Raw genomic sequence first — 71769 nt, 5'->3', positions numbered from 1 at the left:
CAATGGATGGTGGATGCCAGACGTACATTTGGCATTTTGGTGTTAATTCAGTCTCAGACATAATAAGGCTGTCAAATAAGCATAACCAGCTCATATGTGCTTCCAAAATGACATTTGTTAGTTGTGATATTCTTTTGGTGCTGTACAGACCTGTTCCCTCTAGATGTAACTCAGTGTAGCAACACACCACCTTGTGATGTTTTGAGCGTCTTAATAAGCTGCAAGTGACAACTCAGCTTTCATGTGCACGGCATTGTGGGACATCAGTATCCAAACACTGAATGGATTGAGCTGTCCAGTTGGTGTCCATTTATCAATTTGTCGATCGGCAGAAAACGTATCAACTGTTTTGATGCTGGATGGATTGTGTTCAAGCTAAAAGGCTAAACCTTCTCTGCCAGCGTCAGGATTTGATGCTCTCTGAAATGCATTTCGTTCTCAGACATGGTTAGAGTTAGCAAAAAGGTTTGGTCCTTGTTACCTCATGTTGCCGTTGTTGTCATATTTCTCTCCACTGTGCTTTGTTGCTGGCATATGTCAGAGCACATTGACAGTATGTGCATCATATAAAGCATTATTGATTAAGCATGAAGTATACACACACATGCACACACTCACGCCCACAGAAACACACACACACACACACACACACACACACACACACACACACACACACACACACACACACACACACACACACTGCATTTCTCCATCCTAACGATCGGCGATGACTCATGCATAATGAGTGCCATTTTTGCCACAGCGGTACTGACTCATAAGGGCTGAGCACGCTTTACCACTACATAAAAGTGGTATTTTTTGACATAAAATATAACCGCTGTAGTATAAATACTAGATGGTGCTTGAAAATTTGATCATGTTTTCAAATCATTTCAGTTTCTAAATCATTTATCCTTGTCAAAGGCACAAATAGCAGGGCCTTCTCCAAATCTGGCCCCGTCCAAAAACAGCAAAGGGTGTCTTATGTGTCCACCCCAGTTGTGTACTACCAACCTATGGACATTACACTAACACACGCACACAAGCCAGCATCATTCTAGTTGGTGATGTGTTGATGTGACTCAGCATCAACTGGAGGCTGATGCTTTGTAACCTTAGCGACGAAACCCTTTTGTAGTAGGAAGTACACCTACGTTCAAAACACACACACACACACACGCACACACACACACACAGACTGACATTCGTTTCCTGCAGACTTACTCAAGCCAAAACATAACCACTACTGACCTAACCTTAACCTTAACCTTAACCTTAACCTTAACCTTAACATAAGTGTTCCAACATAAAATTTAATGATTCACATTATGGGGACTTGCGTTTTGTGCTTGTAAGAAAAACAAGTCCCCACAGTGTGACTGCATAAACACACTGATGTCCCCACAATGTGAGTAATACACATCCACCCACTCGCGCGCGCGCGCACACACACACACACACACACTCACACACAGATCAGTTTTCTCTGTAAGTTTAAACCAGTGCATCATTGTTGTTTATGTTGCAGTAAATCCATAAATCTTTCACGAGCCTGGATCAAAGGATTAGTTATTATGTTCTCAGAAACAACAGATTCATAGTCTGACCTCTGACTTTCATGCTGTGAATCGAGCTGATATGAGCCAGGAAGGACAGCACAGGCATAAGCTGGATGTTAAATTCACCCAGACTTGTATCTCCTTCACTTTTCTCAAATGCTGTGTTGTAGGACCCGTTAATAACAGCTGATCCTGGTTTATATCTTACCCAATGTCACCCAGGCTGCTTGTGAGGAATCAGCTGTGGAAATTAAGCAAGATGGCACTGCTGCTTGACGGTTAGTGACTCAGACGGTTTCAACTCGCGGTGGTGGCAGTCATGTCCCGTGCTGTAGCGTCCTTGAACAAAACCCTGGCCCGCTCCCAGCTTTCGCCCTCAGTGACTCGCAGACTTTGATGCAAGTTTTTGAAACCAGCAAAGGCTCAGGGCTTTCCCATTTTGGAACTCTCTCTCAGGTTTTTGGAGCCTGTAAAGACACATTTTAATAGGTTTGCAATGCCGCAGAGTTTGCTTGAAGAAATTTTGTTTTTGTTTAGATCTTTTTTCTGTGAGGGCATGGTCGTGTTGATTCGCACCCCTCTGTACTCTCACACATTTTAATTAAAGTCTGTCTGTTCAGTGCTGAAGGTGAACACTGGGACTGGACCGTGAATATCTACCAGCTCCAGAGCTGCTGGTCTGTAGCTGACCCTGCACCCATGGTCTGATCTGTGCATAATCAAGTCCTCCACCCCTCTTATTTCATGCTGTATTTGCATTTCATACATTCAGATGATTCCCCTCTCGACTTGACGCTCATGCAAGTGTACCACACCGTACAAGTAGCACACGTGATCCACATTAAATACAGTTTCTTTGTCATTCTCATTACAAAACTGATTGTTTCTGCCTTCATTTACATTAATTAAGTCATGGCGGGCTGCCGACTCATTTTCTAGCACCGCAGCAATCCCTACCTTCATGTATCCTTGGGCTCAACACAGTGTGGTGTAGAGATTTTTAATGTGAGGAAAAATGACTTTGGCATCAGATTGGAGACAGAATAAGACAGATGTGCTGAATATAGGTACTGGAAAGTTTTATTGGTTCAGTAATTCTAAGTATCTTTTGTTTTTAGATTGTCTGATCCTTGATCTAATGACCCATCTGCAAAATTACAGCCACTTCAGCTCACTTTGGAGTGCATCTGGATTATTTTACCTTGTGTAGGTTCTTTTTAAGATGAGCGCCGTCTGCACTGCCTTTGTTTATATCAGGGACTTTTCAATGTAGCATCCATTTAGTATTTTAAACAGCTTACAGCCGCCTTGACATCTCTATCACAGTAGTTTTGTATGATGTAAAGATTCAAATAAGAGACACTGTTAATCAACTGCAATATCCACTTCTGGCTGCTCGGTACTGTTTCTAAATTTCTCTCCAGTGTTAACCCCTGCTACCACCTCACAAACATACTTACAGTACTGTATGTTCCTCCCTCTTTCTCCCTGACATGCAGCAGTGGAGATATTTGTTCAAGCTTATCTAGCTCCTCTCCCCTCCTCACCCCTCTCTCCACCATCATTCCCCTTATCAGAATATGCATGCAACATTGGAGTTTATTTTGGTTCTTGTCCAGAACAGCCTGTTCTGCCTGCCCGGCCATCACCTCCACTGCCCGGGTAGCTACCCGGTTATGCCATTAGGCCATTAATGCTGGTGCCTGGCAGACAGGTGGTTGGTGCCAATTAGACTTAACTGTGGCTACAGATCTCGGCAGAGATGAAGGAGCGAGGAGGGCAGAGATGACAGATAGGATCGAGACGTGCCGTGTCATGCTGTGTGACTGTACATTTTGTGTGTGTGTGTGTGTGTGTGTGTGTGTGTGTGTGTGTGTGTGTGTGTGTGTGTGTGTGTGTGTGTGTGTGTGTGTGCTTTCATGTGTGCAAGCTTCTGACGGACTGAAACCATCTGGATGTATCCGAGACTGGTTTGAATATTAGTGTGGTGAATTCACGCCTGTTTGTTTTAATGCCTGGGGTAATACAGCCCTCCCCTCTTGTCTGTCTCATGTAAGCTTTGATATAGACATTGTGCATGTTTATGTGTGCGTGTTTGTGTGTGTGAGTGTGTGCGTGTTTATGCTGCAGGCGAGGGCTGAGCTGTCTGGTGTGGCATATTACATGTTAATTGTGGTTAATTACAGTGGTTAAGACTGTTACCAGTTTGAAGAAAAAAAAAAAGCTGGGAAAGCACATGCACACCCAAAATACTCACTCTCGTCCTTCTATGTGTGTAGAGAAAATCCATCCTTGAACACAATATATATGTATTAAATTTAATTCAAGATTTATGTAATTGTTCATCTTCAGTATTCAAGATAACGAACTGTCCACCAGAGTATTCACTGTGACGCCACCATTGCTGTCATGAGAATAAAACCCTCAAACCCTGAGTATTGATATTTTGCATTGTGGCAGGAACTTTTTTAAGGAACTTTTATTTTCATGGCAGCATTATGAAAACAGCATTTTAATGTGATTCTTAAATATTGAACGTTAATGTCCACATACATATTTATTAAAAAAAAAAGAACAGAATTTGTGCAAACAAGTTCGTGTCTGCACAAAAGGGCATGTTTCCCTCCGGTATCAGGTGTTATCAGCTCGGTACAAGATCCACAACTGCAGGTCACATGTGAACTTGACACTGACAGCAGTGAGTACCCTCTGCAGGACCTCTTCCTGTTAGCAAGCAGGGATGCTGCGGGATATTTCACATTTGTGTTTTCTGTCATTGGAAATTCAGGTCAGCTGATCAGTTGGAACTTTAAAAAAAAAAAAATCACTGAATCTGAAATTAGCCTAAAGGTAGCCTGCAGAGTTGTTTTGCTAAAGAAAGCAGAATGTTGAGTGCATTTCCCTCATCTTAAAGCATTTTTCAGAAGAACTTGAAACCTAGATTTACATTCACGTTTGCGTGCCAGCACTGTTTTTCTTTTTTGTCTTTGTAGGCATGTTGCTTAACTATTGATCAGTGGGATAATGTGAAACAATAGGACTGTCTGTCATGTTGCCTGCGTGCACTCGTGCATGTGTGTTCCTATTGTCCCATAGCACTACTAATGGTCAAAAACTCCACATGGTGCTAAGGGTCGGCCAGCAGGTTTTATTTTTCAGGACTGATACAGATTGTTAGTTATCAATGAGACCAACAACGGATATTTGGAACCGATCTAACCTGCAGTACAAATGAAAATCTTAGTGTCAAATTTTAGAATAACACAAACTCCAACGCAAACCTTAAAAATGTAATTGTATTATTTAGTATGAGAAACACACGCACACACAAATGACTCACCGTCGTTGACAAAACAAATCACTCACAACATGATCAGCTGATCTCCTGCGACAAGATTTAATTACTCGAAATCACGTTCGGATTACGTTAATCTTTCTAACGATCGTAGTGCGCATACACATATTTTCCTTTGTGTACATTTGATGCGGTCATTTGGACACAGCGGGTCAGGTCGTCAGCTGGAGCCCGGAGCCAAAGGTCCAGAGGTTAATGAGCTCTGACAGCGAGCGTTGGTCAGTAATGAGAGCTGACAAAGGCGACTGAGCAGAGTCACACACAACCCAAGCGCACTGGCTTGGCTGTGAATGAGGAGGGGAAACACCACACAGAGGAGGGCAGCAATCGCTCTCTGACCGAAGTGTACCGGCAAGCGTACCGTCACATTTGTTTCAGCTTCACAAACAACACAAGAAAAGGTGCGTTTGTCTCAGAAATCTATGTGAGCGCTGTCTGATTTCCTCGGGGTCACACAGAGCTTAAATGATAGCGTCAGGCAAGCTGAGTCGATGGTGCAGCAGTGCAGAACCTGTTAGTCATGAATGATAGTGTCTCAGAACTGAGCTGAAGTGATGCAGTGACTCCGATGCTCTTCCCATGCAGAACAATATAAGTCAAGACGCTGACTGTATCTACCTTTGTAAGTCACCCTGGAGAGGAAATGGAGAAGTCATTTCTCTTCACGCTGCCAGCTATCATCATCCGGAATCTCCCTGTGCCGACATAGGCTGATATCAGTCGGCATGTGAATGGGCTGTAAAGACTGAACGCTTGTCACAGCCAGTGTGGAAAATATCTACACACCCCCGTTCTGAAACACGAGCATGTTTCTGTGGTTCAGGCTGATAATGTCACAGTGACACAGGCTCGGCTCGCTTTCACCCTGGTGCAGTGCATTCGCGGTCACGTGGTCCTGTGGTGGTCTGGAATGCGCATTGACTGAAGGGCTCTTACGCAGGTCTCGGCTCCTCTCGGACTCCCCAGGGGAAGCGGCGTTCTCCTGCTTCACAGCCTCCAACACATAGACGTCAAGCAGGGGAAATACCAGCGCGAGACCATTGTTTGAATGCGGACACTATATCTGCATATCGTTTTGTAGCAAGGAACAGCAGCTGAACTTTGACACATTTCTCTGCTCTTTCTCCCCCTCATGAGACATTACATCATCACATCAATTTCAGATATTAGCCGTGCAGACATTCCACCAGACAGCTGACGGATGGCTGCCATGTCTAACAGCTGATAGGTCACCTGTAGTTCCTCAAACTGTTGCCATTCAGGAGCAGTGGACTCACACCGTCAAATAACCCCTGCTTTTAAAGGCCAGCTAGTTTATCTGATAAAGAGAATAAATACCGTAAACTACAGCCATCTCCACCAGCATGTGTTGTCAAAAATACAATATTTTTTGTTATGATGCTGCATCAAGTGCTTTTTTTTCCCTTTGTTTTTATGCAAAACAACGATCCCATTCCTTCTCTTTTTAGGGCATGGTTGCCTGTTATCCAGGTAACGGGGCAGGGTACGTCCGCCATGTTGACAACCCTAACGGCGACGGACGCTGCATCACATGTATCTATTATCTCAACAAGAACTGGGATGTCAAGGTACGTTTGTGAGATCAATATTAGTTTTTTAGCTTAGAGTAAATGAGGATCATCACAAAAATAAACCCACTCATGCAGATGGGAAGCTAAAATGTGCATCTGGTGTTATAACACTTGAACTCTTTGGCCTTTCAGTGACTTTTTAAAGGCCATTTGTTCTTTTTTTTTTTTAATTTATTTCCCATCGAGTAACTTGTGTGACTGTGCTGTGTGCTTTGTGTGTATGCGTGTTTGTAGGAACAAGGAGGGATGCTGCAGATCTACCCTGAAGGCAAAAATGTGGTAGCCAGCATCGAACCTCTGTTTGACCGGCTGCTCATCTTCTGGTCTGACCGCAGGAACCCACACGAAGTCAAGCCAGCCTACGCCACTCGGTTAGTAACTCTTCAAGCAGGCTGGGGTCTACTTGGAAGCACGCGCAGACACACACATGCAAACTCATATAAAGTTATGCCATAATTTAACATTTTATGGAAAGATGCAGGGCACAATGCCAATATTGGCAGCAGTGTATATCAAGTTTATTTTTGTAATTCTCTAATGTAAATACACATATGATATAATTAACACTTGAATATGACGACAATAAACTTCAAATGAGGTAATTAATTATTTAACACAGATTGCACCAAAAACATAAAAAGATTTCTTATACATTTTTAATAGACGAACCCAGCAGGTTAAATGGCACATGTACACACACACACACACACACACAGAAAGATGTCTGTGTTTCAGGATGGAGTGCTGCCTCTTTCATTTCCTCCTTCCTGCTCTCCTTGGGTTAGAACTTAGTCAGGTATGCTTGTTTCCTAATGAATTTAAATCAGTTGAATTGATCAGAAAGAAACCAGGAGCCGCCTCTGCTAAAGCTTTCTCGATGCTCATATGAGATAAACCCACTTTGCACACATAAACAGCCTCGATGTAAGCGCTTGCTCATGAGCTGTTGTTTAAATCACACAGTTGCGTCCATTGAAGGCACAGGACGCGTACCTTTTCGCTCCTGCGCTTCTTCCCCTCCTCTCCTCTCCATCTGACTGCTGGGGGGCGAGGTGGAGCCGGAGGCAGGAAGTATGTGTTTCCTGGGGAGGTCGTTGTGAGGGAGAGGGGAGGAAGGTTCGATTGCAGGACTCGTGCTGGAGAGGCACAGACATGAGAGACAGGAATAAACAAGACAGCCCCACAGGAGAGACTTGAAACTGTAGAAATTAACCCTCTGCTGTCCTGAACATCTGCGACCCAGGACAGTCGCCGGGCTCTTCACTAATTAAGACAGTTTTCTAAAAGATTTTAAAACTGTTTTTTATCTGTCATCTCTAGCTCGGTCAAAAATATATCTTTCTTTTTCTTTTATTGTTGCCAAGCTGAATTTATGTGTGAATATATGACCCTTAAGCAGAAACATTTGGACAGAATAAACTGGAATGAAGCTGTATTTTTACTTCTCATTTTAGGGACTTTATTTCTTAATGTCACAGCCATTTCCTGGACTTTTCACCTCCATTTTCTCCTGAACTTTCACCAGAAAACAGCTCATTTTTATGTATTGAAATGACTAAAGATAGTAGCTGTTGTCGTAGTGTCATTAACATCTCTGTGTCCTTCTTGTGTCTTAAAGCTATGCCATCACAGTCTGGTACTTTGATGCCAAAGAGAGAGCTGAAGCTAAAGAAAAGTACAAATTGGGTAAGCTTCTTTACATTTCAGTGTCCATTTCGCTTATTTTCCTCGCTTGTTGATGTCTCACGTCTGGTTATATTTGGCGCAACTTAATATTGTACCTGACTAACATGCTCTTTCTCCATCGCTTGTGTCCATAGCAACGGGACAGAAAGGTGTTCAAGTGCCTGTCACTCAAAACAGCAGGACATAAATCTCATGTAATCACCCAAGAGCACTCTGAAAGTATAATGTGCCTTCCTGAACTGTTAATGGACGTCGTGATCCTAAAGGGAGACATGCTTAAAGTGTCAGTCATCTCTGTAGCTCCGTGCTACTTTTACAGTGTCAGCTGTCAGATTCACGTCACTGGCTGTGATCTAATGTTTTCCTGCCATGTGATTGGGCTGCTGATCAAAGACATGGCAGATATAGAGCACAATGGACTGGATTGTTTGGCAAAGGCCGGATCAGAATTGCGCATCGTGGCAAAAGAAGAAGAGAATGACTTTGACCTCTCACTGAATCATGTATGAAGACTACAAACTGAAAACACAGACTCCTTCATTTGATTTTGTTGCAGTTTTTGCTTGTTCACTTATCGGTGATGTTGTGATGTATTGAGAAATCATTGTTTCACTCTGCTCTGGTGTCATTTTCAATCGAAACGCAAGGAGAATAATGATGAATCAGTGAACAGACAGTGGGGGGAAAAAAAGGGCGCAAGGAGTAGAAATCTTGGATGAAATTCCTGATTTCCCCCGTTCTGCTGATGTGGCCTCCTTGTCTCATGGTGTGGGTGAGTGTGTATGTGTGGTCAGTGTAAAAGACAGGCACAGAAATGAAATAGCCCCTGACAAGGCATCAAGTGGTTGTCTGCCGCGATGCAGCGAAAGTTGCCCTGTGGCGCTCATTCAGTCAGTCCTGGCTCAAGCATGAAACCTGAACATCACAGGGACGTTCTGAAAACTTGCATGAGGACAACTCCACACTGTTAACTCTATACAGCACACTAAGGAGAGTTCAGGAAGTATCCCAGGACTTTATTACAATATCTGGCTAATATTAATAAAAACTTTGCAACAGCCTCAAAATGTTGCGACAGAATCACTGAATAATCCAGCACGGATTTTTCTCTTTCCTTTTTTTTTTCTTTTTTGGTAGTTTTGAAACAGATTTTTAAGAGTGCACCCAGAGTACACAAAGCTTTTCTACATATGTGACTGAAATACACAGCTCACACTTGAGACAAGAGGCAAGCTGTGCAGTGACGGGGGTCAAAACAGGGTTTGATGAAACTGTGTGTTTTCTGTGTTGGCGTGTGTGTGTGTGTGTGTGTGTTTGTGTGTGTATGCTCAATAACCTCTCTTACCTGTTCTTAACAAGATGGATCACCAGTGAGGACACTGTTAGACAAACCTCCAGCCCAAACAAACACACACCTGTACACTTAAGACCGGTATAAAGCACAGAGTTAAGCATACACCATATGTGAACTGCAGGGTCAAACTGCTGTCTGCTCGTGTGGGACTGAGTGTTTGTGTGTAGATGAGCGCTTGCACATGTATGTGACACTGACTCAAAGAGGGTCGCAGGTATTGTCTCTGTGTTTTCGACTGGTTAAAGAGGAGGTTGTTTTAAAAAGCACTTTATTGTTTGAAACGCCATGTGTGAATGATTGATAAAATATAAATGAAATGTAGATTAATGCCTTTATGCTGTGGATAATATGGTCATTCAAATGCAATAGAAACTAAAACAATGAGAACAAATGGAAATTGTTTGCCTTATTTAATTAAAACCTGTCTGTTTTTGTACACAAGGAATTTGTAATTGCTTTACTGGGAAGCAAAATCGTCGCTGAATCCCAGTTTTCCTCTGCCAGGAAGATGAAACCGGGAGAGCAGCAGCAGGCACATTTTCCGAATTTAACACAATCTCAGTCAAACACTACATGAGGGATCAAAGCAGAGTTCATTGCAGGGCGTACAGTGAATAAAACAAGGATATAACATATGGCTAAAATAAACATTAAGTGCCCCCTTAAAAAGTGTGTCACAAGAGTTATCAGCTTACCAAAGCTGGCAGACTCTTTCCATTTCAGTCATTTCCTCGTCTCCCTTTGAAGGAAAGTACACCAAAAGCTCTTGTGTGATTGTGAAAGAAATCAAAGCGCCAAATTAGTCTTTAATTACGCAAGTCAACCTCGGGAGTGCAGTGAAGAGGAGTGACCATCTGTATGGTTATTAATAAACTTGTGCTTTGTGACATATTGTGCAGGACACAGACACTTAGCAGGAGGTGTATTAGACATAATAATCACATATTGGTGTTAAAGACTTGTTTTTCTGATTAAAATTACATGAATTGTGCCTTGTGAATAGATGTCAAGGCTTATTTTTTAAGGTTAAAGAACTGCTATGTGGAGAACATTCATGTTTAAAGATACCCACAAAGGACTGTTGAGTATTGTGAAGAACTGAAACGCAGATAGTACTTGTATGTAGCTGCAATACCTGCCAACAGATTTAGCTAAATTTGCCCTTATGACTCAGACTGTAAGCGGTAATTAGAGCTTGCAAAGCTTTGCATTGCAGAGTCAATGATTAAAGTCAAGAGCGCCTGATTCTAGACAGTCTTATAGAAGTTCATAAAACACGCTGCTGTGGTTTGGTCTTCTGCTAATCAGTGCTTGCTTCAGTATAATATGAACCACAGTATCACAAGGCTTTGGAGAGATCTATGAACAGTAAGCACAATGCGTCCCATCCTTCGCTGCTGGATTAGTATTTCTAAGACTTTCATCGCTTCCCTGACTGTGCTTTTGTTTCCTGGAATCTGATTGGTAAACTGATAAAAAGAGATATAGACCGTCAAGCCCAAGAATGCTTTGGGCTGCTCACGGGCCAGTATGTAAGTAGGATAGCATGTTCCAGATCTGTGGGATTTCGTTAGATTCAAGGTCAGATTGAAATAACATATTGGAGAACAGAGTGGAGTTGATTTACTGCAAATGTTTTGAGTTCAACTGTACGAGGAGGATGATCATTCAGACGCTCTTCAAGATATGATTTCATAGCAGAAGGCAACAGACACTAAATTAAATCAAACAACTACCAAATACAGAGTGCTTTTTAAAGTGTCTCAACAAGACTGTCATTTGTACAGGGAAAAGATGCTGCAAGCACATTGTAAGACATTAGGCTACATGCATTTACATATGATGGATGTGTCATGCACCAACTTCACCAAAACAAATTCCTCGTATGTGTAAAATCGTACTTGGCAATAAAGCTTTTTCTGATTCTGATTCTGATTCTGATATGCATATTTAATAAATAAATACATATTTAGCTTACAGTTAACAGTCAAAGCAGTGAAAACTAACAACAAAGCTGCATTAACATAATTCTTGGTCAGCTGGGGGCAGAAGAGCTCCAACATAAACTGATGAATATGCAAACTGTTATATGTTGTCACAAAGTTGTTTTAGCTAATGCTAGCTTGTTAGCTAACACTTCCCTAGTTACACATTCAGCAGGCACTTAGCAACATTATCATCTACTTGATAAATGTGAGTCATTATTCACTTTCATTCTATCTTTGTTTTGGTCTCCACCAACAACATATTAGGTTTTTCAGCCGCGAAGCTAGCTGTTTCTACACCAGCTACTGCTTGCGAGCCAGGTTTTTTTTTAGTCATTTGGTGCTGAACATGTTTGAAGGATTATTCGATTAATCAAAAAAGTAAAAGGAAGACTAATTGATAATGGCAGTTCAGGTTCAGCCTTTTTATTCGTCACATAATTTAAAGCTACACATAAAGCAAGCCGAAGCGTTCGGGAGTATGAGATCATGGATAATAAGAGCAAAGACACATTGTGTAATACAGACACACACACCCATCCACACACACGATGGAAAGATTTTACATTCATGGCAGCCTGACCGTTTAAGTAATCACCCTCATGACAGTGCAATGATGTCAACACAACAGGCCCTGCCAGAAAATGTCCCTCAAAACACACTGACACTGGCACGGAAACACAGATGGTGTTCATTAGTGTATTTACACACATAAACAAACCATCTCAAAGTGCTAAGTTCCCCCAGTGGAAAATACTCCTGTAGTACAAGACGGTAGTTGTGTTGCAGTACTCATAGGACACACTCATGTATGTATACTGACAAGCCAAACAAGGTAACAGTCTGAAACAGCTGGACATGTAAACAGCAGGTCAGGCTGAGACAATGCACCTTGAGACTCTGGCTGCTGCTTCAGAGCACTATTCAACTTCCTCTTGTACTTTGCACACTCCTGGAGCCTGACCGGATATATGAGCTATACAAGACACTTTGTCACTGTCCAAAGGGAATTCATACGTCACCAAGCTAATATGCTCCTGTTTGATGCTAGTTCCCATACAATGTGAGGTGGTTTGCCTAAAAACAGGAATATGTCTACTGCTTTTTGAGTACTTGTGATATCTGTGAGTTTTGGTATCAGTATTATAACACTAATTTTTCAGTGGCTTACTTTGAGGGTTTAAGTGTTTATCTACATTTTTATGTATAACAAAGGGGCCAAGCTTTGTACATGATAGCTGCAAAAACAAGCAACTGTACAATAACCTTGCCCAAATGAAATGGTCTAAAATTGGCCAAAACATCGATGCAAATCAGAAACTACCATATCTGATTACAGAGTAAGTTAATGTGAATCTGTACATTAAATGCCAGCTTTCAGTACTCAATGGCATGGACCCATTTCTGTCTGTACCAACAAATACTGTCATTCAGCATCCAGCTCCAATCACAGCTGGTTATCCATCATTTCGTGCAATCAACAGATCATTATATGCTGAATAAACATCCAAATGATTATGCCCCTGACTTCTTCAAAGACTGCCTTTCTGCTTTGTATTTTATACAAACAGTGAGGTCTGCATAGTATTAATCTCTGGCTCGTCTTCTGCCAATGCTTTGACTACTAATAACCAGGGAGATGTAAGATGAGGAGCCTTTGCTCATAAATTTGCTGCAGAGACTGAACAGAGTGGTCTGTCTTTCCAGTAATGGTGTAGCTGTTGCACTGGCTGAATATTTAAATTACTCCAGGTTGCTTTACATCCATTTCAGCTGCATTAATTGTTTAAAGGATTTTCTGATGGGGGTGTTTTTTCGTTATTAGATTCATCTTTGTCCATGTGGCAGCAGACGCTTAGGCAGCTACATGGCAAGTATGTGTTTGTTGCAGGCCTCTCTCCCCACCTTGTGGCTTCTTACCTTCATAGCAGTTCAGGTCTATTTTTCCTTGCAGTACCACGTGTAACCACCAGAGGTCAGAACGTAACATGGAAAGTCTGAGCTACTACATGCGAATGGCGGGCTTTGTGGAGTTTGGCTTAATGTAAGCATTGCTAGCAGTTTCGCCCTCCCCTTTTGCTGGGCTGTATGGATTGTGATGCAACACACTCACACACACCTAAACACACACTTACATAGTTTTGAAAATACAAACAGCACAAGGGATGTCAGCAGGTACAGTCAAAGGCATGTACACATGACTTTGACTGCACCTGCTGACATAATGGAAACAGTCTCCACCTGTTCGGCACCCGTGGTGGTGTGTGAGACACCAGCAAAGGCAGAAAAACATGTTAAAGGTAAGACTTAGCAATTGTTTGTGGTTCACACTTAAGAGAACACATGCGTGCCTGTTTATATATGACAGATATGGGCAACATAAGCTCAACCACAGTCGGCCCACATGTGGCATGGACAGATCTGGGCCACATAAACCAAACTACAATCGGGCCACATGTGGCATGCCATCATATAAACAGTGCCATCTTTGCCAGACCTGGCCCACATCCAGTTGACATACCCCTTGCCATGCCAGCAGTCGGCCAGCAGTGCCGGCTGAACACCAGATCTGGCCCAGACCTGTCTGCTATATGGGTATGTCCCCTCTGTTTATTTGGTATTGTAAAATGTAACGTGATGTAAGTATGATATCGTAAACTTAAAATGTACAAAGTTTTCCTTTACTGAGGTCTTCACTGGGTCTTAGACTGTATTTTTGCAGTCTAGTCACAATGATGCAATCCTTCCACACTATTACTCTATACACTATCAATAGTTATATGGTCGTGCTATTATTTGCCTGGGTGTGTAAAATAGTGACTGTTGGTGCAGTGTGTGTACTTACTCTCAGTCTGGCCTGAGCTCTGATCTGTAATACAGGTTCTGCATGACTGATCCATCCCACTTTTTTTTTTCTTCTTTTTTTTGGCAAGTTTCAAAATGTCTTATTTGGACTCATTGCTGTTTTCTTGTATCCTCATTCAGAAATAGTACTTCCAGTACTCTCACACAAAATATTTTCCTTCCTCTTTGTAGGTTTCAGTATGTGAATGGTGAGTGATGAGATGAGTGTGATTTTAAGTGCTAACACCACAGTCAGCCCAATTAGTAATAATATAATAATAATAATTTTAGGTTCCGAAACGTCACAACATGCGACTGAAAATACTTAACGTCATGTGAGCGACCTGTGTTTACACTCACGGCCATAGTTTTGGCATAGATATGATGCGCTCGATGGCGTATTTATCCGGGTTCGTGTAAACAACAACATTTTTGAAAATGATGTTGTGTGCACGATGTTATTTTGAAAACGGAGGGGCCAAAATATCCGTTTTCCAAAAAACCCTGCTACGTGTAAACGTAGGCTGAGACAGTGGACACCGAAAGACAAACCAAAGAACAATACAGCAAGGCAAGATTAAAAATCTCTCACCCTTTGTCCTCATTATACTAGAATGGTTATGACATCAGCATACTACCATGACCACAGTGACCCATACCTCTCACCCTCACTCAAATACGCACAAAACAGCTCGAAACCAAAATAGCTCTACCCGAGGAACAGAAGGCCCACCAGCTAACTAGACTGCACCAAGACACAAACACCAACACCAAAGCCACTATGCCAAGCTGGAGACACATGAAACAGCAAATAAAAGGTAAGAACTTCCTCATTGCAGTGTTTTTAGTTCCTTGTCTATGAACGGACACATAACAAAAACAGTCTCCACCCGTTTGGCGCCGTACATCTACACAGTGTGGTATTTCTGACACCCTGCCATTTCTGTCGTGGCATCATATGGAAATATGTGTTTTTCTTTATTGGGGTCTTCACTGGGGGCTTCAATTTTATTTTTGCAGTTAGTTGCAGTGATGCAATGCTTCCAGACTATTACACTGACTATAAATAGTTATATGACTGTGCTGTTCTTTGCCTGGGTGTGCACATGGTGAGTGCTGGTTCAGTGTGTGAGCTCGTGCTCTCACTCTGTCCTGGGCTCTGATCTCTCAGGTTTTGCATGACTCCTCCATCCCATTTTTTCTCCAAATTCATGTTTTTCTTTCTCTTTTGTAAGTTTCAAAATGTCTGTTTCATACAATGATTTTATTAGGAGATATTCCAGTACTCTCACACAAAATATTTTCCATTATTCCTGTAGGTTCCAGTATGTCTTGGCTGTTTTTGTCCATATTTTCCTCCCTTTTGGAAAATGTAATTCCAATGATATTGTTCGTCACTGATCAAAACATGGTCTCGGGATGGCAAAAACTTCAAACACAGGTAATTGAAAACAAAAGATGCCCACTAATTTCTATCATATAATGAGAAGAGCTGAAGGCCTAATTATCGAAGAAATCCCAAATATAAGACTACAGAAAGCTAATTAAAGTAATGATTCATGTGTCAAAGAAACAACCTTCACAGCCCCCCGTATGGTGTCGTCTGCCATCTTTCCCGTTCAGCCCATTGTCACATTCAACTGTTTTACAAGTTTTACAATGAGAAGTTTGCTGAAAAACTACAACTTGCTCAGAAGATTGGATCTTCACTTTGATGAGCTCAGTGTATGCGTGCATGCCTCAGTCCATCTTTATCTGAAGCCGGGGTTCAGAGACGCTGCAGTTCACCAAATCACACAACCACATCTTCAGCCGAAACAACATTGCTGCATCTTGACAATATGGCTGCTCTAAACCATCACTTCATCGTTCTTCGATGATATGATATGATATGATATGATATGATATGATATGATATGATATGATATGATATGATATGATATGATGATCATATTTTACAATATCTTCCCCTTTTCCATGACATCTGTCACCATTTGGGTTTCCCTTTGAGACCTCTGAGATGGAAAACATACGTCTTTCATTCCCGTTATTTTCATGTCCCCTGACAAATGACCTCTGTGCCAAGAAACACTGAGTTCCTTATGTTCCATATTTCTTTTAATCACATATGACTCTGCTCAGCAAGAGAGCTTCCTCAATCGATTAGCTGATTGGTAGAAAAGCTCGTAATCGATTAAATGTCAGGATTTGATGCTTTACACGACAGTAACCTGAATATCTTTGGGTTTTGGACTATTGGTTGTACAAAGCAAGACATTTGAAGGCATCACCTTGGCCTGTGAGACATGGAACATGTAATTTCTGACATTTGCAAACAAAATGATGATTCAGTTAAAAAAGAACAGAATTGGCAGATAAATCAATAAAAATAATAATGGCTGTTTGTATCATGCTCATTGTGAGGTAGAGCCAAAAAAATTAGCAGATTTGATTTCCAATACAATGCAGTCTAGTACAACACCTGTCCTGCCTCAACAACAATAAGAGCTTTTGAGCTTCACACTTGCAGATATAGTAGCAGAGCTATGAATGATAAGTCAGATCTCAGTGTTGTCACATTGTAAGATGATGGCAGAAGAGAAACTGTATTGAAATCTGAGAGTCGAGGGCTGTATGGATTGTGATGAACATGCTCACACACAGCTAAACACACACTTACATAGTTTTGAAAATACAAGCAGCACGAGGGATGTCAGCAGGTGCAGTCAAAGGCATGTGTACTCACATGATGGAAACAGTCTCCACCTGCTCGTCACCCTATGCCCCCCCTGTTTATTTGGTATTGTAAAATGTAACGTGATGTAAGTATGATGTATGTAAACTTAAAATGTACAATGTTTTCCTTCACTGGGGTCTTAGACTGTATTTTTGCAGTCTAGTCACAATGATGCAATCCTTCCACACTATTACTCTATACACTATCAATAGTTATATGGTCGTGCTATTATTTGCCTGGGTGTGTAAAATAGTGACTGTTGGTGCAGTGTGTGTACTTACTCTCAGTCTGGCCTGAGCTCTGATCTGTAATACAGGTTCTGCATGACTGATCCATCCCACTTTTTTTTTTCTTTTTTTTCTTTTTTTTGCAAGTTTCAAAATGTCTTATTTGGACTCATCGCTGTTTTCTTGTATCCTCATTCAGAAATAGTACTTCCAGTACTCTCACACAAAATATTTTCCTTCCTCTTTGTAGGTTTCAGTATGTGAGTGATGAGTGATGAGATGAGTGTGATTTTAAGTGCTAACACCACAGTCAGCCCAAATATCACATTGAGGGATCACATATCCCAACCACAATCAAGGTCTCAAGGTTCAGATCCCAGACAAGCCCCGATTTGTCACAACTGGCTCAAGGACTGTGACAATATGGAGACCACGGAAAGGTTGTATTAGAACAAGAGTAATTTATTAAAAAGTTAAATGAATTGAGTGTGTCGTTCAGCAGTGCAAAGAGGTGTTGATGGTGCAAGCCAAAAGAGAGCGATGCAGGGTGGATGTCACAGCACAACAGCACAGGTGAGTTTAATCAGCTGACGATCCTCCACTGCCAGCCAGCTGTCTACTGAGGACGGCCAGGACAGCTTCTGAGGCTACGTTTACACTTAGGGAAAACGCATGTGTTTTCATGAGGTTTGGCCTCTCGTTTACACACAAACAGCGTTTTTTTCACGGAAAACAATCATTTTTAAAAACTTTGGCCAAAGTGGAGATTTCTGAAAACGCCAGTTATGTGTCGGTGTGTAAACTGGGTTAAATGCCGTCACAACATGCGACTGAAAATACTTAACGTCATGTGAGCGACCTATGTTTACACTCGCGCCCATAGGTTTGGCACAGATATGATGCGCTCGACGGCGTATTTATCCGGGTTTGTGTAAACGACATTTTTGAAAATGATGTTGTGTGCACGATGTTATTTTTGAAAACGGAGGGGCCAAAATATCCATTTTCCAAAATACCCTGCTACGTGTAAATGTAGGCTGAGACAGTGGACACCGAAAGACAAACCAAAGACAATACAGCAAGGCAATATAAAAATGTCTCTCACCCTTTGTCCCCATTATACTAGAATGATTATCACATCAGCATACTACCATGACCACAGTGACCCATACCTCTCACCGATCTGCCAGCTCTGTCTGACAGGATGTGGCCTGCAGCTAGACAAAGCAACAAAATTCACGATGCTCTTCACAAAACTTCAGCTATCAAATATGCACAAAACTTCACGAAACCAAAGTAGCTCTACCCGAGGAACAGAAGGCCCACCAGCCAACCAGACTGCACCAAGACACAAAACGCAAAGGGGAAGCCTCACTGAAATAAAGCTCACACAAACAAAACCAACTGAGGCACAAGCTGCAGTTCTCAACACCAAAGCTACTATGCCGAGCTGGAGACACATGGAGCAGCAAATAAAAGGTAAGAACTTCCTCATTGCAGTGTTTTTTGGTTCCTTGCCTACAAACGACAAACAGACACATAACAAAAACAGTCTCCACCCGTTTGGCGCCGTACATCTACACAGTGTGGTATTTCTGACACCCTGCCTTCTCTGTCAACACATAAAGCATCATATAGAAGTATGTGCTTTTCGTTGCAGTGATGCAATGCTTCCAGACTATTACACTGACTATAAATAGTTATATGACTGTGCTATTCTTTGCCTGGGTGTGCACATGGTGAGTGCTGGTTCAATATGTGAGCTCGTGCTCTCACTCTGTCCTGGGCTCTGATCTCTCAGGTTTTGCATGACTCCTCCATCCCATTTTTTTTTTTTTCCACAAATGAATGTTTTTCTTTCTCATTTGTAAGTTTCAAAATGTCTGTTTCATACAATGATTTTATTAGGAGATATTCCAGTACTATCACACAAAATATTTTCCATTATTCTTGTAGGTTTCAGTATGTCTTGGCTGTTTTTGTCCATATTTTCCTCATTATTTGGCCATTTCAAACTCTGTCATCCATGATTTTTTTTTTTGTCCACTTAAAACATGTTCCAGATTTTAGAGTGAGCATGATCTTCAAGGGGCAATTGCAGCTGACTTCATCGGTAGCTTTTATCAGTACCAGGAATAGGCTGCAGTTTTAAGGGATAATTCTCAGAAAATGCTATTTTATTCCATCATTTGTGATATTTCCCTTGATCTCTATAGTGTTGCAGTTGTTGTAATACCCAACAGGCAACTGAACATATGTGTGGTCACCAGAATGCTTGCAATGCAAAAAACATATCCTTGAGAGGGTTTGTTTTAAGAAATTAAGCCACATATCTTGAGCTGAACATCACATTACAACCAATAAATGTTTTCCCACGCCAAGGTTAGTTATCAAGTGAATTTATATTTGCCTTTGCAGAAAATAATTGGTGCTGGCAACACAACAGGAAGTGAGCCATATCTCCACATCTCCACATCTTGATACACGGTACTGAGAGGACACCCTCATCTGACTTTTGAGAAGAAGAACCCTCATCCTCATAGGTGAGCCAAAATGAAAGGAGTGTAAGTTAGTCTGAATTCAGATTTGATGCCGCTATAGAATAACTGACAATATAAGCCTGTTGAAGTTACGGCTGGGAGCAGAAATTGTCAAGATTCAGGCCTTTCTCCTGAATATTCTGTAGGCCTGTGTGTGTGTGTGTGTGTGTGTGTGTGTGTGTGTGTGTGTGTGTGTGTGTGTGTGTGTGTGTGATTCACTCTGAATGATTCTGAATTGTTGTTGTTTATTGAGGAAATAGCGTCCATAGCAAAACATTAAAGCAAAAATAGCAGAAACACCTTCTGTGCGTACATGTGGATGTCAAGCGGATGTTAATTCATGTCTTGTGGAATGAATGAACAGCTGTGTTTCCCTTCCCTCCTCTGACCTTGGAATGAAGATGCAGCTGGATTCACAGGAAAAACGGCATCATACAAATGCGCGCTGCATTCTGTTAGAAGAGAGTATCGGTGTTGTAATTGTAAATCTAATTCCAATGATATTGATATAATATATGATGAGATGATATAATGATTCACGTGTCAAAGAAACAACCTTCACAGCCCCCCGTATGGTGTCGTCTGCCATCTTTCCCGTTCAGCCCATTGTCACATTCAACTGTTTTACAAGGTTCAATGAGAAGTTTGCTGAAAAACTGCAACTTGCTCAGAAGATTGGATCTTCACTTTGATGAGTTCAGTGTATGCGTGCATGCCTCAGTCCATCTTTATCTGAAGCCGGGGTTCAGAGACGCTGCAGTTCACCAAATCACACAACCACATCTTCAGCCGAAACAACATTGCTGCATCTTGACAATATGGCTGCTTTAAACCATCACTTCATCGTTCTTCTTGGTTTCTCTCCGTGTCTTGATGGTGCTGGGTTCATCCTTTGTCTCACTTTCATTTTTGGTAATGCTTTGTTTTTGACTTTTCATATTTTACAACATCTTCCCCTTTTCCATGACATCTGTCACCATTTGGGTTTCACTTTGAGACCTCTGAGATGGAAAACATACGTCTTTCATTCCCGTTATTTTCGTGTCCCCTGACAAATGACCTCTGTGAGGGCTCTCTGAGAGTTTGACGAAAAGATGAAGGTGTATATTCTGGAAGGATCCGTTTGTGTATTCTGTAAAGTGGCCAAACGGGTAGCATATAAATTGAAAATTACAACAGGGCATAGCATTCACACTGAGGGGATGCTAACTGGGAGTGGGGATATGATGTAGTTACAAACAGAGAAAGAAATGATTTTTGACAGGAATGATAAGAATCACTCCAAGACGGTGGCTCTGTGGGTTTCTGTGCAAGGATATAGCCTAAATTAGCATTTTTGTGTTTTCTGTGGCAGGTAAAATGTGCATAATTGCAGGCTGGTCTGCACATTTGGATAATATTGTTGACAAATGTTACCATCTTCCATGGAGTGTGTGGTTCTTGTGGCCAAATCAGAGTCTTTATATTTCAGCATGTATTCAAGGCATATTGCATATATTGAGACTGTATTTGTGTACATATTGGTTGTTGTGGCTATTTGGGGAATGACAACCATGGAAAAACAATGCCTAAGCTTTTGTGTGTGTTACGTCACCAGTTTGTTTTCTGTTAAATCCTTTTATTGTGAATGTCTGTTTGGTTTCACTTTGAAATGTCACTGGCAATAGACAGGGAAATTGTGTTTTTCTTTGTTCTGACTGTTGTGCCAAAGGAACACTATGTTCTTCTGGCCACAGGGTGAAAACATGTAATTATGGCTGCCTCTCATCAGTCTGCCCAGGCAACACTGTAAGCACATCCTCCTACCGAGAGACAAGAGCAAAAATGTTTTGTTTTTTTAAATCAAACCTGCAAGTTATTTTTTTAATGTGCACTGTTTAATCCCCCCATTTTCAAGCTAGAACAGCATGATTGTCTTTCATGCTCGCAGCATACAGTTCTGCCTTTAACATGTCCTCTACTCAAAGGTCACGTCTGTAGTTGCCATGGTGATGGATCTGATACCCAACATACCTCAGAATAATGATTTTCGGTTACCAGGTCCTCCTGGGTTGTGTGCATTATAGCCAAATCAATAGATGTATGTTTCTTCATATATCTGTGTATGAGGAGCGTTGTATTTGCTCGTGTTCGTTTTTGCATGTCCGTCATATTTGTGTGCATGTGTTCAGTGACACATTTAAGCTTTTAAATGCTTTTTCTACATGCATTCCCATGCATTACCTTGTGTGTGTACAATATCCATTGTTGTGTGTGTAGAATGACAGACATGGTTAAGAATGGTTGGCTGGGCAGACTTTATACATGGATGTATATGTGTCTATGTGTCCCAGGGGAGCCATGCAGTGTGACTGTTCTCACGGGACAGAGTGTGTCTGAGCACCTATCCCAGGGCCATCTCCAACACAGCAGAGGCTTAGATCGTCTGACCCTACTGTCTGACCTCTGCCTGGTCCTCCACTGGGCCCCGCAAGCCCCGTCTCTGCTGGCATCTGTCTGTGCAAGCCCCCTCGGCAAGATTCTTTCAGGTCTGGTATATAAAAAAGCTGTGGGAGATACTTATGTCACACATACACCAACCTCTGAAAGACAGCAATATCAGCTGAGCAATACAATAAAGCCGACAGGATTGTACAAACTAAATCAAGTGGGTGTAGTCGCAGACAGATGTTGAAACGGGACTGCACGTCAAAACATGCAAACCCAGAATGACGTAAGGTGTGTCAAATTAATGATTGGAAACTTGAACAGTGGAAGCAGACTCTGATTGCATTTTCCTCAAAATGAGAACAAAACAACGCTATGCTTCATTATTTTCATTCACTCAGTCATTATAAGTTTGGTTTGACATTTTGCTGACACCAGACAATGAAAGCTAACTGCATTGCTTTTTAGTCAGAGGAGTACATGGCTGCAGAATGCAGATATGTTCCTATCAGCATCAGCTGTACTTAATGCTTAGGGCTAATTAGCAAATGTTAGCATGCTAACAAGCTAAACAAGGATCGTGAAAATGATATTATGCAGGTCTCTCAAGTTTTCTACTGAGTTCAGAGTGACATTTTGGTGGTGGTTGGGGGGGGGGGGGGTGCGCAGGTGTGTTTGTGTGCGCATGTGCGCTGTGTCTGTATCCCCTGCCCCTCCCCCCTCCTGCTCAGCATGTACACACAGAAGCCACCACACATCATATAGTTGACAATTACGTGCAGCTTGAACAGAAAAGAAGTCGAGAAAAAAAACAATAAAAAACAAAGCGGCTCCTGTGTGAGACTTGAGAGCCCTGATTATGCCTCTCTGCTTAGCATCAGCATGGCAGCATTGTGAGCATGACATGTTTGCAAGCTGACATTAGCATTTAGCTCGAAGCACCACTGTGCCTAAGCAGTCTCACAGAGCTGCTAGCATAGCCTTAGATGCAACCTTTTTTCTGGAGTTGGGCCATATTGCTAGCCTACATGTGTGCAGTGTGCCAGGATCAACAGCTCCCGTAATTACCTGAAAGCTTTTTGATTCTATAAAAGGACTTGTGGAACAGTTTAGTTACAGATTATTTGACAGTACAAGGTTTTTATCTTATTTTTAATGATTGAATGGACAGTTTTCTGCAGAATAAACAATGTTAATGGCATATGGCTGCATTAATGTGCTACTGCATCAGCTTATGGCACAAGCCAGTGTTTGATTAGGCGGCAGTTTGCCGTGTAAGACATGCAGAAGAGGAGGATTAGGGCAGTCAGAAACTGGGGCAGCGGAAGATAATATAGACACGCTGACCACCTGCACAGTGGCTATTAAATCTGAAGGCTAGTACAGTTAGGAGTAAAAAAAAAAATTCATGCCAGCTTTGCAGATCAGACAGAAACACGTTTGTCAGGTGACAGTAGGGAACTGTGTCAGTGGGAGCAGGAGCAGTTTATCTAACCAACAGGGCAGACCTACGCTTCATCCAATCTACTATTGCAGCTAACAGCCGGAGCCAACAGGCATTATCGGCTACAGTAAGGGGATTACGCTGCCTTGTGGGTTCATGCGCTCAGATGGAGAGGAGAGATGGAGAGGCAGGAGGGAGAGAGGAAGTGACATATATGGGGGAGGAACAGCGGTGAATCTGGAGATTGAGGATATGGAGATTAAGAGATTTTTTTTCATTTTGCATGCTCACTGTACTCTCCAGAACAGTGAAATCCTAGTGAAAACAAGCACAAGGTGAATCCAGCTTTCGTGTTATTACTGGGAACATGATAGCTTGTGTTTGTGTAGCGTGTCAGCATAAAGATCTCCAACTGTGTTTTCATTTAGAGCCGAATCCTTTAATAGCTCCGACTACTGGAATTATATTAAACTGACTCAGCAGTCGCCGTCATGGTATGAGTTTACAGCCTTCCATCCCCAATATTGATGGGGATGTGCTAGTGATACTTATGAGAAAGGTATCTGTGGATGTACTGTGGGATTATGAAGGGAAGAAGCAAGAATGAGAAGATATTCCAATTATTAAGAGAGAGGGAAGAGATAATGAAATATAAATCCTCACTGACTGCAATGCAATGGAGTGGAGTAGATATTTAAGGTAATGTAATCAACACATCTTGAGAATCCATGGTTTTTATGGCAGCACAGAAGATGTTAGACCTCTCCCATGGTTCCATTACTGCTGAGTAGCTTCCTTCTTAGTCAACATTGATTAAACTGGTTTCTTAAATCATCATCATCGGCCTGTTCATTGTTAGGTGACTCACATTTGCTCAGGTGGGTATTTACATGCCTGTCAGCTTTTCAGTGTCACCTTTTGTGGAGTGTTGGGACAATACTTCAGACAAGGCCATGTGAAGGACAGCCCCAAAGGTAGTGTAAACACAGTGGTCACACCTCCAAATCTCTTTCCAATCTTGTGTAAACTTGCTCATAGACCTGAGTGACCTCCAAGTTCCAACCAGCTACATCCCATATAAACAGAATTTTGAATATACTCTACAATGGACATATACAGACAAGCTTACAGCATACATAAGGAGCACACTGAACACATAGATGATCAGCTTCATGCACATGTAATTAACCCTGTGATGTCAGGCGATATGTCTTTCTTCTTCTCCCCTACTAATGTGTGATGTCTTGAATCACCTGTCCAGCGCCTCCTTAAAAACATGACAACGTGGTTTCCTCTTTATCACCAAAAGACACTTTTCATTCACCTGATTTGCTCAACTTCATGAGGGGGTTCAGTGAGAGATGACCCCTCAGCCTTCGATTATACTGCACTCAGTGAACCTGACATGTTATTCATACTGCAGTGCAGCTGGTCTCACATCATTCATTCTGCAGTGTTTTGCTCAGACCCCATATTACATATACCAGGAAATGACAGAGAGCTACAGCAACGACTGAATAACTGAATGCAGTGATCATTCACTGTTGTCATAGCTGTTGCTTCCTTTATGTGGCAGCTTTTCTATATTATATAGTGCATTTGGAAAAATCCTCGATAGTGGAGGTAGTTTCACTTTTTTTGCATTAAATAGATGAACCGTTGTGATACGACTTAATCAGACTCGTCTTACACCAACAAACATTGCCCTCGAGTACCCCCAACATTTGGGCAAACTTAGCAGGTGTGTCTGTAGCTTGTTTACACGCAAAACACCCTTCATGACACGCTGGAGCATGTGAAGAATGCAGAGAAATTACAGTTTTTTCTTCAATCTTTGGGATATATCTGTTTTAATGCTGTTGGCAATTCTATCAATGAGTCGGTAATATATGTTGTGCACAAATGACAAATGCATGCTCAGAGAGGGAACCATCCACGGCATTAAATCTCACTTTAAAACTCTACAGTTCTTCAGAACAGACGTGTTTTATGAGACTTCCTTGACATTTCAGACTTAAAAGGAGCCAGCGGACAAACAGAACAATCACCTCTTTACCATCAGCTCTTTTTGTTCTTTTGGCTCGGTCCTTATCTGCACAAAGAAAGCTAGAGAACGAGAACAGAGTAGGAGTTGGAAAATGAGAAACAGGGAGAGGGGTGGGCTGGTGAAAAGAGAAAATTCCTAGCCCCTCCATGCCATACAGTATCATATGACTTCCAAAACTGTACTGTGGGTAAAGGAGCCGGAGAAGGGGGTGGAGGCGTGATGAGAAGGGCGTGTTGATCTCAGCAAATCAGAGCCCTCACTGGCTCAGTCTGGTTTGTACTGCCTAGGCCTGAATGTTCCCTGCAGATGTCCTGTGGGAAGATTGTGTTCTGCATGTGTTTTTAGTCTACAGGTTGCCTGCCCTTCCAACCCTCGCTTCTCACTTGCATTTATCAAGCTGCTCTTTGACATTACCTCAGCCTCCTCTGAACTTCTGGCCAATGGTTAGAGATATCCTGGTGCCTATTTCTGTTGTTTTGCAGGGGAAAACCGTCTGAATGCAGAACTATCTGTTAGAGCCCCGAGATGTGAAAATATCAGAGTGAAATGTTTTAGAGTTATAATACTGGACTATAACTGACAATGCTAAACCAAAGGACTGGTGAAATTGTCCAGGGTGTGACAGGATTTTTCTCCTCCTGCAGTCTGGCATAGTATAGAGGACGATATGCAAGCTGGGAACTATGCACAGTTTGCACCCTTGAGTCCAATTTATGCAAGGAATGTAAAACATCCCTTGCATTCCCCTCGGTGTGACCTTTAGCGTGGCCATATGTAAGGGGAGGAAAGGTATGACTGACAGGGAAGACATGAGAGCAATTTAAATACATCTAAATTGCAACACCTGCTTTGGCTGCATTACACAGAGAATGAATACAAAAAGCAGCAGAGTGACTTACTTTAAATGTGTACACGAATGCGCATCAAACCTGCACAGAGGAAAACAAGATCCAGCACATCGCTCTGCTCTCTGTGCACTATTGATTGACCTCTGTGCAGGTCATTCTCTCAAATACACACAATGACGCTAACACATGCACAATTAGATGTTCAGACAGTGTAGTAATGACACGTGCATATGTGGGTAATGTTTATGGACGCATGTGTCCCGAGGCGGCCGCAGGGTGTGTTTTGACCTCCTACCTATTTCAGAGGGACAAAGAGAGATCAAATGACAGGCAGGAAGGGGAAAGGAAGAATAATTTCTATTTGCAGTGCTCCTTTATTTTTATCAGATGAAGAAAGCACCGAAGACTGAAGGAAGGGGGGAGGATTTTCTGTGGATATGATAATCAATAGAAAGGTTGATAAGAATGCAAAATGCCACAGTTTTCTAGATCCCATTACCTTTACATGTTTAAGCAGTGTTGATGCCAAGAACAGACAACAGAGATTAATCAAGCCTGCCCAGACACACTTAAAATACGTTACCTATAAGTAAAAAACCCTGTCAGCATGGAAAGCAAGCCTCAGGCAAAACAAGCCAAAGGAAAATGGTGTCATGATGGAAGCAGAGGGGGGGAGGAGCATTACAGGCTTAAACGTTTAAAGGTAACAGATGTGGAGCAGAAAACCAGCTTTCCAGTAAGTGGTGTGTTTGAAACTGGTTTCTCCTAAATAGATGGCCCTTGAGGATGTATGCAGTTGATAATTAACTAAAAATACAGGTTTGTGTTTGTGAATGGGGGAGGATCGTGTGAGACACAGAATGTGATGAAAGATATAAGAAGCTTTGCACATGACTTGTTCTGTACAACAGACTGAATAAATTGTGGTAATATATCTTGGCAAACGTCAGTCATTCCACTTCTTAATCAGCGTCCCATCTAATATTCACCATCTGCTCTGCAAAATATTGCTATACTGCAAACTTAAACTGCTTTTTTTATAGTGCATATTGCCATGGTACACTTGAGACTGTTTCTGAGCATGTGATCAATATGATTCATATTGATATGTTGTAATAATTCTTATCCCACGGATCACTGTGCTTAGTTGATTTGCAGTCTGCATTAGTTAAGTCCGACAAACAATACAAAACGTTGATCAACACAGTCACTGAGATAATGATATTATTTGCAACTGAATCATCTATTCATGAAGTCTATGCTTGAAAGGCAGGCTGTAACAGACACTGGAGGATGGTTGTGGGCAAGGCATGTGAGCCTGATTACACAGCGTAAATCCGCAAATAATTTCAGGAGGCTCCTCCTGGTCACATGAGGCTCTGTGAGATCAGACAGGGTTTAGGGCCTTCCCGCCAATTCAGGCAGTGCTCTAGACATGCTGCAGGCGAGGAAGTAAAATGAGGGATATTCATTTGTACTCACTGTGCTTTTAAAATACAATGCTTTGTTTAATTACGCAGCGTTATAACATGACGAAGAGTACATTGTAGTTAGGCACAGTGGTTATTTTAACAAAATGTAAGGATGCTAATGTCAGCTTGCTAACATGTTCGAAATGACAGTGCTAACATGATGATGTTTAGCATGTATACTGTAATGTTTTGATGATATGTGGTCATAAACTAAAGTATTGGACTGGACCGGAACTGGACCACTGTTGAATGTGGGGGAGTAGATTTTTGCGGTGTAATTGTTTCTAAATGTCCAAGTCATTCCCATGCCCTCTTTTCCTCTTCCCTACATTCCTTTTAGATTGAGCCATCAGTTATGTATTTTCATCGTGACTCAGCAACTTCCTTCTAACCCATGCACTTTATCTACACTCTGAGCAAGCTCTTTTCATTCTTACAAAACACATATCTCTGGCAGATAAAAAAAGGAAGCTTGTTATCAGTGAAAGCTTTTTTTGTACTGCACCTTGACCCTGCTACAACAGTAGAAGCAAAATGAAAGGTAACGAGTCACTGGATTGGCAGGATTGGCACATTAAGATGTGGTATTTAGTTTCCATTCTGCCTCAACCTTTCGCGTTTCTTTGTCAGCCTCCTTGTCACTCACCTGTTGTTCCCATGATACCTGAGACAACTGTGCTCAGGTCAGTTCAGCATGCTCTTTTCTCCGTGGCCCCATTTCAGAGCGTGCCTTTGTCAAGATTCAGCACATCATCTAGCAGTAACCTCACCCATTAGATCTGAAATACTTCATGATTAAGAATCAGCTCCTTTGGATAAACTCAGAAGAAAGGAACAAACCCGGAGAACTTTTCAGATTTACCTTTGCATCGTTAGAAGCTGGCTTCATAAACACCTATACATTCTGTTTTGCTTTGCAGAGTAACCCTTATTTTTATGCGCTGATGTGCTGAGCTGGTTTCTATTAAGGTGCATCAGCTAATCCTGTGTACACCTGATATGAGTTATATCATAACAAGAGTCTTCACCCGCAGCTCTTTGAGGCCGCAGCAGTGTTTTGAGCTAAATGCTAAAGTCATGCTCACAATAATGGTGCTAACATGGTGATGTTTAGCAGGTGCAATAGTTATCATGTTCACCATCTTAGATTAGTGTGCTAGCAAGCTAACATTTGCTAATTAGCAGTAAACACAAAGTGCAGCTGAGGCAGGAAGGACTGGAGACATTAAAATTTAAGTGGGATGATGAAACTATAGATGAAAGGTCAGAATATCACCACAGTTCTTGTAATTTATCCTGAGGTGGGCGTGAAAGTCTTTACCAATGTTATGACAATTCATGCAATACTTTTCAAGAAAAGTCAGGGTTTTGGTCTGGAGAACATGAATGTCTGTACATAATTTCATGGCAATACAATCCAATTGTTGTTGAGACAAAGTGGCGTGACGAAAAAACAGCAACATACAATCCAGTATACAATATGATCCAATACACCACCATGACAAACTACAGCCTGTGTAGTTGCATAATACTGAACCAACACCTCTCACCTATACAGCTTTTTCTGTGTCCACATGCTGTGTGAAGTTTAAAGGCCTTTCAGAGACACTGAAATTAAATGGTCAGTTAGACTGAAGAATGTAATATAATAATAAGAAACTTTGTACAGCACCTTTCATTCAGGAATTGCAGCTCACAGTGCTTTACAAGAAAGAAATCACATGCATTGCTTTACATAGAAAACACAAAAAAATATATAAAAAATTGAATGCAAAATAAGAGGCAGAATAAAACCCACTTCATAATGACAAGAAGGATGAAAATAGAAATAAAGACAATGCATAAAGCTACCGAATAAAATAACAAAATATTGCTGGAAAATAGAGCAGAATGAGGATGAAAAAATAAGGATAAAGCAAAGCTTTGGGGCATGAACATCCCGCAGACCAGCAGCAGACGGCTGCCGTGTAATGTAAGTGGACAATATTTAAACCAAAAATCAAACCTGTTACCATGGCAACGTGCGCTCGTGTCCACAGCGTGCTCAGGGTTGTCATTATCATTGACTGAAGACTCCTACGATAGGAGTCTTCAGTCGGTATTGTTTTGTTGTTGTTGGAAGAGATCTGGATTCAGATGACCTGTCAAGTCTTGATCTGATCAATAACAGCAAGAATTCATGTCCACGGCGTGTGCGTTGTGCGTGTGTGTGCGTGTTTTTATAGATGAGGCCTACTTGGCTCTCATGTGCCTGCCGGTTTAGCCATTGAAGCTGTCCTTTCTCACAGAGTAATGCATTATTTCACAGTGATTCCTACCATCACTCACACAGTCAGAGGGACCAAAGAATGAGCTTGAGATAACAAACTGAGCACTGAGAGGACAGCTTCGGCCCAGCCTGAGTTCTGCTCTTGTGGGCATTCATCGGTGTTAAAGGTGCCTTTCCCACAAATTTCTACCAGTGGGAACCTGATTAAAAAGGGCTTGGATTGTTGTTTGAGTGTAAGCTAACCCCAGGCTTTCTTGGACCCCTACACACACGTTTGAAGCTAACAGACTGTAGGCCTCAGTATTTCAGACAGTGAGAGTCTGTCTCTTGTTACAGTTTGAAACACGCCTCGCCAAAAACGACAGGGAAGCTACATTTCTATACAATTTGAAACCTCTCTTTGACTGTTAACATCTCAAACTTTCCCTCTTACTCGTCGTTCATTGTCACCACTCCTCCCTGATTAAAATCAGAACAAGCAGAGATGGACGAGGTGTATTGTCACGCCTTCCTTCTCGTTCTCTCCTCACCGTAATGATCGGGTCGGGAGCCCTGCTCCTCCACCATCCTTTGTCATGCAAACAGACCAGATGTTGGATTAATGTTATTGCTGTGCTTGTGGTTTCACTTGCATTCCCCTTTGATGTCACAACCATGGCAATGATAGTATTCTTTACTTTATTGGTACTTGAGAGGAGAGCAAATAAACAGGCAGAGGAAGGAGGTCACATCAAAGTCCAGTGGCAGTCCCCACAGCTGCACAGGCGAAGCCTCTGCACCTCGGCCAGTTCAACTGCTGCTCTAATAAAAGGGAGTCATCTGGGAAGACATTCGTGTTGGCACAGTTTGTTCATTTCTCCAGATTCATTTTTAAATTGCCTGTAATTTTCCATTAATTGCCCTCAGTTCAAAAGTTTTCAAAAATCTCATTCAGCTTTTATAACATGCATATTAAATATGCAAGTTTAAGATCAAGGGAGTTGCCATGGAGCTGTGGGGTTTTGCTGTGTTAGTCATTAGTTTCATGTTCACAACATCAAGCAAAAAAAACCACTGCTGCTTAACCACATACACATACACATACATGGCTGCATGTGCTATATATATATATGTGTGTGTGTGTGTGTGTGTGTGTGTGTGTGTGTGTGTGTGTGTGTGTGTGTGTGTGTGTGTGTGTGTGTGTGTGTGAATGAAAATGATACTAACATCTGCAGGCTTGTTTGAAAGCAGAACTCTTACTGTCAGCTATTTGGCCCATTATCTGCTTTTCTGCATGTACTCTACAACCATACATGGCGTGACATTACATTGTAGCCTAAGTGAATAAAAGTGTCTTGTGCCAAAATGTAGCCCTCAATAAAAACAATGTGAATTTAGAAAACTGTTGCCTTTATGTTCTAAAATGTGACAACTAAAAAACTGAATTTTTGAAACAGTATTAGTAATTTAACATTACAAGGCAAAAAAAAAAAAAGTCTCCTGATCTAAACTTTACAAATAAAAACTGCCATAAGAGAAGTAAAACACAGTTTATTAAGTTTATTTATTAAGAACAGCCGGATATTGAGCTGTAAATCATAATATTAATAATTAACCTCCAGTCTGACCGACATCTTAACTAACGAAGCCTTCCTCTAATAACTGTCCACGTTTTCAAAAACTTTAATGAGACCACATACAACTACTCGAAAGAAACACGACAAATAGGGCTTCGAACGTTGTTTTGATGGATGTAATGGAACATTTGGCTATTTGACATCCTCCATCTGAACCATCTCCTCGTTACTTCCCATTTACGCAGGCTCAGTGTCACGTCACACCCTTTTCCTGGATACATAAGCAGGAAACGCTGTGAGACGCATGGGACTTGTGTATGGGAAGGTGTGCCAAGGAGGCAGTCAGACTGAGCTAGCACTACAGAAAGAAACTCCCGCCAGAGTAATATTTATTTTTGAAGACAAAAGTATTTGTGATCTTAAGATAATTTCAGGGTAACTTTCAACGCGCACAATGGCCGAGAAGATGGACGTGGAGCAGGGGAAGACATCCAACGGCGAGCCGCTGGCCAACGGGCTGAGCAGCCCTAAGGACGGCAGCCCGGAGCCGATGTCCCAGCGGGTCAAGAGGGTAGTGAAGGCCAACTTGCTGGTGATTCTCACCGTGGCCGGGGTCATCATCGGCGTATTAATTGGACTCGGTCTGCGCAACGCGACGCTCACCAGAACCCAAATCATATACATCGGTTTCCCCGGCGAGCTGTTGATCAGACTGCTGAAGATGATCATCATCCCCTTGGTGGTGTGCAGTCTGGTGTCCGGGGCGGCCAGCATCGACCCTAAAGCCCTGGGCAAACTGGGCGGCTGGGCCATGCTCTTCTTCTTGGTCACCACGTTAATCGCGTCCTCCATTGGGGTTGTGATGGCTTTCATCTTAACCCCCGGGTCGGTGTCTGGATCCAGACCCAGTGTGCAAGGCTTGGACGACGACGTGCCTGCCCCTAAAGAAGTGATAGACTCCTTCTTAGATCTGATCAGGTGAGTGCATCCTTTACCTGCTTACCTGTGTATGCTTACACAGTAGTTTAAGAGTGATGTGTACTCGTAAATGGGTGAAGTCGTTCATCACCGCCAGGGTTGCGTAAAGGAGTGTTTGCGGAAGTTTTCAGTTAAAGACGCGGGACTTTTAGCTTCAGGTAACTTTGTTTTAAGACGTTCAAATGGAAAATAAAACCGCTATTTAAAATTAAGTTAAACCGCTGCATAGTAACGTTAGTTAGATGACACGTGGAGCTTAATACACCCGGTGTGCTGTAACGACAATAAGCAGTTGCATCAGCTCAGCAGTGCCCTCACATTGAGGATCAGCCCCCATCCCTCCCCAGGAATGCCGGTTGTCACTCAGTGTTGAATGAAGCGACCACGCTCCTTTTTTACAGTTTACTTTTCACGGTCACTAAATGGCGTTACTAATTTCGTTGTACTTCTTTTTTTCCCCTCTCCACTCTGGGCACGTGTATGGGGCCAGAAAAGTGACTAAATTTTCGCTTCAAAAATAGGATTTGGCTTTGAAAAGGATTATTGGAAAAAGGTTCCACTGACACAAACGTTGAGACATCTTATTTTAATATTTCTGGATTTATTTTTAAGGCTGTCAGGTTTTTTTGTTTTTTTTTTTTAGTATCACTGGTTTTCAGTTTCCTGTCACAGTTTCACCATCTGAAACCAGAAAAAAAAAAAAACGTTTCTCTCTGCTGTTTTTGCACAAAGAACCTAATGATCGGTTCGGTAGCTGACATTAGCTGAACCAGCATAAGATCAGTTGAAAGTTAGCTTTAGCTCAGTCCAGTTCCACGTGGAAAGAAAAGGTCAAACAGAGTTAACATGCTTGTGGTTTGGTAGTTTCAGGTGAACCACGCTCGAAAAGGCTTCTGAGCAGACCTCTTTGCACATCCCGTCAAACCCCCCTTCACGCCGAAAAAGCGGTGACAGAAAGTGGAAACTGAAAACCAATGACAGCAAAAACTGACAGGAAAATACAATAAAAAAAAAAACAACTCAAATTGAAAATAGGCAGACATGAAGGAAAAATGCATGAAAATACAAAAATGTCACAATTGTAATGTCCATTGGATTTTTTTCATTGAACTAATACTTGTTTCAGTGCAACTTTCTCCAATACGAGTGTTTAACGACAAATTTTAACAAAAAGTCACTGTTCTAGTCCCATACACGTTTGGCCTAATTTGTCTTGTGTGCAATATTTCCCTCAGGAGTGTGAGGAAAAATGTCTTTTGGGGACAGCCCAGATGAAGAACTCGTGTAGCGAATGCTCAGACACGTGGTGAAGAGAAATGCGGTCTGTGTCACTGATGTCAGAAAGACAGAGTGTACCCATTCTTCAGCACACTGGTTAAGAGCCAGGAGCCAAGCAGCATGTCTTATTTTTATTATTATTTATCAATGTGTCACATTCATGGGACACTCATGAGACACGAACCCCCTCATTTACTGAGGAGTAAAGGGAACCAACAGAGTGAGCCAACGGTTGACTCAGAGACTGAAATAGCGAGGTGTCAACACCTTCTGAGACATCATCATGTGTGGAATTTTAAGTCATTTCGTAATGCAGCAGGTTTCATGAGTTAGTGTTTTCCCATGTTACCCTAAAAACAGTCAGAGCCCAGATGGCCTTGCTTATCTGAGCCAGCTGTATATTAGTTTACTCTTAAGTTAAAGTGTATTGAACCTCAACCTTTTGCAAACACATTGCGGCTCACTATAATGCAATGTCATGATAGTGCGAGCCTGTAATGATTTTTCTCCTTAAATGCAATCCACTCTCTTATCTTTGAATGTAAACAGTGTCATTTTGCGTTGACTCAGGATATGTGCTGCAGCCTCTGTGACAGTCCACCATCAGCTTATTTATTACCTTCAAACAGAAAGCATTTAACCCCTTGATTAGAGAGCAGATTACTGGCAGTACTAAAGTACATGCAAGATTTTGGAAGTCTCTGTTCACATGCAATTTAATGACACTTGCAACACTATTGCTTAATTTTGTCGGGTAAGCCCGAACATTCTTTGGCACACAGAGCTGCTCTCAATGAATTGCAGAATTGTGCACTATAAAAGCCAGAGTCCATCCCCCCACCTCCTACTCCGCCTCCAGCACTGGGACCTAGCCTTGGCACCACCTCCTGAAAATGCTACACATGCAAAACTAACAGAGCAACCTTATTAATGTTGATTTATATCAGATAGGCTTACATAACAAGTATCTACGAGTTACAAATCTGAAATAGGCTGTTGAGTGTTTTGTTTGGCTCTGTTTGTGATAAAGCCTGTTGATGTTGCCTGATGTTCCTGAATGCAGCATCTCACTGCCGTTCAGATTTGTCTTCTGCAGCTGGCTGCTGTCCGAAGGAGAGGAAAAAAAAACCTGTCAGGAAAGGAACGGTTATCTCATGCAGGACACAGGCCGCCAGGGCACACGCACACACACATTTACACATTATCCTAATAGGGCAGCAGGCAAAACCCAGGGCGTCCTCATTAGAGCGAGCCCTCTCGGTGGGTGTCCTGGTTAGTTTTGACAACAAAGACAGTGTGAGACTTTGGAGAGCTGTTCATCAAAGTGTAAAATTGGCCCAGCCATTGTTCATGTTTGCCAAGGGATATGTGTGATGGGTTTAGCTCTAACTGGAGCCGCTCCTACACATCCTTGTTGACAATCCTTATCTCCTGCCTTTTGTTTGTTTTCTCACTGAAAAGCACGAGGTCTCCATTCACAGGTGACTGCTCAGCCAGCGCTAGCGTCACCTGTGGATTTATTGAGCACATACACCGTTTATGGTCACTTGTAGGAAAGTAGTGACATTAAATGCTGGCACAAACATTGACCAGCACATGGTGTTTCCAGAGTGGTGCCAGATCTGGCAGGTGTAACAAGATGCCAGGAAGACATCAGAGCAGTTTGCCTCAAGCAATCAGCTGCCCGCCATGAAAGAAACAACCCTGCGTGCGAGACATACAGGAAGGTGTGTCATAGTGCCGTGTGGGTTGCTGTCATACCACTCATTGTCTTTGGTTTTTCCTTCGTCATGTTTATTTACGTAGATGACAATCCCGTTTGTCTCTCAGTATCTCACTGGAAAAAAATCTAAAAACGAGCTCTTATGATGTACGAGTTCCCAAAAAATCTGAAGAGTCATCTCCGTAGCGTCACATCGCTTTTGCCTTGCCATATTGTGATTTTGTCAGTGTTTCTGTTAACTGTTCAGCCCTCGTGTTGCCTGACCTAAGGTGTGTTTGAGAGAGGTATGCACAGGTGCTGCTTCTGAAAAACCGAAACATCAGGAATGGAGGAAGTGAAGCTTCTGCCAAATACATTTCTGTCATTTTTTAACTCATTTTTTTTGTTGCAATGGGGTTTTGCTTCAGTGGAATGTTCAACAAAGAACAAGGAAGTGGATCCCCTCCGCTTTCAGTTGTGCGTTGTCTATGCAAAGTGAATGAAAATGCACTGTGCTAAGCAAAGTTGTGCTGCCTTCATCAAGGGCTCATAGACACTGAAATTATCTTGAAAGAGTTGCCTTTCCCAAACAGCCTGGTCTCATACACTGAAATTATCCTAAAATAGGCCCCTTTTCCCAAACATCCCGGTCCTACAGACACTTAAATTATGTTAAAATAGCTGCCTTCTCTAACAATCCAGGTCTTACAGACACTGAAATTATCTTAAAATAGCTGCCTTTGGTATGTCAAGGTAGCGCACCTGGTAGAGCGTGTGCCCCATGTGCTCAGGCTGCGTCCATACTGATTCCAACCTGTGGCCTTTTGCTGCATGTCTTCCCCTCTCTCTCTCCCACTTTACATTCTCAGGCTTCGTCAGCAAAAACGATTTGAGTAATACAAGCGCGTTTGAATATTCTAAAAAGCCTGGCAGCCTTTTTACTATGGCTCTTTGCAGCACATTCAACCTGTGATCCGGTTGCATGTTGCACGCTGTGCTGTTACACAATCACATGATGTTTAATCCCGATGCACTATGGTTCCAATGAAAGGCCATGAATGGTTGGAAAGAGATTATCAAGTTAATGCCTTATTACTCTAAATCCATTACAGGCCGCTGAGTAAAGGGGTATCGGGAGCACATGGGTTTCATGAGTTCTTGAGAGACTTAATATGCAGTTGGACCTATGTACCAACGCGTGCGTGTGTGTGTGTGTGTGTGTACTTGTTAGCGGAGGATGAATACGACAACAGCAATTAGGAAAGGGGGCTGAGTGAAGAAATGAGATTTATAGTTAAATTCTCTCAGCTGTTTCCACATGATCACCCTTGTGATCCGGCCTGTTTGAACTATCGCAGGCGTCCAGAGGGTGCAGCTGCTGTCTGTGCAACACCGCAGGTGATAGACTTCTGTGCAACGGAAGTAAATAACACTTTATTTTTTTAATTGTAGCAGTATGAAATTTAGGATATAAAGTAAGAGCCAGAGCTGCTTTGTAAACAGTTCAGACTCAAATGAGTCTGCTTTATGGCTTTATGTTTGGCTTGGTGCAAATGTCACCTCTCTCTGTGTGTCCATTCAAGGTCAGGGTTGTTTTCAGGCAGTTGTGTATGGAGATAGAGAGAGATCAAACAAAGCGGAGGCAGTTGTGTTCAGCTCTACAGTTCCTAAACATGCAGTGCCACATCTTTTTCATCAGACGCTCTCAAGGCATCTGGGCCACATTTGCTTAACTTCTTTTTTCCTCCCCACAGAAACATCTTTCCGTCCAACCTGGTGTCTGCGGCCTTTCAATCAGTAAGTGCAGCATCTCGATTCTGTAATTTCACATCGCTGTCATTTGAGATTGCGTAAAGGAAATATTTGGGTAAGATGATCGGATGCACTGAACTAACTTTATGAAACTGTTTGCTCATCCAGTATGCAACCAGCTACAAGGACATTACCAGGAACAGCACAGATGGAACCCCCAATGTCACCGTGGAGAAGGTGAGCAAAGTGAATATGGAAAAGTTGTCGCTTACAATAAACCACAAGTACCCTGCATGAGAAAAGGAAGTGATCTTATTTGTGTCTCTGCGATGATGACTGGTGTGGATCTGCCTGTCTTGACCGTGTTTTCACGTGTGTCTCGCAGATCCCCGTTGGAAGAGACCAGGACGGCATGAATATTCTTGGTCTGGTCGTGTTCGCCATCGTGTTTGGTGTGGCTTTGAGGAAGCTGGGAGAGGAAGGAGAGATCCTCATCAAGTTCTTCAACTCCTTCAACGAGGCCACCATGGTGCTGGTGTCCTGGATCATGTGGTACGAAAGACCTGCATGTTTGTGGTTCGGAGCGATTGGAATAAAATCGGTATGAGAGACCATAATAATCTACTGTCCTTTCTCTTTCCCGCTCTGCCTGTTTCTCCACAGGTATGCCCCTCTTGGTATCATGTTCCTTGTAGCTGGCAAGATCGTAGAGATGGACAATGTTGCTGCACTGTTTGCCAGTCTGGGAAAATATATAGCCTGCTGTATCATCGGCCATGCCATCCACGGCGCTCTCGTGCTGCCCGCCATCTACTTCATCATTACAAGGAAGAACCCGTACACCTTCCTCTGGGGGATATTCACAGCTCTGGCAACGGCCTTCGGAACAAGCTCCAGGTAATTAACTCACCACTGCTGACCGCCTTGGCTCTTCCACACACACACACACACGCTTGTTTGTTCTCCCTGGTTGTTAAATATCAAATACTGAGGTTCTCCTGTTCTAGAGCGCACACCCTTTTCTCTCTACAAACACACATGCACATACCTTCCTTTCGCCTTCATGCGCTCACACATGCCCCTGTTCCTTGTTTCCCAGCTCTGCCACTCTGCCCCTGATGATGAAGTGTGTGGAGGAAAATAACGGCGTATCCAAGCAGATCAGCCGTTTCATCCTGCCCATCGGAGCCACGGTCAACATGGACGGAGCTGCTCTCTTTCAGTGCGTGGCTGCTGTTTTCATCGCTCAGCTGAACAACACTCCCCTTAACTTCATCCAGGTCATCACCATCCTGTAAGTCCCGAATTACCTCATTCATCAGGTCGCTGAATACAATTATGCTCTGTTGGTGTCTGACTTTGTCAACTTCCCTCCTGTTAGTGTGACGGCTACAGCGTCCAGCGTTGGAGCAGCAGGTATACCGGCCGGCGGTGTGTTGACACTAGCCATCATCCTGGAGGCCATAGGACTGCCCACCAATGACCTCTCTCTCATCCTGGCTGTTGACTGGCTTGTGTGAGTACAAAACCTTTTTTTTTTGTGTGGACATTCACAGCACAACAGCTGACTAACAATTATGACATATAATCTAATCTAAACCTGTACGTACGCTTCCGCTTGTTAAATTGCGTACCCTCCGTCCCGTCTGTCTCTTCAGCGACCGTACCTGCACGGTGCTGAACGTGGAGGGCGACGCCTTTGGAGCCGGGCTCTTGCAGTTCTTTGTGGACCGCACGGCCAAACAAGAGGAGGCTGCGGAGCTGAGCGACATCAGGCTGGAGGGAGACAGATCAGCCCCCGCCCCCGAGCGCTCGCCGCTCATCGAGAAGCGAGATCGGAGGGACAGTGCAGAGGGTGCAAAGGCGGTTCTGTCCGAGTCTGTCATGTAATCCAGCTGCTGACATCGTCAATGACTCTCTCATTTATTTGACACTCCTGCAAGATGAAATCTGAGGTTCATTTAAGCCCCCCCCCCTTTTCCTATTTCCCCCGCCCTGAAGAAACTGGTGCATGGAGAAAGGATGAACATGCACTCTGCTATACAATGCAAAGAGAAGCTCTCTGTCCTCAACAGTTTTCTTGGCAGGAAGCACAAACATCCAGGAGGGATGTTGAAAATTCACGTTAAGCACAGTGACTTTTGACAGTGTTGCACATTAGTCTGGCTACTGTGTTGACTCGAGACTAATGTCTGGTATATTTGGGCAGTCCTCATCAATTTTAAAGTCAGAATATTGTCATGTGACAATGTCATATCTAATGTCCCAGATAAAAGAAATGTTAACGATGAGACGTGGATGTCGACCCACTGTTCATACACTCAGACTTCTCACCCACTCTGTAGAAAGAAACCACTGGTAGGTACCACTCCCTGGTGGAAAATGTGACCATTTCTGACTTTAAAAGCTGACGAGGACCGCCACATGTGCTGCTGCTTCAGCATCTGATCCGTTTGGAATCGATTACCTTAAATTTTTTTTTTTTTACTGTCTCTTTTTGTGTTCAATGTTTTCAAATTTCAATCTTCCCATAAAGGAAAAGGATCATGTATGATGTTAAATGTCATTATAGGCTTTGAATTTGATGTTTGAATATTTTATTGTACATGATGATGACCACTTTCATGCAGATTCCGTGTGGTGTGGTAGTAGATGAACTGTTCCATATACTCTGCATGAAAAGGGCTGTGATTATGTATGTTTAACAAAGTGTACGTTTGTTCTGCTGGTAGTCGTTTTTGATGGTTGAGGGCTTTTATTAGTCTGTCAGTGTGTGTGTGGTGACTTCATGCCAATGGTTTTCTTTTGTATGATGCCTTTCTCACGGTGAGGAAAAGCAATAGAGCTGTAAAAACCTGTTCTCACCATTATACGTATGGTCTGAAACACTCTAAATGGAATGATGTCCTCAATAACGTCCCAAAGCTGAATGAACTTTTTCTCAAGGACTCAAACTACATCAACGTACGCGGACACAGATCGACCTCTGAACATTTCTGCCTCTTCATACGGACCTCAGTGTGGCGGCAGGCAACACGACCTCAGGTTTAATCATGGCTTGAAGACTGTCTTTAATATTCCGAGACCAAAAATCACAGTGACCCAGCTCCTGACAACATTGAATGACATTTCCAGGGAGATTTTATTTTCTTTTCTTTATAGTCCACTTTTTTACTCTGCTGCTCTTTGTAGGTCCCAGCATCTCAGCAAGGCACAAATGGGTTATAAAGCACACTATGCGACGAGCCGGACCGTCTGTTTGTTGCTGTGTAGAGTGACTACATGCGATGTGTAAGAAACAAAAGTCCTTCCACTACAAGGGTGTCAGAACGGGAACAGTGGACGTCCGTTTCGTCCTGACTGCTGAGGCCTGAGCAGCTAAAGGGCTCGAGTCAAAGTATGCGCTTCTCGACTTAAACCTGCTTGTTTTGGCTGTGATGGCCATGAACGTGACATGCTAGTTGTACAGGCTTTAGGCCTCGTATGTCATTGTTGATGCCTCAGATAATTGTTAGAATTCATATTTATTTCACTAATCAAAATCCAAAGAATGTTTAACCAATGTTTTGACACGTTACTGCGTCTTTTTTTTCCTGCCAGTGTCTTGTAACAACTGGTTGGTGATAGCTTTTTCTGTTATTATTATTATGTTCATTTTTGGTCCTGGTCTAGACTGTGGAGAAGGTGGTTGCGTTTGGTGATTTTTCTTTTGTAGTCTGGCAGTGGGCATTTGGGAAACTAACAGATGAGACGTACTGGTTGTACCTTAGAGTGATATTGTCTGTTTCAAACACATTACATGTATGGTTAATAGTGAATGTTTATCTCTTCCATCCATGTCATCTTTTCATGGTTTTAAGCTCTACCAAAGTTGGTCTTCTGTGAAATCACAGCAGGCCCAAAGTCACTTCTACAGTTTTGCGTAACACAAGAGTCCTGAAAACATCAGCTGCTTCAAAACGCTTCCTGTGCTTCAGTCTCTGCTCGGTGTCTTTTTGGTGTAAGGTTGTAAAGATGCTCACATTCCATTCTGAGATCTTTCACCATACGGATGTGTCTCTGGTTCGATCATAGCAATTGTGTTGTGATGGTTGATTTAATTACAGTCAGTTTTACAGTCTGAAAGTACTGTCTAGGTTTTAAACAATAAAGGCCTTTTTTTATTATTTGGCTGTGTCCCTTGGCTGTTTGTTGCAAAGCGACTAACTGCGGTCGGCAACTCAAACATTTGTGGCGGCGTGAGAACGCCACAGCTTCATTACGCAGTTTGTGGTAAACTGAAAGATGAAGTGTTCCTTCATAGGTTGAGAAAATTCTGAAATTGAAAATTGCCAGTGGCAATTAAATGACTTAAAACGGTCTTGGTTTAGGTGGAAAATGCATGGCCACAGAGCTTAAAACCGCTGGGCTCATGAAAAGTGTGCTTGTGTGGCTCTCACAGGAAGGACAGTGATGCTGCAAACACATCATGATATCGAGTAATTAACACATTAAATCATAGTAAAACTGCCTTTTTTTCTGCACGCTGAGCACTTTTGAGTAGATTTCGCTGACAGTACTTGGAGTGGGGTATTTTTAACAGTGTGGTACTTATACCTTCACGAGAGTAAAGGATGTGAACACACCTTCCACTAGTGACATTCCAGATGCCATTCCATAGTAGCACACAAAGAGACTTCTTAAGGGTTAGGGTTCAGCATCCTTTTGCATCCAAGAATAACCACATATGGCCTCTCAGTGGTATAGACGCTCATCTGATTACCTGGCCGTATGCCAACTATGCTGATTTTCCAGGGGTAAGCAAGAGGAACGCAGGAATGTGCAGCATCCACAGGTGAAAGGCAGCTATTGTCACATACAGAACTTCTGCATGTAGGATTACGAAGCTGGTTGACAACACTGGACCTGCTTGACGAACAAGCGAGCTGCATTCCTGTGACGTTACCTTGTTGTTTGTCCTGTCACAAAACTCCTACACCCTCTGAGCTGCGGCCACGTGGTTGAAAAACGAATGTTTCTGAGTGACGTGAAGGCAACTTTGTGCAGAGGCTTAGAGAGGCGAAGGTGTGCTGTGCCACCTAGTGTTCAAACAGAGTCACAACCAATAGTGCACATTCACTGTGTTTACGAGTCTTGCAAAAACAAGTTAATAAAATAAAAACTTTAATTTGTTACAACTCCTTTATTTCAGCAGTTCATGAAATGGAAGGACACCTTGATACATCACACACAAGTAACAATACAAGTGGAATCGTGCCATACGCACAAACACTGGGCATTTTCTTTTTTTAATGCTAAACTTCTCTTTTAAAACGTCTTCTTTGAGTAATCTACTGAATTGAAATTGTGTTTCAATCAGTACATAATGGCTGCTCAGCAGCAACAAACATGTTTGAGCTAAGGGTTAATATTCATTTACAGATTCAGTTTAAGTTTTATGTTTTAAGTGAATACGTTTCATCCGCTCCGTATGCCAACAAGAACGGGACGAATGACGATATGTTTCTCAATTCACCGCATGGAAATTCACTCAGCACACTACAGCTGTGAGGAGCCAAATGGCGTCATAGACATAGTCAGTATATCAGTGCAAATCAACGCAACACAGTCAATAAATTCAGAAAACACCTGGTAGGGCTTATTTTTAAATAATTCTGTACAAAACCTTAAATCCTGCTCATAATGTACACTGCAGCATTTAACAAGAAACCAATATCAATACAATTTTAAAGTATTCATCGTCTTCACAGCAGTCATATTTATACTTTACTGTACAATACATACAAATTTAGCACACCAGTCTTTGACTCTTTAAGGTATGCCTGATGTAAACGTGTATGGATTTTGGTAAAATGCAGTCACCTTGGCATCGTATTTAGGCATCTTTTTTTTCATCTTAAAAAAAAAAAGAGGTGAGGCAACGTATTCTGTGCTGTCCAGTAAACAAATATAGTATGACATAGGAGGGCTTGTGAGTCTCATAATTTGCTTCTGTCCAGCCTCTTTTTTGCGGGGTTGGGGTACTGGGGGCTCTCAATAACCCCCTCTCCAAACTTCAGCTCCAGGAAGGCTCGGTGGTTGTTGGGACCGTATGCAGTGATGCCGGCAAAGGACATGGGCACCAGCGGCTGCAGGAAGTGCTCGGGGAACTCCACGTCTTGTTTGTGCTCTGTCCACGTGTCTTTGGTCATGACGCCGTTACGTGGATAGAACGGCCACAGGTCAACATGCAGGTGGTTGGCCTCGCTGTACTGGACTCTGTAGAAATCTCCTTCCACTGCACGCTCCCAGACGTAACCGTTAGCATCCACCAGAGAGCCCGAGTCCAGGTTCTTCAAGTGATCACAGTTGGGTACATCCTCCAGGTAGATGCCCAGGTCCACGTCATAATCCCATGGGATGATGTCCTGATGGCGGACGGCGCCGAGCAGAGTACCCCCCTCTAGCCAGTACCGCACACCGGAGGTCTCCAGGATATTGATAACATACTTGGTGGTCTCCCTGAGAGCTCGCAGACAGCAGGGAGGTGTCCAGCGATCCAGATAAAGGTAGTCCGGAGTGTCATCCTGCACAGTGCCGAAGCAGCGAGGCGTCTCTTTACTGCAGCCGTACCACTGTTCCTTCCCATCAGGCAGCAGGAGACGCTTCAGGCCAAAGCTCCTCATGAGCTTCCCGGTGGCGTCCTTCAATCGAGTGTCGGCTTTCCATTGGTTGTGAGCGGAGCTGAAGAGGGGCCGGTGGTTTGCAGAGAAACAGGGGCTCTCCAGCAGCTTGACCTTCCAGCCTCTCAAGGCAGTCTGGATGAAGAGCGAAGAGAAGAGGGGCCGCCCCAGAGGGACGGAGAGGTTAAAGAGGTCCTCAGTGCGGATGAGGACAACTGCATCTCCTTGTAAAGCTGTACACACACTCCCGCTACTGCCAGACACTGCCGGCGAGTAGGTGGCTGTCCACTCTCTGAGGTTCACCCGCAGGTGGAGACACTGCACAGCAGATCGAGCCAGCACGGGTGCAGCGACCAGCCTCACGGGCCCCCCACCCTCACCTTCCAACTCCCTGATCAGCCTCTCGATAGCCCGAGGTTGCTCCAGCTCCACCCCGTCAGGCACCAGCAGCACAAACTCTGTCTGGACGTGGAACTCCGGCCTGTGCGCTTGCGGTGGCTGGTCCGGGGTGGGGGACAGCACTAGAAGCCGTGCCCCCTCTGGAAGCACCAAGGGAGGGTACGGAGGAGTGTCGGCCACAGCCAGGAAGGGAAGCTCAGGTCTCTGGTGGATGAAGGAGTTTGCAACATCTCCAACGTAATTCTCAAAGTTTTCAAACTCCCGAAGAAGAACAGTCACACGCGGGCCACGACCATGTCCCTCCACTCCGACCGCTCCCGGCTCACCTTCAGCTCCCACGAGTGCCCCCAGGCCTCCACCGAGGCCTGAGGCTGGCAGGGCAGCCTTCCTCGTGCCCCTGCCGAGTTCCTTCCTCTTCTCCATCATTTGCTGCTGGGCCCGGGACACATAGTAGAGAATGAGGAGGTTGAGGATGATGGCGCCAGTCAGCAGGCCCTGGCAGAGACTGATGCGCATGGCAGCTAATGTTCACTTTCCAGTTCTCTCAGGAGAAGAATTTAAGTTTCAATTCAGAAAGCCAGTGGCGGTCCCCATTAGTGTCACAGCACAGGAAGGAGAGCGGAGGACAACCTGTGAAAAACAGGTTATAATGATGCAGTTATGATGCTTTCTTACAGTCTTATATGCACATCACAACACCTTCAATGCATAATATCATTTCATGCTAAATGACACAGAGGACAGTTGGGACTATGACTTGAAATAGCTGGCAATGAAATGAATTATTACAGACACAGTTCCGTGCAACAGGCTGATAATATACATGGCTACAACTCACCTTAATTTGGATGCATCTACTTTATTCTTTATAAGATCATTTGCAGCCCGTCACATGAGCATTAGCCATCTTATCGGAAGCATTAGCACCGTTAAGCCCATTAACCTTACTGTACCATGTTAGGTTTGATCCATCTCTGCCTGCTCTGGTAGCATAGGAGCAAACCTGGCTGAATCGGTAGCAGCAAACAGAGATTAATCTGCATTGTTAGCTAGTGTTGGTGCGCTTGTGGTTGAAATCGAGTCTCCAACATTTTCAGAAGAAATCCACAACTAAGTGCAAGCAGATCGCATTACACTGTTTCATCACTGAAGATTAACGCTGGCTCTGCCACCAAACCGACTGCACGAATTTTACATTAAGCTATCACGCTTTCTGTCTGGGTTGTAGGCTAAAACAACAGAAGCACTTCCGGCTCGAGTCATTCAGAATAAAAGTGCCATTTTCAAAAACGTAAGTCCCCAGGCTTGCACAAAAACTGCACCAGCTCCATATTAAAACACTAATACAGGGCTGCAGTGTATGCTTAAATCATTTAATAACTAGTGTTTTGATAGAAAAAAAACTTTAATGTCAAACATACCCTGTATAGTATTGTGGTTTTCAGACATGTCTCCTAAGCATCGCTCTCCCTCTCTGTAACTGTTATTTCACAAATTATGTATAAAAACTTTTGTTGAAAAATAAATATATATGTATATAGAATATTATATAATATATTGTACATACAGGAAATAAGATTAAGTGGATGTATGTTTACTTTAGAGTGCAGGCCCAAGGGATCCAGTGCTGAAATCCTAAACCAGCATCTATACAGCTGATTTTCTACCTTACACCTTTACAGTATTTAATTTACTATGCATTAATTCATCATTATGTACATATTTGCATGTACATTATATCTAATGTGTTGTATCCAACCCTTTATTCCCATCTGGTTAAAATGACAAAATAAAGATGAATATTACCTTTGCTTTTGGTTGCAGGTGTTTCCAAAATTGATGTAATTAATGTTTGCTTGTATCAGCATCATCAGAGGAATGAATATTGTGTGTTTGGACGGTAAAAATAGCATGTAGTTTGCATACCTCCACCGTTTTGTTAAAACCACACGAGCAGTACGTCACAAAAATCACGGTCGATCGGAGGTGGAGATATTTTTTAAATGAAAGTTCAAACCGGAATTACAGTTGTGGACAATTTTGGTTAACTTTACTGTCCTCGATGATCCCTGCTCACAAAATGGCAGGAAATGAACTCCCTTAGCGACATGTTCATTGTGTATTACAGCAAACATGGCCCTTTATTTGTCACCCACAGTGGGCATTTCCAATAGCAAACACAAGGAGGAGGAAACTCATCACGGATATACAAAATAAGAGTCGCAAACAAAATCTTATCACCTGTTTTGTGCGATAGACATTTAATCGTCATGTTTCGATTTTAATTTAGCAAACGTTTCCGAATGAGAATGTACGTCCAATGTGGCTCTTTGGTAACTAAACAGTAAGATACGTGATCCAAACATGTAGCTCGAAGGTGTTTTATCTTGAAGGTTTGAAAGCGGAAGTGTAGTATTTTACCACCTGAATAGTAATTTTGCTCTGTGCGTGTGAGAAAAGGAAGAAAAGAGGGTCGCTTATAGTGAAGTGCAGCTGGGTTGGAAGAAGGGAACGAGGTACTTTTTTTTATTATTATTATTGTTCGTACACTCTGCCCGTTTCCACCTCCTTATCCTGGCGAAAGGTTGAACGCTTAAAATGGAGGCGGACAGATCCGGCGGAGGACCAAACCCGAACTCCGGAGGCGGCGGCAGCAGCGGAGCGGGGCGCAACCCAAACGGGCCCAAAGCAGCACCGGGCCAGGCGACATCAGCTGCGGCGACCGGGGCGATGGCAGCGGCGGCGTCGGCGGCGGCAGCAGCCGGGGCCATGCCCGGATCGTCGCAGGCTCGGGAACTGCAGGACGGGGACGCGGGTATGACGCTTCCTGGGATCCTGCACTTCATCCAGTACGAGTGGGGACGCTTCCAGGCCGAGAAATACCGCTGGGAGGCTGAAAGAGACGAACTCAGGGTAAATTGCTCATTTAGCCTGCGTTTGCTGCGTTACGGCCGAATCGAGGCCAGAAGGGAGACAGCAAAAGCTGCTTTAGTGTCGCTTTGTGACGGTACACATGAGCCACAATCAATCAGAGGCAGGATGACAAAATGCTAACGGGCTAACATTACACTCTGTTATATCATATTGACCAGAATCTATCATTACCAGGCAGTAAAGGAAAATGAAGGCAGTCTTTGACCTCCAGCTGATGATCACCTAAAGCCAAACAGCCTGCAAACACGGAGTAAACAGTATTTCCAGACGGCTTTAATCATCTGTGCCCTTTGGCCTTCAAATGCCCACATAACCAGTTTCATTTCACTCCCAAAGACACACAAAGGTAGATGATGCAGGTTGTATCACAGAAGTTATCCTGCAATAAAACAGGTAAACAGAGGTGTGTGGGGTGTGGCTACCTTGCAGTGTCTCCCTGATGTTATTAAAGGGGCCTGCCCACGCCGGACCCCCTCTCAGATGGGCTTCAAAATATGTAAGCGGACAGTTTTCAGGGTTTCATATCCCACAAATCTGTGCTGATGTGGTTAACAGATGATGACGGTGTCACACAGCTAGCAGCCAGTCCCTGTTTAAATCACTGCATGTGAGGGCTGTTTGGGGGTCACTCGTCAAAGTCGTGTCCTCACTTGAGGAAACCCCTCTGTAAAATGACGAGTAGCTTGATATTGATGCCAGAAAGAGCCTTTAACAGGCCTCTGCTCTCACCGGGCAGCGAGCAGGTTTTGCACTTAATCACATCTTGCTGCAAAGTCCTCCTCAGACGAAGTTCTTTGAGGCGTAAGCTTGACAAATAGTGGTCTGTGGTGACGTGTGTGTCTGTGTATCTGGTGGCAGTGAGAGCAGATCAACGTTTTCGAATTGGGGCCTGGCGCACGGGCGGATGAGTCAGTGGTGTGGTGGATGAACAGGGCTTATAGGTTCGTAATGCAGTTGTATTTGTCAGCGTCATTCATACTTTTTGACTTGATTACTGTCTGTAAAGCAGCATCCTAGCTGCTGCTGCTGATGATGATTGCTCACACTTAAATGTGTTTTCTGCCTTTAGGTGAGCTTGTGAATGTGTGAAATGTCTAGAAAAATCTATGCGAATGTGTGAGTCAGCGCCACAGAAGTGCCCTTGAGCCAGGCATGAGTCCCCCAATGGCTGCAGAGAGTCAGAGACTGACGGCAGAAGACAGAGGCCGCACTGTGCGGCTCTCCTGCGTGCATGTGTGTGAGGCACAGCATCGCTGGGCAAGACCGCGCTTACTCATCAGATCGTTCCAGCGCTGAGGCAGGTTAAGAAAACGTCCATGCACTCAAAGACGTCAAAGCGCTTCGTGATTCCCAGACCCGCCTGCGGTGGTCCTCCTCCTGCAGCCTCAGTTCGCTTATAATTAGGATGAACTATCATCTGCATCTCAAGAGCTTAACAAATCCACAGAAAAAGCAAGACAAAAAACACATTATTGCCTTTCTTCTGTCACTCCGCTTTTCACTTTGCCCCCGACTCAAACCTATGCAGTTATAAATAGGAGCCTGATGAAAAATGGATGAACAATAACAAACGGGCTGCGCTCGCTGCTTCTGCGGCCGTGTGCTGGTGGAAGTCAGAAGGAGGCCATCGCCACGTCCAGCATGCCATTAGCGCTCGTTACGGAGCTGTGTTTTGCGTGTCCGTATTTGCCGCACATGGTCTGGTTTCACGGGTACAATTAGCACCACGTCGTGTGCTGAGAGACAGCGAGGATCGCCCGAGTGCCAGCTTGAAAAATTGACCTAGCTTACATTTTAACACCCACAAGCCACAGGCCTCTGGCTTTTGTTGCCAGCATGCTCACAGGGCTCTCAGCATGCCAGTTAGCATGCACCCCTCACCCCCCATGGTCATGTCCTGCACTTAGCAACATTCTGTGTATGTGTTCATAGTCTGCTCACATGTCACTCACACATGACATTTTGTGCTTTTACGGCGTTCATAAGGCTAGCAAGAAAGCTGCGGGGAAACCATCGGCGATACTTGTCAGAGATTAACACTTCCATCTAACGACTGCGTGCGCGACAGCTTGGACGTCTGTGTTTGCTGCGCAGCGCGGCTCTGTGAGACTGCGACACATGCGCCGTCTCTGGGAGCGAGTTTTTGGGTGCGAAAGGCCACCTGTGGCGTCGCGTCTCCAGTGACAGGCCAGGAATGAGGGCCCTCCCCGCTCCGGGCCAGGTGGGACGTCCCAGTAGGACCAGGGGACAGGTGGCAGTGGCCTTGTCCCGCCGTCCTTCAGACGTGCAGGGAGCTTTTTTTCCCAGCGTATTCTATCAAATGGCACGGCTGCTGCAGTGTGTCTGAACATGCCTGGAGTAATTAGCTTGTTATTTTCCTGATCCTCGTTGTGATTTCACAGACAAACAGATTGCACATCAGACACGGAACCAACCGACTGCACTTACTCTCCGGGGAAAAGGGCAGACCTGTACCTGCTTCCCTTTGGATTACTCTCATTTTCAGCCTTTTAATTTTATCAACCGTGTCAGTAGTGGTGTAGAATAGATTACTGGTGACCCAGATGACATCACTTCCTGTAGAGTGTGGCCCCAGGGGCCCTGGGTACACATCTCTAATTAATAGCTCTGCGCTCTCAGCCATGACACACATATGACATCCATATGTAGTGCATTACAGTGTGCGCCTCCCACCCACGCAGGCTTGCAGCGCTCCTGTTAAACATGTGTTGATTTTTGGTGTTTAATCCGGACGCAGGCGTATTTCAGATTCTTTCTCCTGAAATCTGGAAAATCCCCTGATTTGATTGTTTTTGCTGTGACTTTTTGCTTCCCAGTGCTTATCAGGCATCTTCTAAATAAACTTGGGTAGCAAAGCCAACTTTTTAGGATGTCATTCTCTAGCTAAATGCTACACACACACACACACACACACACACACACACACACACACACACACACACACACACACACACACACACACACACACACACACACACACACACACACACACACGCACACACACACACTCTATCAAAGCACTGTCCCAGAAAAGTTCATTGCTCTACTTGTTGGCTCATGGGTTCCCTCGTGGGGATGAAGGGATGAGAAGATGGAGGGTGGCCAGTGGAGGAGGAAAGCTGCCCTTGACCCTGTTCCGCAGCTCGCAGAGAGGGACTGACAGAATAGGCTAAATGTGTCAGCTCTCCGCGCTGCAACAAACTGTGGAAAGGTCAGCAGCGGTAGGCCACACGGAGGAAAACCCACCCACAGGAAGGAGAGATCAGATGGCACGACAGGTTTGCTCACAACAAGGCTCCTTTGTACGTTTAGGCTTTGTTAGTTTACAGACTTAATACACAGAAAATAACCACAGTCTTTGTGGGAGGGGGGGTCACATCAGATGACACCCAAAAGACCGACATATTTTATTGTTACGCCTCGACATGGAGTCATATTTTGGTTCTAACTTTGACCTGCTGCTCTGACACTCTTGTGATGGGCTCATCCACTTCGGCTCTTAATTTACGGCTCAGTCCATGATAAGACCACCTTTAATAGCCGATGAATGGACTCTTCATTGGTTCCATGTCCCAATGTGCTCTGACGTCACATTTTACCCGCTGAACCCTGTTATCCCACCACCTTCAAAGAGAAACTGTAGAAAGGAAGAGCAGGCAAAGAATGAGATACAGACATACAGAAATAAAGCCTTTGACACGAATCCCTCTGTTCCTTTATGTCCCAGGAAAGGGCAGATCTGACAGTGCGCCCTCATTGTCATGTTAGCATTTGGTTGTGTGTGTACACATGAAGTCGTGTCTCTTGTCTCAGCCAACAAAGCTGTGTCAGGGATTTGAGGTTTTGGGCGGCAGTGGGAACCTGTCCTTCTAGGATCTCGGCGTGACACCGCCGCACAAGGACGTGATGGTTATCTGTGAGCAGGTTGTAGCTCGTCTGTGTGGGAGTAGGTGTAGAAATGCACGCCCTGCCCCTGAAGGATGAACGGGACGCATTCCTGCAGAAGCGGAAGTCACGGAGCACTTTCCTGCTTCGGCCCATTTGAAGATTTCGTTGCCGCTGACTCAGGAACCGGCGTTCGTGTTAGGCTAACTTTAGCATGGCTGCTTCTGACTGTCTTCAGCAAGCCTTCCTGCTCTCAGTTCAGCTGTGAATTATTGACCGCTGAGCTCAGAGGCGACCTGTGTGCAGCCAGTTACGCCATCATGTTTGGGTCGTGGTTTTAGAGTAGGTTTTTAAGCAGAACTGTGTATCAAGGCTGAGTCTGAGGAGTCTGCGTTAAAGATTTGTTTATCTGTGAACAGAAGGCCTCATATCTGCCCCTCTCTTGAATTTGATGTTGGCCTCTCTATGACCCACCGTCGGCCTCAGCGTCAGAGCAGCTCAGATGCTTAAAGCCATTACTGATAGGAGTTAATATTTTTCTTATTTAACTCTAAAGATGTCAGTTTAATGTGAGGTGGGATTTTTGTTTCAACCCTATTGCCACCTGTTGTTAACCATCCGTAGTGCCCAGTATGTAATGCACATGCTGTTTTCTTGTATCTGACCCTTCCGCAACAGCGCGGCTCTGCTCGGCTTTTATTCAAGCATGTTAACATTAATGTCTGGTTATGTCACACTGGATCAAGTGTTCCTGCCTGGGTGAAATGTACAAATGCACTATTGCATGTAATCATTACAAAACACAGCGACTACACAATGGCCGCTGTGGCCGCTAACGCTATGCTAGATGCTTTTATCAACCGTGTAAGCAAATTATCTCACAGCTGTTCATACAAGGCTGAGATGACTTTTCTGACGCCATCTTTCCCAGCTTGTCAAATGATTTCAGCGCTCCGCGTACACAAAAACAGTTCATTCATCAGCTGTTTTGCTTCGGATGCTTTGAAAGAGCTGCTCCCGGGTTAAGCATAAACCACATAAAGTTATCTGTGTCTCACAGCCTCTTGCGTCTTCCCTGCTCTGCTGACATCCTCGCTCTGACAAGTATCTCCCAAACTCTCAGATAAGCGTATAAAATCACGTTGCATTAATCAGGATTACTCAGCAGTAAGGTTTGCTTGGCAGATTATCCTGTGTTCCACTAGCCCTCCTGGCTGGTTACATGACTGTGTGTGTGCACGCTTTCCTGGGTGATTGACTACCCTCTCAAGTAGACCGAGTGCCGGCCTCATGAGATTGTGTTTTTAGACTGTTCTAGTTTTGCAGAACTGCGTAAGCGTGTGGGAGCAGAGTCGTGGACACAGACAGGGACGCGCAGAGGAGAAATGGACTGTAAAACAATCGGCATTAATGCTCCAGCGCCGCCCGACACAGAGAGGCAGAGCAGGACGAGAGGGCCGAAATGCAAAACTGTTGTGCCTGCAATCACCTGCGCGCAAACCCAGAGAGTAGAAAGGGGTCAGGCTTTGAAAACCCACCTTGAAGTGGGATCACTGTTGTTGTTTTCTCCTTCCAGTCACAGTTTTGCAGAGAATCTGACTGCTGTCCTGTTATAACATGTGTTAGAGATCTCTCTCATCCACTCCGGCAGCCCTTTCGCATTTCATGCTTTGTGATGCCTTACTCAAGGGAAGACCCTGTCTAAAGATAGCCCTCATCCAACCTTCAAAGTTTCTCCTTCTCACAAAACTCCTTTTAATTGTTGGCAAGAACGGGCGGTGAACACCTCTTTCCTCAAGGTAAGAATTTTATCGGCCCAGCGAGGAAGGAAGCGGACGGAAAACGAAGAGGGGAAGCGCACAAAGGAAGGATGTGTCTTAAAAGAGGATATTTGAATTTGGCCAGTCTGTCGTGTTTTTCCTCTGCTGCAGATGCGCGCCGAGGCCCTCGGTTAGGAGAAGTTAAAAATAAGAGCCCTGTTCCACAACCCTCTACTTATTCTGGCTTCTCAGAAGTCATGTTTGCTATGCTCGTCACATCAAACTTTTTTTTTTCTCCCTTCACGTCCGTGGCCTCTGTTGACATCAAATGCTTCGCTTTCCGGCCGTAATTGAGGCGGCACCGATTCTCTTCAGTTATGGCAGAGTCAGGGTGTCTGTATGAACTCATTTTCTGATTTGCTCATGAGTGGTTTGGTGTGTGTGTGTGCCTCTTTTTTTTCAGCATTGTGTGTGTGTTTTCAGGCTCAGGTGGCGTTCCTGCAGGGCGAGAGGAAAGGGCAGGAGAATATGAAACAGGACCTGGTGAGGCGGATTAAGATGCTGGAGTACGCACTCAAACAAGAGAGGTGAGACAAATGTCCCTGTGTCCTTGTGTCTATTGTCCACTCAGCTTGTTGTTATGTTTTGGGTGCTTTAGTGATTTTACGGTGCAAGATTTTCTTTTATGTGCTTGCAATGCTGCCCTCATGTGGTTTTTTTGGGGGGTTGCAGGGCTAAGCACCAGAAACTGAAGACAGGAAACGACCAGAGTCCTGGAGACAAGAAACCAGAGACAGAGGCAGACCAACGTATGTTAACCCAAACGCTCATAAACTCTGTTATGTGGAGATATTATATCATCTACCGCTGTTGCATCTTTTGCTGCTGCTGTGCTTTCAGAGCACCTCAAAGTTTCTGCTTTTCTCTTTTGGTGCCTTTCTGTTGCATCACTATTGACCAATCTATTTTCTGTAGTTCCCAATGGGCCGGCTGAGTCAGACTCCGAGCCAGCCAATCAGATGTCCTGGAAGGAGGGACGTCAGCTACTACGCAAGTAAGGCCTCACCGTCATCAGCTCCTTTTTTATCTCAGTACCCTGCTTTCTATCAGTGCTGTGTGATGGTTTTTATTGGGATCTGTGACTGTGAGGATTCATTTGTGTGGTTCTGGGTGTATATTCATGCATGCTCTTTCCTGTGAATGTAGATATCTTGAGGAAGTGGGTTATTCAGACACCATCCTGGACATGCGGTCTAAGCGCGTGCGCTCCTTGCTCGGGCGGAGCAGCCCAGAGGCCAACGGGCCCCCGCCCAGCGAAACCTGCCCTGAGCCGGAGCCCCGGGCGGGCGGAGAGTCGTTGTTGGTCAGACAGATAGAGGAACAAATCAAGAGGTGAGACTGGAAGCAGGCGGCGTCTCTCTCTCTGCTCCACTGAAAAGAATAGTGATGCCCACAAACTTTGCATGAGTCAAGCAACAGACTGACAGTTTTCTTTGTTTTCGTTTGATGATCTCCTCATTTCTTTATGAATGTTTACCCACATGTTGTTTTCCACCTGATTTAAGTACAGCGGTCATGCACTTGTTATTATGGACACCATAGGCTCTTAATCTTGTGCCACCCTTTTAAGTTGTGGCCTAATTTTTAACTTTCAGACCATAATCTGATTATCTATTCACAGACATGACCTTGAAATATGATATATTTATTGATCCAGGTCAGTTCAGTTCAAGAGTCGGCGCACGCGCAGCACTGTAAAGAGCGGGCTGTGCTTTTAAGACCGTCTGACAGCGACCTCTTACACAAAGCAGAGTACAGTTGGACCTGGTCTTCTTCTGGAAAGATTTACCAGACAGAAAATGTGCAGGTGGCTTAAGTTGAGTTAACCCGTACCACAGTGTTAACATGAGACAATTCATCACTGTAGCGTAAGGCAGTGGCAGCCATGTCCATTTGTCTGCAGAAGCAGAAACATCCTGGGGCCTAAAACAGAGTGCATCCTCCACCATGTGAACGTGGTTAGATTAAAACATGCAGAAATCTATTAAGGTTGTGTCGCTGTCATTACACGGAAAATATGCAGTATGTACGGCTCATAGTTGTTGCACTTTTTCAGATTGAAAAATGTCTGTAGTGGTCGGACTCCTCATGGTGTCTTATTATACAGTGTAATTGAGGTCATCCTGCCTCCGTCTGAAAGGTTTTGTCCTAAATAATCCTTTTGTCCTGTTTTAACTTGGAATGGAGAGAATAATTACATGTGTGTTTGCAGGAACGCGGGCAAGGAAAGCTCTAAGGAGCGCCTGGGAGGCTCCGTGCTCGATAAGATCCCCTTCCTGCACGGCTGCGAGGACGACGATGAAGACGACAGTGACGAGGAAGACGACTTCCAGGGCATGGCCACCGACTGCATCGACGGGCCGCGCAAGAACAAGAAGTCCCGCGCGAAGGTACGATCGGCGATCTTTAGAAATGAAAACAGAGGGATGTGACACACCGCAGACTCGTGTGAGTGACGTCAGTTTCTGGTCTCTGTTTCCAGATGGGTTCGGAGCCCATGACCACAGACCTGGACCCCGAGGACGAGGAGGACGAAGACGACTCGGAGGACGCCCTCAGCGAATTTGACTTCCTGGGCTCGGGGGAGGATGGGGAGGGGGCGGGAGAGGCCCGGATCTCGGGGGACGGACGGGAGTTAGGTACGCTGTTGCCGTAGCAACACCATCAGCACCAGCACTGCTAGAGTCACTGCCACCAGTGTATCTGTCTTCTCTGCCACCTCCCCCCACCCCGCTCACCTTTTTATCTTTTACTTCTCATTGTGTCTTGGGCATCTCTTCTTGTCAATAAAACCAACCTCTTTTCCCAACCAGCTGTCTCTCTGTCCTGTTTCACGAGCTGTCAGTCTGTGACTCTTTGCAGTTGTGTAGCTGTCATCTCTGTCTGTAGGCCTCTCTGTGGTCCGGGGTCATTTCAAAGTGTTATCACGCATGCTGCCTTCTCTTTTTCTATGTCCACATTTCACCCTCTGAGCCATCTTCACACTGTGTGAGTGTGCGTTTATTGATTCCTTCCTCTCACGAACAGAATCTTGAAAAACTGAGTGTGTGTTTAAAGAGTGAAATCTGTCCCCTTTGCCTCCGTCTACATTCGTCTGTCTCTCACCCTTCCATCTGTCGGCCTCTCCGTCCGTCCTCCGCCTCTCTGCATGACTGGATGTTTTGTGTCTCTCTCCTCTTGCCGGGTTCAGAGAACCGCAGGAACAAGTTACAAGGCATGATGTCGGACTTCCCCCCTAAACCCACCCCGCCCCCCTCTGTATCGGGACAGGCTCGCTCCGGGGAAGGTAAGACCCTCCCCATCAAATACGCCCCGTAGAAAAACCAAAGATTTTCCTCTTCCAAGCACTCTCCCTCAGTCTCCCACACTCCTGACTGTAGACTTGAATCTCAAATTTAGACGCTGTCATGTCTCAGTTTTGTTCAAATTTAAAACCTGCGTAGGGGGTAAACGCACAAAGTTGCTCCTACACTGAAATATTTTCTAAATATATAAATATTTCCTCTGGTACACAGTGTGGGAGTAAAGAAACAGGATGAATGGCCTCCTGCCAAGGAGATCAAAGATTCATTGCTGTGTTTTGCAGTTGTCTCGGCCTGTGCCTGGGGGCCTCGATGCCTTGTCACGACGCAGGAGTAACTTGTGCTTTTCCCACCTCCTACCTGCAGGCGGCGCCCTGGGTTTCTCCTCTGACGTCTTCATCATGGATGCTGTCGGAGGAGGGGACATGAACCTGGGTGAACTGGCTGATCTCACGGTTGCCAATGACAACGATCTCTCCATGGATGTAATTACACGTTTGCACAGGATGCAGTCCAGCCTACACTTTGTGCTGAAAGTATGTGAGTGTTCACTGTTTTTAATTGTCCTGTCAGATGCAGGATAACCGAGAGGAGTTCAAGAAGACATGGAACCCTCGTTTCACACTACGCAGCCACTTCGACGCCATCCGCGCTCTGACCTTTCACCCCAGCCAAGCGGTGCTGCTCACGGCCTCTGAGGATGGAACGCTAAAGCTGTGGAACCTCAACAAGGCCATGCACTCTAAAAAGTAAGAATCCACAGGGAGTTTCAAAGCTTTCCAGGCAGCAGGCGGACAGATGACATAGGAAATCAAACAGCTTATAAATGAAACTTGGAAGCACATTTACGAGACTGTGTCCCTCCACAGGAACGCAGCATTGGACGTTGAGCCCATCTACACATTTCGAGCGCACAGGTGAGTCGAGTCTGAGATGTACAAAATCCACATACTTGTGCGCAAACCTGCCGCTGACATACACAGATTTGGTGCGACCACTGACCTGCCTCTCTCTTTTTGTCCAGCGGAGCCGTTCTGTCGCTGACCATGGGCAAGGACGGAGACTCCTGCTACAGCGGAGGTTTAGACGGAACTGTCAGGTGTTGGAAGATGCCGGACCTCAACGTGGATCCTTACGACAACTATGGTCAGTTTTCCTCAGCTGTCAGAGGACTTAGCAGTCACTGAGTAAAGTAACCTTTATGTTTTTACGCCTCCGCAGTGGCGACAGCTGTGACCAGAGGCGTTATGTTTGTGGGCGCCTGTATGTCCATCCAGCCCATTCATTCATTCATTCGTGTGAACGCAAATTTTCAATGATGAACCAATTAGATTTTGGTGGACAAAGGTCGCTGTGACCTGCTGAGAGTTGATCTGATAATGATGATGAAATTTCACAGAAATGTCTCATAGGATAAGATGATGAAGTGAAGACATTTACAGCCAAAAGGTCAAAGGTCAGCTTCACTGCAACATCATAATTTTATAATGCAGAAACCCTTTTTCTTTCACTTTTTTTTAATTCATACTGAATTGGTGACGCTCATCTTGGGTGTCCACTATGAAAATATGGTAATTGTATAAATCTTCTTTGCTGCTGGGTGTGAAGCATCCACGTTTTACAGTTTGTAGCTTCTCTTCAGCAGCGTCCATATTTGAAGCATTGTCCTCACCACAAGATCACTGGTTCTGCTGATATTGAGCTTCAGGTGATTGTTGTTGCACCATGTGATGAAGCTCTCAATCAGTCCTCTGTGTTCCTCTGTAAAAATAGTCTCTAAGTAAGGACAACATGATTCTCACTGGAATAACACGTCGACATAGTGAGAGCTTAATTTCCTTTTTATTAAATGCCTTCACAGTCGTCGCTACATTTATAAATCTGGACAGACATGGCTGTAAACTTCAACTTGACTGGTTGGTGAAGGAAGACAACCACGAGACAGGAAGTCCAGCGTTTTAATATGTGTGTTTGTCCATCCAGATCCCAGCATCGAGAGCAGCGTGCTGGCAGGCCACGAGGACAGCGTGTGGGGTCTAACTTACTCGGCAGCCCACCATCGTCTCGCCTCGTGCTCGGCCGACGGCACCATTCGCATCTGGGACCCGCAGAACTCGGCTCCCTGCCTGTCCGTCTTCAACAAGGAGAGAGGTAGAACGTCTGTGTTGAGTATGCAGATTTGAGCTTTGTTATTGTGTCCACGCTGCTCAACGTCACCATCTCTTGTGTTCTCCCAGAGCATGGCACACCCACCTCAGTGGCCTTTGTGGCCACCGACCCCAACCAGGTGGTGGTGTCATTTGACGGCGGTGAGACGCTGCTCTACGACCTCAACACAGAGCAGAGCACCACTGCGCTAGAGACACAGACCAAGGATGGTACGTTCCAGACCCAACAGTGATTTTCCACCACGAGTAATATCGCCGGTTCAGGCATGTTAGAAATCATTAGACGATTAGGGAAACAGAGTGGATTAAAATGGACTTGTTCGTCCTCCTTTGCAGGCAGTGAGCTGATCAACCGTGTGGTCAGTCACCCATCTGAGCCCGTCTCCATCACTGCACATGAGAACCGCACCATCCGCTTCCTGGACAACAAGACAGGTATCTGCAGGAGGGGTTGTATTTGTCATCCGTTCATTTCCTCTGTAGACGTACTTTTTCCTGGACTGTGAATGCATCTAAATCATGCTTTGTGTGTGTGTACAGGTAAAGTTGTCCACTCTATGGTGGCTCACCTGGATGCGGTCACCTGTCTTACCACAGACCCTAAAGGCACTTACCTCATCTCTGGCAGTGAGTAGCACTCAGCTTCACTGTGTCCTAACGCAGCTGAACATCTTAGAGTCAGAAACCCTCTGTATAGCCTGCAATGTCATGCATTGCATATACAGGGTTCCTTTCCTGCCCCTCATGAAGCTGTTGTTTTGTTTGCATCTGCTCGCTGCCCCCTGCAGGCCACGACTGCTCGGTGCGCCTGTGGATGCTGGACAACAGGACGTGCGTGCAGGAGATCACGGCCCACAGGAAGAAGCACGACGAGGCCATTCATGACGTGGCCTTCCACCCTTCCCAGCCCTTCATTGCCAGCGCCGGCGCAGATGCACTTGCCAAGATCTTTGTCTGACAGCACAAGATCTTTGTCACATTCTGGTGAGACGGAGGTATTATTTGTTATCGAGAACGTGCGCACAGTGAGACGCAGAGCCGCTTGAGTCCGTCAAGGCTGAGCAAGTTGCAGAGCTCTTCACTGTCCTCACTTACTCCCAATGTAATGTGCTTTATTTATGATTTTATATCATTAAAATGTATACATCAGTTAAGGGATGCTCTGTGATTCAGGCACACAAAGATCAGTCTATTCATCACAGTTTAAACAGCCTGGTTAAAAAAAAAAAAAAAAAAACACTGTGTAATGTTCTGTGGTGCGGGAGGGAGCTTTCCAAAGTCTGGGAAAATAACTAAACTATAATTTATTACCATGGAATGGAAATGAATTGTGTTTTGGGAACTGTAGAATCGAGCGTGTTTGAAGCTTGACTCATACCAGAAGCTTAAAGTCAGGGTATCTTGAAATCTGCATCTTGCTAGTCCCCAAACTTTATGACGGAGATGATGGCGTACATCTTTAATCTGTTCATTTTTTCAGCAGTTTTCATCCTCGTTCACCCAAACCTCTTGACTTTGTGAACATATATGGAGAGCTTTCATTACGAAGTGCGTCAACAGTTTACCTCAAAACATTCCCCCTTTAATCGACTTTTATTTTATTATTATATAATAATCCCCCTCTGGGGTTTAAAATGTGCTTCCCCTTCCAACTAGAATGAAAATGTTCAGAATGAATTCACCTATGAACAAATGTTCTGTATCTTTTGTATGTTTGTCTGACTTTGTTTACCCTCTTTTCTTCTTTCAGAGTCCTACAAAAACAACTGGGCCAAAAGAGACTGAAGACTACAGTGGACAGATTTCACCTGCTTCCGCACGCACACACACACACACACACACACACACACACACACACACTCACTCACACACACGCACGCACACACACACTTGTCCTGCACCCCACTGGCTGGGTCATCGCCACAGGACGTCACCTCCCCTCAGTCTCCCTCACTGTTCTCCGATGCCTCAGTGACTTCTTGTAATACTAATCACACTGCTTTTTTATAACTTTAAAATCCCGGCTGCTCCGTTTTCAAATAATCATGTTTGGAGTAACACTTTTTCTACACTACAATATTCTGTTGTGCTTTTTTTTTTTTAAGTCTATCAACTCTTACAAAGCACTGCGTGTGTGTGTTTGTGCGCTTGAACGTGCTGACACACTGCTCGCACCGAGGAAACACTCACACCGTACAGCACGCATGAATGCACCGCCACATTTCATCTTACAGATCTTTTTTTTAAGTAGCTAACGAACTGCTTGTGGCTAACATACGTATGTAGGCATGACTAAAAACAGTAACCTTTCCCGGAAATGTCGGCAGAAATCACCTGACCGGCCTCTTCGTCGGGAATCAATGTATTACATTCCAAAGACTCCAGGTAGAGTGTGCGTGGTGTCGTGTTTTAGGGTTGGAGAATGTTGAACGTAGGCGCGTGTGAAGCGAGGAGGCGCTAGACAGTCGCTAACCAGTGTTGGAACAAATAGCTTTAATTTCAACTTTACGGCCAGGTCTCATTGTTTGTCTGAGTATTCAAGCGTCCCTGTGATTCTGCCTCTACTTCTGCGTGTGTGTGAGATGAAATGTCACTCTGCTGTACAAGATAAACGAACACATTTCCGCAGTCACGATCCATTTCTGCAGACGTACGGGTCGAGCTCTCACACCACGTTAACCAACTGAAAACAGAGATTACAGTTAAAGGCCGGAGACTGAGAGGTGTGAGGCCGGCCTGCGTGCGCTCGACAAATGACGCAGGTTGTGTCATTTGGTGCTTTTTACTGTACAGAAGAGTGTGTGTGTGTGTGTGTGTGTGTGTTAGTGTGTGTTTGTATATGCACTAGTTAAATCACGGTGCTATGAAAGACCTTGAGTCAGAATCAGGGACCTGTTTTGTGTGTGTGAACGAGAGACTGTTTGTCACTCATCATCGGGCTATAGATCTACGTAGAGCCAATCGACTTTTTACATGACATTTCATCGTCCAATCATTTCATTAGCTGTGGTCACATTTCAGAAATGTAACGGTCACTCTTCTCATTAGAGGGATGCGAGTAATGTCGGCCTTGACCGCTTCAGGCTTGAGGAGTGTACGGAGCTGATGGTAATTATATTACAGTGAGGACCACCTGGGCTGAAAGCGTCCTCAGATGAGAGCTGCTCGGATCGTTCATTTCACGTGGAGGTCAGCAGGCGGCGCTCGGCTTCTGGCTTCTTCTTATTTATTCAAGCTTTAAAAAAAAAAAAGTTTTAAAAAAAGCTTGACGATTAACTTCTTTGGGCATCGAGGCGAAGTTCTCTCGGACGTGCACAAGTTGCACGATAGCACATTACCCGGAGAGCTAATGATGTGAAGCTGGTCGCCTCTTTCCAAAGAGGCTTGCTGGGAGAAATGGCTCCAGGGTTGGAAGAAAAAAAAAAAAGAGAAGGAAGTCCATTTTAGATTCAGCCACTTTTTCCGAAAGAAAAAGAGAAAGTATTGATTTAAGACGTGCACCTCATCTGTCCCGCTGACCTGTTACAGTTCTGCTGTTGGGAACGTAACATTCGGTGGGAACATCGTTCCTTTGAGAACCCCTCGCATCTTCCTCTGTCTGCGTGTTTGGACTGATAACTGCAGGACACCCGTTTGTTTGCTTTGGGTAAAAGTTGCTCCTTACCGGCCGACCTGACTTCAAAAATGACTTGACTGTTAACTACCTTGAGAAGACTGATGAAATCTAATATTAAGTCAGTCGGATAAGGAGCGCCGTCCTTCCTCTTGAAGATTACAGGGTCACACTAAGGGTCAGAGGTCAGATCTAACGGTTTGAAGTAGCCTAGAGGTGAACACTCCTTTCCTAATCACTAGGAAGACTAGCATTCATAGTTCCAGGTTTGTTTGTGTGTTTGTTTTTGTGCTGAAACAGGGTGGTAGACAACAACCAGGTGCAACTATGTGTTGTGCTGCTGCTGGGCATAATGTCCTGCTATCTCACTGAACTACTACTTGGCTCCACTTTGCACTACATCTAATAGTGGATGGCGAGGAGTGGTTCTAGACAGGATGCAGAAGTAATGTTTTGCAGGTATTTCTTATACAATCTGGAGTAAATACTACAGGGGTTACAAGTTGGCCAGCTGATGCTTCGTGCTCCCTCTGAGCTACCACAGCACGACCCGTCTCCCAGAATAAAGACAAATCAGTATGACACATCAAAAAAGAAAAAGAAATCGAAACAGAGGTTGTAAATGATGACTAGAGATGCCATTATGTGCTGTAAATGTCCATCATTTCCTTGTTTTCTTTCTTGCATTTCTTTGATTATGAATATGATTATTAAGATGTAAGAATACTGTAGTATCATAAGTGAATCATTCTTCCTTGCTAGGCATAGAACTTGCTTGTGATTGATAATTGCAATGTATAACTTGTAAAAAAACAAAAAAAAAACAAAAAAGCAAAACGATTAAAAAACGTGAAAAATTAAGAAAAGAAGTCAGAAAAAAAATCTGTTACCAGTCAGAGGCCAAGGTAAAGGACTCTCATTTCTTTGTGTTTTTATTTTTTTATTAGCAATTTATCACTGTGTGATATTTTGTACATCATATTAAGCTGTATTCAAACTATTTCCTCTAACTACAAGGGATAAGAGACCTGCTTTTTATTAATTTTGTTTTATTATATATTTTTGAACTGCATTCTAGCTTGTATCAAATGACTTTCTCTTTTTGTTTACGGGTCCCCTGTTGTATGTCATTAAGGAAGAAAAAAAAAAGAAGATTTTGTACAGTGAGTCGAGAGTTGTGTTTGTGTCTTCTTTCTTGTACAAAACGTAATCTGTTAGGATCTTCGAAAATGGAGAGAAAACGAAAAGGAGGTGAAGAAAAACCGCGAGACAAGAGGAACCTGGCTTTTCAAGCCAACGCTGCCAAATGCGCAAAATTTCTGATATGTTTGCCACGTCAGTCTTCATCAGCTCCCGTGGCCGATGACAGCGGTGGTGGCGACATTGAAGACGGACATGCAGTAAAACCTGCAGTAAGCTGGACTGCTTTCCTCCTTTGTGACAGGACTCCAACACTCCGACGCTGACTAGTCTCTCTCTCTCTCTCTCTCTCTCTCTCTCTCTCTCTCTCTCTCTCTCTCTCTCTCTCTTCTATCTATCTATTGTTCTTATTATCATCATTAATATTATTGGTGTGTGTGTCCCGGGTCGGATCCCGGCCCGGATGTTGTTCTTATTATTATTAGTGTGTGCTTGTCCCGGTCAGATCGGGGTCTGGTCCCGGGTCGGACCCGGGTAACTTATCCGGGACCGACCCGGAACTTACCCGGGACCGACCCGGAAAATTCCCGGGACATTGCCGGGACCGACCCGGAAATTTCCCGGGACCGATCCGGGACATTCCCGGGACTTTCCCGGGACCGACCCGGAAAATTCCCGGGACATTGCCGGGACCGACCCGGAAATTTCACGGAAAATTTTGGGTCGGACCCGGGTAGGTACCGGGTCGGATGCTGAAAAACTGATTCATGCCTTTAATTCAAGCTGTTCATCATTATCATCAGTGTGTGTCCCAGGCCGACACACACACACACACACACACACACACACACACACACACACACACACACACACACACACACACACACACACACACACACACTAATAATAATAATAATAATATCGACAACCCGGGTTGGATCCGACCCGGGACACACACTGATGATAATAATAATGATGATTGCTGATACCAGTGCTGTACAGTATTCTGTGTAGAAGTTTCAATAATTTTAGTTTTAAAAACATTTGTCAGGGGTGATGATGAAGATACGGGTATGAGGTATTGATATAAGGTGTCCTTAAACAGAGTGTCTCACCCTGAAGTGCGCAAAGTGCAGATACCTGTAGGGGGACCTTCTTCTGAAGTCCTCCAGGATCTGTCTGCCGGGGACAGGGAACTGCAGCGCGGGGAAGTGCGCTCTGCACTTCTTCTGACAGGACGCTCTTATCATAACGTGCCAGTAGACGCGGAGATCCCGGTTTCCTGCAAAGGAAGATTCTTCATGTGTGCTGCTGCTGCTGCTACAGTGCAGCATGCAGTATCTCACGCTGTCCCTGAGAAGCCGGCGCAAGCGCAAACTCAATTCCAAATAATGGATCGATTCCGTCCACTTTTTTGCTGCGTAATAGTCCAAAGCCAATCCATACGCAGCGGTGAGGGGCATGAGCTCCTGACTGGGGAAATTTCTGAAATTGTAGTTTTCATATTGTGCGGCTGACATAAAAACAAAGATCAAAGCAACAGCGCGTAGCCTCGTGCGCAAAATTCAACCATGATAAGATAATATCCGACATATTAGTCCTCTGTCGTCTTCTCCTGCTGGTAACTTTCCCGTGTCTGTGTGGTGGACTGCTGAAGCGTTTAGGGGTCTGTGGGAATTCCGGGATTGGGCCTTTTAGATGGATCAACTGACCATCTGGCATAGCGGGCATTTTACCGGTGGGCCGACGTGCTATTTGGGCCACTTTTTTTTATTTTAAATATTGGTCTGACCAGCCCATAATACCAGACAGTCGATCAACGGCCTGATTGACATTGGGCTGGCCCAATCACATCGTTAAACACCAACCCCTTTCGCTTTGGTCTAGCCGGAATAATGCATTCGGCAAAAAAAAAAATAAATAAAAATAAAAAATAAAAGTCAGCGCTTTATTCAGAGTTTGTTCATAACCACCGACACACGCTGGTCATCTCGCCCATCATGAAACATTTCCCCTCATTTGCGTCCGTAACGTAATCTGTTAGGATCTTCGAAAATGGAGAGAAAACGAAAAGGATGCGCAGAGAAACTGCGAGACAAGAAGAGCTGGCTCTTCAAGCCAACGCTGCCAAATGCGCAAAATTTCTGATATGTTTGCCACAGGGCTGCACGGTGGCGCAGCAGGTAGTGCGCGTGCCTCACAGCAAGAAGGTTGCCGGTTCGATCCCCGGGTCAGGCGCCCTTCTGTGTGAAGTTTGCATGTTCTTCCCGTGCATGCGTGGGTTCTCTCCGGGTACTCCGGCTTCCTCCCACAGACCAAAAACATGCTCATTAGGTTAATTGATGACTCTAAAAAATTGTCCGTAGGTGTGAGTGTGAATGTTTGTCTGTCTTTGCATGTGGCCCTGCAATCGGCTGGCGCCTCTCGCCCATGTAGCTGGGATAGGCTCCAGCCCCCCGCAACCCCGAAAGGGGATAGGCGGTATAGATAATGGATGGATGGATGTTTGCCACATCAGGGTCTTCATCAGCTCCCGTGGCCGATGACAGCGGTGGTGGCGACATTGAAGAGGGACATGCAGTAAAACCTGCAGTAAGCTGGACTGCTGGACTGTGTGCTTGTCCCGGTCGGATCCGGGTCTGGTCCTGGGTCGGACCCGGGTAACTTATCCGGGACCAACCCGGAAATTTCCCGGGACATTGCCGGGACCGACCCGGAAATTTCCCGGGACCGATCCAGGAAAGTTTCGGGTCGGACCGGGTAGGTACCGGGTCGGATGTTGAAAAACTGATTCATGCCTTCAATTCAAGCTGACTGTTATCATTATCATTATCATCAGTGTGTGTCCCGGGTTGGGTCCCGGCCAGGTTGTTGATGTTATTCAATATTATTATTATTATTATTATTATTATTATTATTATTATTATTATTATTATTATTAATGGTGTGTGTGTGTGCGCGCGCGCGTGTTGGGTCAGATCCCGATCCCAGATCATGCCTTTAATTCAAGCTGACTCGGCCCAGCTGTTACCATCATTATTATTATCATCAGTGTGTGTCCCGGGGCCGTTGCACAAAAGTAGGATTTAGACATCCAGGAAGTGACTGAGCTGAGTTCAACCTATCCAAAACATGAGCGCCCAGGCTTAATCGGTTGCACAAAGACCAAGCCAGGATGAGCAGACACGGATTCAACAAGCCAGGTGAAACCTATCCTGGATAAGCATGCGGCTTCCTCAAATTGACCCCGCCATCGATCACAGATTCACCGATTCACCATGGCAACTACAGCGGCGTATTTCTCCACGTCGGAGGCAAAAGTCCTCATGGAGGCCTACGAGGGGGTGAAGGACCAAATTAAAAAGACAGGCAACACCGCCACAGTTAAAGAACAACGAGAGAAAGCGCGGCGAAGTATTGCAGACTGCCTGAATGCGTAAGTAGCGCACAAATACCCACTCACTGCTCCGCTGAAACATCACAATTACAATCCAAATAGTTGATTAACATCTCCGAAAACGTAGTTGTACTCTGATTATGAATCAGTTGAAATTATAAGTAAAATTGTGTAAATGTAACTCAATCAGACTGTATAACTCCTTGTTATACCATGGTATACTCGATTCTGAATGGCTGCAGGATGTCCGTTAAAAAGTGTTGTAGGAAAAGTTATATAAAAGAATAAAAAAAGTTCCGGTAAAATAGCCTGATTGTTCTAAATTATTGCGCTGGCTCAATTGGTCTGACCTGCCCATAATACCAGACAGTCGATCAACGGCCCGACTGACATTGGGCTGGCCCAATCACATCGTTAAACACCAACCCCTTTCGCTTTGGTCTAGCCGGCATAATGCAATCGGAAAAAAAATAAAAATAAATAAATAAATAAAAGTCAGCGCTTTGTTCAGACTTTGTTCATAACCATCGACACACGCTGGTCTGCGGCCCAAAGGTTATTTTCTTCACTGACACTTGACGGAACTCATCTCGCCCATATCATGAAACTCTTCCCCTCATTTGCGTCCGTAACGTAATCTGATAAAATCTTCGAAAATGGAGAGAAAATGAAAAGGAGGTGCAGAGAAACTGCGAGACAAGAAGAACCTGGCTCTTCAAGCCAACGCTGCCAAATGCGCAAAATTTCTGATATGTTTGCCACGTCAGGGTCTTCATCAGCTCCCGTGGCCGATGACAGCGGTGGTGGCGACACTGAACAGGGACATGCAGTAAAACCTGCAGTAAGCTGGACTGCTTTCCTCCTTTCTGACAGGATTCCAACACTCCGACGCTAACTAGTCTCTCTCTCTCTCTCTCTCTCTCTCTCTCTCTCTCTCTCTCTCTCTCTCTCTCTCTCTCTCTTCTATCTAGTGTGTGCTTGTCCCGGTCAGATCCGGGTCTAGTCCCGGGTCGGACCCGGGTAACTTATCCGGACCGACCCGGAAATTTACCGGGACCGACCCGGAACTTACCCGGGACCGACCCGGAAATTTCCCGGGACTTTCCCGGGACCGACCCGGAACTTACCCGGGACCGACCCGGAAAATTCCCGGGACATTGCCGGGACCGACCCGGAAATTTCACAGAAAATTTTGGGTCAGACCCGGGTAGATACCGGGTCGGATGCTGAAAAACTGATTCATGCCTTTAATTCAAGCTGTTCATCATTATCATCAGTTTGTGTCCCAGGCCGACACACACACACACACACACACACACACACACACACACACACACACACACACACTAATAATAATCGACAACCCGGGTTGGATCCGACCCGGGACACACACTGATGATAATAATAATGATGATTGCTGATACCAGTGCTGTACAGTATTCTGTGTAGAAGTTTCAACCCGGTAGGTACCGGGTCCCGGGTCGGATGCTGAAAAACAGATTCATGTCTTTAATTCAAGCTGTTATCATCATTATTATCATCAGTGTGTGTCTCGGGTCGGATCCAGCCCGGGTTGTTGATATTATTATTATTAATGTGTGTGTGTCCCGGGTCAGATCCCGGGTCGAATCCCGGCCCGGGTTATTATTATTATTATTATTATTAGTGTGTGTCTCCCGGCCCGGTACCAAATGGCCCACGGACCGGTACCAGTGCTGTACAGTATTCTGTGTAGAAGTTTCAATAATTTTAGTTTTAAAAACTTTAGTCAGGGGTGATGATGAAGATACGGGTATGATGTATTGATATAAGGTGTCCTTAAACAGAGTGTCTTTGGGTCGGACCCGGGTAGGTACCGGGTCGATGCTGAAAAACTGATTCATGCCTTTAATTCAAGCTGACTCGGCCCAGCTGTTATCATCATTATTATTATCATCAGTGTGTGTCCCAGGCCGGGATCCGACCCGGGACACACACACACACACACACACACACACACACACACACACACACACACACACACACACACACACATAATAATAATATCGACAACCCGGGTTGGATCCGACCCGGGACACACACTGATGATAATAATAATGATGATTGCTGATACCAGTGCTGTACAGTATTCTGTGTAGAAGTTTCAATAATTTTAGTTTTAAAAACATTTGTCAGGGGTGATGATGAAGTTACGGGTATGAGGTATTGATATAAGGTGTCCTTAAACAGAGTGTCTCACCCTGAAGTGCGCAAAGTGCAGATACCTGTGGGGGGACCTTCTTCTGAAGTCCTCCAGGATCTGTCTGCCGGGGACAGGGAACTGCAGCGCGGGGAAGTGCGCTCTGCACTTCTTCTGACAGGACGCTCTCATCATAACGTGCCAGTAGACGCGGAGATCCCGGTTTCCTGCAAAGGACGATTCTTCATGTGTGCTGCTGCTGCTACAGTGCAGCATGCAGTATCTCACGCTGTCCCTAAGAAGCCGGCGCAAGCGCAAACTCAATTCCAAATAATGGATCGATTCCGTCCACTTTTCTGCTGCGTAATAGTCCAAAGCCAATCCATGCGCAGCCGTGAGGGGCATGAGCTCCTAAGTGGGAAATTTCTGAAATTGTAGTTTTCATATTGTGCGGCTGACACAAAAACAAAGATCAAACAAAGCAACAGCGCGTAGCCTCGTGCGCAAAATTCAACCATGTTAACACTCTCTCTCTCTCTCTCTCTCTCTCTCTCTCTCTCTCTCTCTCTCTCTCTCTCTCTCTCTCTCTCTCTCTCACACACACACACACACACACACACACACACACACACACACACACACACACACACACACACACACACACACACACACACACACACACACACAGGATGCCTTCACTTGTTTGTTATAGATTCCTTTAGGGGATGACTTCACTTGCATCTCTTTTCCTTGGTCAGTTCACAGTTAATGTAATGCAAAAGACACAGATGATCCTCTCATCCTCTTTCTATCTGTCACACACATACAGGATGATGTCTTCTTTTTTTAAGGATTTGCCCAAGTTCACAGGCCTTCTTTATTCAGCACTGCTTTGTCTGGAAAACAATGATAATCAGATCAATCAACCATGTCTATTATTTCTCTTTCTCTCTCCCTCATTCATGTGTCATCCCTCTGAAGTTTTCACTTTCTACACTGCTATTTTTATCTTGATGACTGACCAATAATTAAATCTCTCTCTTTTTATCTCTCAAACATACATACAAAACATACATACACAGAGTTCAAAGTTCATTCAGGAGTTCAGCTACATTCAACCTTTTGGACTGGGTTAGTTCACAATTTATTGAGTACTACTCTTGGAAGAGTTAGCATCTGATCCATCATTTCTCATCTCCATTCTTTCTCTTTCTCTTTTCTTCCTCCCTGAAACACATGGGTACACCCAATATGATGAATTCTGCTTAAAGATCCATTACTGTGATGGAGTGGTGGAGTGTACTTTTCTGTAGTGTTAATAAATTACACTTTTTGGAAGTATTTAACGTGTGCACTCTCACTGATTCCCATTAACTCATTGCCTGGCTTAAGGTACGTGGCTTTAAAGAGTTGCACAGTTGTATACACATTCAAGAGACTGAAAAGACCGAAAAGGTGTGCGTTATCGAATGTGGTATGGTCCAAAATGCCAGAGCCAATTTTTTTGTCCCAGTCCGCCCCGGTTTGCGTCATCCTTCTTGTACAAAAAATGAATAAAAAAAATAAAATAAATAAAAACATATTTTTTTATGCTTTCATGAGTAATAACATGACTTCAGATTTTTTGCGAATGATTTCATTGTTTTTATTTACATTTTACACAGCATCACCACAGGCATCACAAGAGGTCAATTCAAAAACAGGTAAAAGTCATTCTTAAAATGAATTAAAAAAAATAAATAAAATTTGACTGATATTTCCATGAGTAATAACATGACTTCAGAACTTTTTTTTTTTGTTAAGACATCAACAACTCCATTACCAGCATGTCTGATTCATATAAACATGAAAAGCAAAAAGAAAAAAGATTGAGGCAAATAAATAAAAATGGAGATCCATTTCTGCACATCCAGGATAACCTTGATGACATCATCAGGGTCATTTTCTCAGACTTAGAGAAACTCCTTTAGGACAACAAGACAACTGTTAGACAAAAAAAATCTAACAGAAGGTACACTGACGACCATAATTCCAGAAGCGTTTGGATGCTGTGTAAAAACATAAATAAAACCCAACGTGACCATTTATTAATCCTTCTTTTTACCATATGCTCAACTGAAAACAGTACAAAGACATTATCCTGAATGTTTAACCTCATCAGCTTCATTGATTTTTGTAAATATCTGCTTATTCTGAATTTGATACAGCAACACGTTTCAAACAAGTTGGGTCAGGAGCAGCTAAAGACTGGCAAAGATGTGGAACGCTGCAAAAACACCTGTTTGGATCATTCCACAGGTAAACAGGCTCATTGGTAACAGGTGATAGCATCATGATTGGGTATGAAAGGGGCATCCTGGACACGCTCAGTCGTTCATGAACATGGATGGAACAAGGTTCATATAGTACATGGACTCAGGAACACTTTGTAAAATTGTCGATTAACAGTTTTGAAATGATTTCATTGTTTCTATTCACATTTTACACAGCAATCCAACGTTTTGGAATTGTTTGCACACGTCAAACTAAGATTTAAGTTGAGCACAGAGAAACTTTCCTCCTTCAGCCTTTTAGTGTCAAACTCTACATCAGCATCA

General features: G+C 44.1%; 4 protein-coding genes across 4 annotated transcripts in view; 3 read left to right on the top strand and 1 right to left on the bottom strand.

Moving 5' to 3' along the window:
- egln2 (egl-9 family hypoxia-inducible factor 2) overlaps nt 1-11480 on the top strand; it is a 16898-nt gene extending 5418 nt beyond the window's left edge. Inside the window, exons 3-6 of the mRNA XM_070970411.1 lie at nt 6384-6503; nt 6741-6877; nt 8125-8192; nt 8327-11480. Coding sequence (XP_070826512.1) covers nt 6384-6503; nt 6741-6877; nt 8125-8192; nt 8327-8379 — 378 coding nt within the window. The 3' untranslated portion in view covers nt 8380-11480. The remainder of the gene's footprint in view (nt 1-6383; nt 6504-6740; nt 6878-8124; nt 8193-8326) is intronic.
- Nucleotides 11481-32202: 20722 nt separating this feature from the next.
- On the top strand, nt 32203-41817 carry slc1a5 (solute carrier family 1 member 5). The gene is made up of 8 exons (XM_070970990.1): nt 32203-32920; nt 37655-37697; nt 37821-37889; nt 38038-38204; nt 38316-38549; nt 38752-38946; nt 39034-39168; nt 39311-41817. The coding sequence occupies exons 1-8, from the start codon at nt 32397-32399 to the stop codon at nt 39540-39542; spliced, it is 1599 nt and encodes a 532-aa protein (XP_070827091.1). The 5' UTR covers nt 32203-32396; the 3' UTR covers nt 39543-41817.
- Nucleotides 41818-42822: 1005 nt separating this feature from the next.
- On the bottom strand, nt 42823-45944 carry fkrp (fukutin related protein). Its single transcript, XM_070969623.1, has 2 exons — nt 45552-45944; nt 42823-45343 (listed from the first exon to the last, which is right to left on the bottom strand). Exon 2 carries the CDS (start codon nt 45227-45229, stop codon nt 43631-43633), a length of 1599 nt encoding a protein of 532 aa, XP_070825724.1. The 5' UTR covers nt 45230-45343; nt 45552-45944; the 3' UTR covers nt 42823-43630.
- Nucleotides 45945-47120: 1176 nt separating this feature from the next.
- strn4 (striatin, calmodulin binding protein 4) lies at nt 47121-63293 on the top strand. The gene is made up of 18 exons (XM_070970051.1): nt 47121-47626; nt 53797-53900; nt 54046-54122; nt 54289-54367; nt 54520-54705; nt 55586-55763; nt 55856-56012; nt 56564-56659; nt 57042-57160; nt 57249-57424; nt 57545-57592; nt 57700-57821; nt 58659-58826; nt 58913-59053; nt 59180-59278; nt 59384-59470; nt 59632-59827; nt 60594-63293. Exons 1-17 carry the CDS (start codon nt 47312-47314, stop codon nt 59799-59801), a joined length of 2322 nt encoding a protein of 773 aa, XP_070826152.1. The 5' UTR covers nt 47121-47311; the 3' UTR covers nt 59802-59827; nt 60594-63293.
- Nucleotides 63294-71769: the final 8476 nt, after the last annotated feature.

Source organism: Chaetodon trifascialis, chromosome 9 (genome assembly GCF_039877785.1).
Source record: "Chaetodon trifascialis isolate fChaTrf1 chromosome 9, fChaTrf1.hap1, whole genome shotgun sequence".
Classification (NCBI taxonomy): Eukaryota; Metazoa; Chordata; class Actinopteri; order Chaetodontiformes; family Chaetodontidae; genus Chaetodon; species Chaetodon trifascialis.
The sequence above is the reverse complement of the archived record's forward strand: the minus strand, read 5'-3'. Positions and strand labels throughout refer to the sequence as shown.

What these genes read in the sequence shown, in the direction of transcription:
- fkrp (XM_070969623.1), bottom strand. Translation starts at nt 45,229, where the DNA reads ATGCGCATCAGTCTCTGCCAGGGCCTGCTGACTGGCGCCATCATCCTC.
- strn4 (XM_070970051.1), top strand. Translation starts at nt 47,312, where the DNA reads ATGGAGGCGGACAGATCCGGCGGAGGACCAAACCCGAACTCCGGAGGC. An exon ending in TACGCACTCAAACAAGAGAG is followed by an intron (nt 53,901 to 54,045) that starts GTGAGACAAATG and finishes GGGGGGTTGCAG; the next exon opens with GGCTAAGCACCAGAAACTGA. An exon ending in AGAGACAGAGGCAGACCAAC is followed by an intron (nt 54,123 to 54,288) that starts GTATGTTAACCC and finishes TATTTTCTGTAG; the next exon opens with TTCCCAATGGGCCGGCTGAG.
- slc1a5 (XM_070970990.1), top strand. Translation starts at nt 32,397, where the DNA reads ATGGCCGAGAAGATGGACGTGGAGCAGGGGAAGACATCCAACGGCGAG. An exon ending in GCCTTCGGAACAAGCTCCAG is followed by an intron (nt 38,550 to 38,751) that starts GTAATTAACTCA and finishes CTTGTTTCCCAG; the next exon opens with CTCTGCCACTCTGCCCCTGA. An exon ending in CTGGCTGTTGACTGGCTTGT is followed by an intron (nt 39,169 to 39,310) that starts GTGAGTACAAAA and finishes CTGTCTCTTCAG; the next exon opens with CGACCGTACCTGCACGGTGC.